We start from the raw sequence: 72,089 nt of genomic DNA on the forward strand, positions 1-72,089 counted from the left end.
GCTGTTTTTTGAATACTATTTATATTGTTCTTTGCTTCATTTATCTTGTATAAACCTTGATTTGATATCCGTTTGCTGCTGTAATAGTGCACATTTCCACGCTGGGGGATTAATGAAGGATTATCTTATGTTACGAAGTGANAACACACACCAAAATGGAAAACCTTAAAGCAATTTCATTATCACAGTGTGCAATTTTATTATCATTTCCATGTGCAATTGGTGTAAATTGGTGTAAATATTTTGTTAAGCTGTTTTTTGAATACTATTTATATTGTTCTTTGCTTCATTTATCTTGTATAAACCTTGATTTGATATCCGTTTGCTGCTGTAATAATGCACATTTCCACGCTGGGGGATTAATGAAGGATTATCTTATTTTACACAGTGACAACTACAACTCTTGGGTGTATTACTGCAGTAGTACTGTCCTCACAGTGCTGCTTTTCATCCTGTGCATGCTGGGAGATCAGCCTGAATGAAACCGAGGCTGCAGTGTTGCACGACAGCAAAGGTAGCTTCTGGTTACAAACTTTTGACCAATCAGGACGCCGCTTTTGTTTCCTGCAGCAGGAGCAACAGAAGTTTAACCTGGACCGCTTCACGAAGAAACTATCTGCTCCAAACTCAAACTGACAATGCTTATTAGCCACTTCCGCTGACATATCTGATACAAAGCCAACTAATTGTCACTGAGGGAAACATTTCCGAGTAATGACAATGTTGGGTATGTATGTGCCAGACAGATTTTCCCTGAAATCGTCAAAGGTCCAGGATGGAATCGGTCTGTACACGGCGAGGCGAGTGAAAAAGGTTTGTTGTTTTCTGACTGAGCAACTTTGTAACCGAGTTTACACGCGCGAGGCGTTTTTATGTGACTTTATAACGAGTTAAAAGCGTTGTGGAGAGTTTTTTCTGTTCGCCGTATTCCTTCTAGTCTCTGTCAAAGTCTCAGTCTCAACCCAGGGCTGCTCTGACGTGAAGTGCCACGTAGCTACAGTGACTCCAGTAGTTTCTCTCGTTCACTACATAACAATGTATTCATGTCTGCACAGGAGGGTCGCGCGGGTGTCTCGTGCAACACACTCTACATAAATGTTACATTCAGCTCGAGTTTTTACGGCGTTTTGCAAAGACATTTCCCCCACTGCTGTTAGATGTGAAGAAAATGAAGTTGCTAAAATGTGTCAAAAATGAATGAGTTCATGTATCAGTAGTGATGCGTTCACGTGCAGCTGGCTTTTGTTGTTAAAATCTGTGGCACTGATTTAAAGCAGGTTGAGGATGAAGCATGCATGTAAAACAAGAGCACATTGTTGACCACGCCCCCTTGGTTTTTGGCTCCTCTGTGAGGTCAAAAGGGAAAAAAAGTCCAGTGCTGAAGGATGTATTATGTCACATTAATCAGCAGGCGTGCCCACTAAGCTATTCAGCATTTACCCACAGTGCAGAAATCATGGTTTGGACAGTTCGCTGGAGTGTTTGAGTGTTTAATGTAATTCACTGTGGACGCCAGTTTCTTGCATCATGTTTGACCGATGATCCCTGTGTTTGTTTTAAAGGGAGAAAAGTTTGGCCCCTTTGCAGGTGAGAAAAAGCTGCCCAGTGAGCTGGATGAAAGCTCGGACACCAGGCTCATGTGGGAGGTGAATGCACAAACATATTTTTTACACCGCTGCACACGGTCAAAGGTCACAGAATTTAGACGTGTAAGGGACTGTTCAGTATTTATGGAAGGGGAGGGGTGGTGCGAAAAGGGGGAGGCATGTCAAATATTTTTTTAAGCACTCGGGAGGGGCATACAACTTTAAATGGCTGTGTTTTGAGTTTATTTTAAGGACAATTCTTTTAAAAAAAACACCCTAATTACACCTTTGAGATAGCTGAAAACAGAAAAATAGAAATTGTCATTGGTTTTTCAAATTTCAAATGATCCTTGAACACACGTGTGAAGAATGCTTTCTCCAAAAAAAAAAAAAAAAAAACAGACCAAATCTGAACTAAAAGAAATTCAACTAAATCATTTTATTTTGAATCTCAAACTTTGGTCAAATCTGCCAATTTTTTTTTTGTTTAAATGCTTAAAATACACATTTAATATAGCTGAAAACAGTAAAAATAGAAATTTTAATTGTTTTTTTCAAATTTCCAGTGATCCTTGCAACAAAGGCTTGCTCAAAAAGAAAAAAACAACAACAAAAAAAACCCCAAAACAAATCTGAATTTAAAATATTTCAGTAAAATCACTTTATTTTGTGTCTTATTTCAACGCTCATATCTGTAATGCCACCTGCCTACTGTTTACAGGGAATTTCTTCTTTGTCGCTCTGAAACAGTAGTTGCCAATAGCTGCGCAGTACATCTTGCTGTGTTGGTGATTTGGAAAAACTTGAACTCTTGTTGTCAGTCTTCCTTGAGATGAATAATAGAATAAACTCGATGAGCCACAGTTGATCTTGAATATGTGTTTAATAAAGCACCAATCTGACATCAGAGAAGACCTTTGTACCACATGTATGCATTTACGCAGCAAGACCAAAAACTTGAAGTAACAAAACAATGATTTAGCCTCATCAAGGGTGTCTCACACGTCATACAGACGCATGTGTAACCCTCAGACCAACCTGTTTAACACTGGAGTCTGAACATCTGCAAGGTCTTCATTTACAGTGTTTTAACCTTCAGACTCTGGAGCCTCCTCACATAATTTCATGCTGACATTGAGGGACTCTGAGGCCTCCGAAAATACCAAACGACGACTGTGGATGAATCATGCAGTTACTATTATTTTTCATGATGACATTCACAATCATACTCACAAAAATGCTTTCAAGTTTTAAAGTAATTAATGTGATTTGTGAGTAGACTCATGTTCTTCTCGATACCTGATGCAGCTTTTTAGGCTCCAATACTGATTTTATTGTCAGAGTGACTCCGCTTGTAGTTGACTTTTTGTTGTTTTCAGCAAAATATCACCAGCATGACACCTGTAAAAGCTGTATTAACCCTTTGAAACCTGAACAAACTGGCTTGATATCTTTCAAAGTCATGGAAAGAAAGCAATGAGCAACTTAACAAGAAATTACTGAAAAATTTGCAAGAAAAAAAAAAGGAACAAAAAGGAAGTAACCTGAAAAAAATGTTAAAATAAAACAGTAAATAAATAATGATACAATATGAATATACATTTCCATAACCAAATTCTAAATGTATAATTAAAATAACCCTAAATATAATGTTCATGGTTTTTTTTTCTGGTTATTTGATAGTTAATAATAATGATTCTCTCTTTTTTTGAAAGGTCATTTTCAGGTCATTTTCTTGTCACCCTTTACTCACTTTTTGCAATTTGCGCCAAGTTGATTTGATTTCTTTCAAAAACAGAAAGAAGACAATGAGCAACTCAACAAGAAATGACCTACAAATAAGCAAGAAATTAGTCAAAAGTTACAAGAAAATTACCTAAAAAAACACCTTAGGAAAAAGGGTAAACAGAATAAAGAGAGGGTAACTACCTGGAAAAGGGTGAAAAACATAACGTAAAATGTTCTTTCTGTAACATAATTTTAAATGTAATAGTTATAAATACAGTTTTCTGCACATTTTCCCCAAGTTTTTTTCTGTTAATTATTTCTCCCACTTTCTCTTTTTACCTTTTACAAATTTCTTAAATTCTGCAGGAAATTTCTCGCCAAAATTGCTTTTAAAAGAAATTTCTTCTCACGTTTCAGAGGATCAAATGCTTGTGAAAGGCGTCTAAACGCAGCGCAAGAAACCTGATGGCGACTGAGGTTTTAAAGGGTTAAATGTGTAATGTGGTAATAAACATAATGCGGTAAATAATCTTGCGGCTCTTGTCTCAATTCAGCAAAAAACACATCCTTTATCGCAGCACAGCTGTGACAGGAAGACACAGCTGCTTGCAAATTCGCTCCCAGTTTTTCAGTGATAAAGACAACATTTAAATGCAGATCAATTAAACATAACGGCAGATTTAACTCTCATTTTATGTTGTTGGGGAAGCCATTGATGGTAACCACGGAAATAAACGCTGTGATGTAGTTATCTGTTGCTGCCACATTGTGAGCCTGCGCACATCAGTAGGTGTTCATATGTAAGGCTGGCACACTTTGATGCACAGAAAACAAACCATAAAACCAAGAGAAGAAGAATCTGTTTTTCACTTCTGACTCATGCAGTTATTGTTTTTTTTCCCAGGTTCGTGGCAGTAAAGGAGATGTGCTGTATATTCTGGATGCTAGTAACCCACGCCATGCCAACTGGCTGCGGTTTGTCCATCAGGCGCCTTCACAAGAGCAGAAGAACTTGGCAGCCATACAGGTACATTTCCTCTCAGTGGACCACGAAGCCCTCAGACCTGCCTGAAGACACAGACTAAAAGACAATGATACTTTTTACAGGCAGTACACATCTGTAACGACCAGCTAATGATTTTTTTTAATATGTCAGAGAATTTTTTTTACACACAGGGGTATAAAATATTGGAAATTTGTTATTTTTTTAAAATATTTAAAGTCTTAGGAGAGGACAGCCTGAAAAACCTTCAAAACAACATCTGAAAAACCACTTTTTTTAGTAGCACAGGTCAAAAATGGAAGCACTTTGTTGTGTTTGTTCTGCAATTAATCCCAGATGACCACCTGAGTTTAAATTTTGCAGAAAACGTAAATATTAGATAGGCTTTGTAGGTCAGTGGTGAGAGAGTGAACTGAAAAGTGAACCCCTGCGTGCTAGATCTGGAAATTTCGCCTCTTGCCCTCCTGTGCAAAAGATAAAACAGATTGTTCTCTCATGGTGGAAGAAAAATATAGGGCAGATGAAAAGGAGATGAACATTTCGGGGTCTTGGGGCCAAGTAGTTCTTGCCATTATTGCACGAATGCCCAAAGTGAGTGGTCGTTTAAAGGTCATCACGTGTGTTAAAGCTCTGCGTTCCATCAACAGTGACATTTATTGTGTGGCTTTCCTCCTCTTAATCATTATTTATGTATATTTAGAATCCCATAGTTAAAACAAAATGACTGTTTGATTTTATTAGCATGACCTTTAAGGACACGGAAGTTAATGACAAACATTTTAAAGGGTTTGAGCTGTTTGACCTGCAGTCTCAATCAGCCCGAACAGACTGTCATCTGCGTGTAATGAATTCAACCTCCAGCCAGCCTAAAAAGTTTCTGTGTGTATGACCATAAATGCTAATTTTAGAAAGAATACTTTTTTCATTAGTAGTGTTTTTTGGTTAGTTAGTTAGATCTTCATTTGAAACTTTTTTATTGTTTTTTCCTTATTAGTTGTTTTTAGTTACTTAGATCTTTATTTCAAGCATTTTTTGTTTTTTTCCTAATTTGTTTTTTAGTTACTTTTAGTTCTTTTTATTGTTTTTTTCCTAATTAGTAGGTTTTATTAGTTAGTTACATAGATCTTTATTTCAAACATTTTTTATTGTTTTTTTCTTATTGATTGTTTTTAGTTACTTAGATCTTTATTTCAAACGTTTTTTGTTTTTTTCCTAATTCATTTTTTAGTTACTTTAGTTCTTTTTATTGTTTTTTTCCTAATTAGTTTTTTTTAGTTACTTAGATCTTTATTTCAAGCATTCTTTTTATTGTTTTTTTTCCTATCAGTTTTTTTAGTTACTTAGATCTTTGTTTCGAATATTTTTTATTGTTTTTTTTCTCATTAGTAGTTTTTTGGTTAGTTAGATCTTTATTTCAAACATGCCAAATAAAATAGGAGAACAAAATAAAATATAAGCAAGAAAACACTAGAATGCCCATTGCACATATTCAGTAAACAAAATGTCCAAAAAGGAGTAACATTAAAATGGGTAATTGTACCACTTTTTCTTTCAATATTATATTTTAGGCGTAGTTCTGCCAGTGCTCCATGGCATTGTTTTTATTGTGTGATTACTGTATTATAACCATTATGGCTGGGTATTGTAATCCAATACATTAAAAGTATCAACAGAAATAACCCAGCACCAAATAGTATCAGAATTTCTGTATTCAAACCATACCAAAACAATAGAAAAAAAGGCTTTTGTATGTTTTTTCCACTCACAGCCAGTCACTGCAAGCATTTTTTTAATATAATGTGACATGCATTTGGCCCACCACCGCAGCAGCTACATCCCAAACAATCTTTGGTGTGGTTAAGTTTAGCGTGGTATATTTGATGGAGTTGGCATTTCAGCGTGCCGAGATGCCACTAAAATGTTTGGAAGTATGGCTGCATGCCTTCAGCATCTGGTGGCATTTATTGCAACTGAAGGCTTCCAAAAACATAAACAGTGTCAAATGAAGTAGAAAAAATGATACTTCGAATGAAGTACTCTCTTGGTATCTGTATCACTTTAAGGGTGATGGTACTGGTATCGTAATTAATTAAACAAAACCAAGCCCTAATAATCATGTTGTTGTCTTTTAGGATGGAGAGAACATCTTCTACCTGGCTGTGGATGACATCGAGACAGACACGGAGCTCCTGATAGGCTACCTGGACAGTGACATGGAGGAAGAGGAGGAGGAAGAAGAGGAGGAGGTCGTCAGAGATGACGACGAAAACAGTAAAGATGCCAAGCATCTTGTTGAAATGGGTACAGTGGAATTATGTTGCCTTTTTTTAATCCAGACTGATATTAAAGGAGCTTTTTATGATATTCAGAGCATTAATATAGCAGCAAACAATGATTCGCTTCAGAGAAATATTATTCAATTACTCTTCTCTGTTCTTCGTTGTGGTCGACAAGAAAGAACGCCCCTGCCCACGATAACAGCGTCAGCACCGTTACCGTTGTTAGCACTGTTTGTTAGCTGCCAGCCGCCGCCTCAGCCACTTCCATGTTAAGAATAATGCTTTGATCGGGCCCGAAAAAAACAAGCTCAAACTGACTAACATGAAACTGAAATTTTCTGTCCAGTAGGGAAGGAAGGGCAGTAGCTTTGGTCTGCCTGATTAAAAACCTGAATTTCTACACTCTATCTCTCACATGCGATTATATTTATACATTTACTACAAGCTGAGGGCTGGTGTTTTTCCTCGCAACACTTCCCCTTCTTCTCTTCTGTTATTTTAATATCTGCATGTTGGCTTTGCGTTTTGTGCAGAGCGACTCTCTCAGTGCACACGGCAGTCTATACCGATGCGGCACACAGATGATGATCGCCGCTCTCCATCACAATTCTCTCCTACTGCTGAGGAGACACAAACAGACACCGCAAATCAAGTCACCTTGCAGCTTTGGGTGCCCATGAGCTCAGTTGGTATTTGGCGCCGCTGCAGCAGCTGTGGGTTTGATTGAGGCCTCGGCCCAAAAAATCTTTAAAAAAGTCACTCTGCAGCCCCTCTCTCTCTTGTTTTCCGTCCCTCTCTATGTCACTCTCCCGGTTCTCCACTATAATGCGCCGTTTTGCCATCATGCTGCCTCTCTCTCTCTACTTCATTTGATTTAGTCCCCTGCATTCCTGCCATTTAAGCACAAGAACTGGCAGTTGAAAGAAAAAACAACAACAACAGTGGTAGACTGGCGAGAACCAGACCCGATCCAAGCCCAGGAGAATGTTGACAAACCACATGCCGGCCCGTCTTGACCCCGATGGTTCGGGCTGGTCCCAATCAGGCTCAGACAGAGAGTCAATGCTCTAGCTGAGAGCTGTGTGCAGACAACTTCTGAATCACAGATCGGCTCTAAATATCATATAGAGCTCCTTTATTAATCATAAACATTTCAAAGAAAACCTAACAGAAATGGTCGTATTTTTGCCTCTCAGATCTCTGCTCACTGCGTGTGTGTGTGTGTGTGTGTGTGTGTGTGTGTGTGTGTGCCACGTCTCCTCAGAACTAGTAATAAAGAAGGAGGACCACCCCTGCTTGCTGTGTGAGAGTAGCTTTCCCAGCGAGGAGATCCTGGCCGCCCACCTCCAGAGTCTGCACCAGAGGCCGAGCACAGAGGAGAAGGAGTTCAAATGCAAAAACTGTGGAAAGAAGTTCCCCATCAAACAGGCTCTGCAGCGCCAGTGAGTTCCCTGCTCCACCACTAAACTGGCTGTAGTAAAGTTTTATTTAACGTTTAATTGTTCTAACAGCAGGTCATCATGAAGTCTGGAAATGTATTTAATCAATTTGGCAGCAATTTAGGATTTATATAATATGAATCTCAGTCTTAAAGCATATTAATTTCCCTGCTTCTTATAGAAAAAATGCATCAATTAATGCAGAAGGAAGATGTTGCTGGTTACAAAAAAATTATAAAAAAAAAAAAAAAGGCAGAGTTAGGGTTAAATGATAAGATTTAGATCATGTCTGTTTGTTCAATTTGAGCCTAGCCTGACTATGTCCAAAAGTTACAAAATCCACCCGCCAGCACCTCTAAAGCTTACCATTTAACATGTTATATCTTGTTTGTTTAATCCTCCCTGGACACTTATCGTTACCATGACACCAAAAGACAGTCCAGCTCATAAACCCCCATAAAACCCGAAGTTGTAGTTTTTCCAGTCTTTAGGCTAAGCTACACGAACCATCTCATGGCTGTGGCTTTATATTTAAAAGTACAGAACTATCTATCTATGTTTATTTTCCCAATCTCAAACTGTTCCTTTATTAACATTTAATTAGTTAATTTTATTGAAGATTTTGAAGATTTCTGTAACAGGTTTAAGACCTAAGATAGATCCTGATTAATTTGTATCCTCCTTGAATCTTTACTCTTATTCAGCTGTCACCCTGAAGAGTTTCATTTCCAATTTGGTGCCTAATTTGTTTATATTTTGAATCTTTCCCCAGTGTTTTGCATTGCTCTGAGTCAGTGGACCCATCAGGTGACTCTAAAGCACGCCAGTGCTCCCTCTGCCACAACACATTCAGCTCAATATCCAGGTAACATACAGTACACTGCTTAACCCTTTAAAACCTGAAGTGACATCACTTATCTTGTGCTGCCTTTGTTGACATTTAAACCTCTGAACCCTGAGCAAACTCCTGTAATTTCTCTCAAAAACATGGAAAAGACGCAATGAGCATCTTGATGAGAAATGTTACACAAATTCAAGAAATTTAGATAATTATTATGTCTAGGGAAAAAATAAAAAAGCAAAACTAAAGTTATAATTATCATGGTTATTTAAAGTAATGCTACAGAATTATTGTTAAGTCTTTTAGTATTCATTTTAAACTAATTTTCAAGTAATTTTCTTGATTTTTTTTTTACTTATTTCTTGAATATTTTGGGGTTATTTCTTCTATCATTCCTCAATTTGCTCAGGTCTCAAAGGGTTAAAGGACATTTATTACCTGCAAACAGTGCAAGTGACACATACCAATCACCTCCCAAAACACACACAGTTAAAAAAGTTCTTTCTTCTTCTTCTGTGTCCTGTGTGTGCAGTTTTGAGCAGCATAAGGAGGCCTGTAAAGGAGACGCCAGGTTCATCTGCAAAGCAGAGAGCTGCGGAAAAAGATTCAAGAGCAAAGACGCTCTGAAGAAGCACAAAGGAAATGTTCACACAGGTTGGCATCTCTCTCTCTCCCAGTAGCTGTGTTTCTGTAAACATATTTTCATAAGCATTTTTAAGAACAGTATCAGAAGAACTAAATGCAAAAGGCAAGATTTGATTAAACTTCCTCAGTTGTGCAAAAAAAAGTTTTTAAGCTCGGTTGAGGTGGTTCTTTTGCCTTTGTTGAAAAAGATTTTAAAGGATAAATGAGATATGGAAACTTTGGCAAAATAAAATTTGATGTAGCGAACGTTTTACTCACATTAGAGCTGCAATCGGTTCCAAAAAAATCAGGCCCAACTCCACACGAACCCCCACAGTTTCTCTCCAAACCCAACCCGAGCCTGACCCACGGTAGCAGTTTTGAGCCCAAGTCCGATGAAAAACACAAATTTGCCCAAGTTAATAGCTAGAAACAACATCCTGGTCCAGCTTGAACCCAGCAGGTCGGGTTGGACCGAATCAGGTTCGGACAGAGAATCAAAGCTCGAACTCACATGACTCATCAGCTGCTTTGACTGTCTGAGACTTTTTGGCGAATAGAATCGTTGCATAAAGTTGTCTTTGTCTTCCCGAAATATTTAATTGAATTACCACCAAGGTGACGTTCCAAGCTTCACGCTTTACCTCACCTCAGTGGTAATTAAATAAAAAATTTATGGGAGCATAGTCTAGTGTGCGTCTGTTTTTCCATCTCTTGCACGATCACTCGTCTTTATCGTCTGGATCACAAATTAAACTAATTCTAAGGACGTCAGTTTTCCTCCCGTCGATGGCCAAGACATCTTGTTTTGTTTCCAGGTTGCAATCTCTACTTCTTCTCCTCTGTTCACTGGCGGATCACTGCCACGTGTGAAGTGTCGCCTATAGTGCCAGTTTAGGACCAAACTACAATTTACAGAATCCAGTTTATTTGCTTCAAATCAGTTGATGTAAATGTATGTAATTCAACATTTCTTTTTTGCAACATTTTGCTTAAAATTTGCTTGACAATTTAAAACCCGGCTATGATTCTCTCTTTCTCTCTCTCTCACATACTCAGATCCACAGCACTTTTCTTTTTTTTAGTCAGAACCTCATGTAATGAAGTTAATTGTCCATTAGCAGCCTCAGCACTCATGGAGCAGCAGTAACAGTACTTGACCTCGATCAGTTAAAATCTCTGCAATGTTGAGACACATCTCTAATTACTTGCGCTCCATAATTGCTGACCTGTGTGTTCTGGGGCGACTCACTCCTTCAGATAATTGGACTTGCGCAGCTATTTATGATGGGATGTAGGGCAGCGGGGATCTGCGCAGCCTTACACGTGAATCAAGTATCAACCCGAGATTAAGACATCCGTCTCAGAGGCTGATGGAGTCGAGATCCGGCCCTTTATGTTTTACCAATGTGGTCAGGATGAGGGGTGTGTGTGTGGGCGAGGGGGGAAGTGGATCAGACTCGTCAGATGTGGGTCATGCGATTCAGATGGGGATAAGGGGAGGGTCCCAAAATGGTGGGATGGTGGGATTTTGGGCCCACAATGAGAAGAAATCTTTCTTTTTTTTCTGTTGCTGTGATGATTGTCTTTAAATTATTGTCATAGTTGCCCACTTTTGTAACCCCCCCCCATGTAGGTTATGTTTGATGATTTAACACCCCGTTTTTCTTTCCTCTAAAGGGAGTGCACGTCGGAAACTCACATGCACCATTTGCAACAGAAAATGCTCCTCCTCTCTGAATCTACAAGAACACAGAAAGGTGAGATTCTGCAAAATCTACTGCACAGCTCAAATTATCCCCAAGCGGATACTTTGCATCCGATCTGAGAGGATTTACTCGGCTTACGCAGTTTTGCATGATCCATTTGAACAGTGATGTCTCTTTTATGCCGTTTCTTGCTGTACAGTGGAATCCATCACACTCCACTTTTTTTCTGTAACCCAGTCTAACCTCTTAATCTCGCCTCGTCTCTGCTCCCTGAGCTTCTGACTTCACTTTGTTCGGTTATTCCCTCTCCACGTGAGGCTGTCTTTATGATCAGGTTGTTACAAATATATCCTCAGTGACAAAGAGCAGAGGGGTGGTTTCTTTTTCACGAGCTCATCCCACAGGTCTTGTGAAATTCAAGAGGCTCCGCTGGCAGACAATAAGGTTTAAAACTTGGCGTCAGGATTTTCCCTCTTATTGATGGATTACAGATTTGAACGAAGGATGTTTAAAAACTATTCATACAAGTAAAGATTTGTGTTGTAACTGTGTATTGCCAAAATCAGGATATGTTCAGTTCACAAAAGCTTTGACGCGTGCTGTTTAGACATCTATGTGTGGATGGTTCTTTGCAGGTTTAATTAGCTCAGTGTTACGTAGATTAGGTGTAGGCAAGTAAAGTTACTTCTTGTTAGGAAAGTCCTGTTTTTTTGTTGTTTTTTGTTTGTTTTAGTGAGTGCAAAAGGGTACAGAAAAGATACAAAAGCAGGGTATTGATTTCAAGCGCATACATGGGGGTGGATTGGGACAGAAATTTTGAGAAGACAGGACAAAACAGGACAAACAATCAAACAAAAAACAACAAATATCCCAAGAAATGATCACGCATGATGGTATTCTTACTGTTATTGATATGCAAACCAGTTATTTGACAAAGCTATTGGGCTTATTAATATTGTCAAGATATGAATTGGAGAAATATGAAATATCATAAAATGCCAAAATACACAGGAGGGTTTTTTAAAAGATGTAATTAGTATTTAATAATTAGCTAAAAAATATGAGATTGGTGTGGAAAAGTCACAGATGGCCATTTTTCCTGCACAGATAAATCATTTGTTATCTAGTTCAGGTCAAGGCAGGGCTTTCTGTGATGCCGACCATTTGTTTATTATGCAAATTGTCTCAGACAAATCATATTATTGGTCGTTACAAACATTCCTCATTAATTGTTCCTTACTGTTAATTTTCATTCTCTCTCGTCATCCTCGACCATCCGGATTCACCAACAGGGATTAATCCACCCTATCTATAAATGATTAAGAAACCCTCAAACTGTTGAACATTTAAAGTCACCTGTAAGTTGTGACATAGTTCTGCAGTGCATCATTTAACCTACTTCATGTGTGTATGAGTCAGTATCTCCAGTTTCAGACCTCTGGGGTATTTTAAAATAGGCGTATGTAATATTCCTGTGTGGCCTCCTTATGTGTCTATGTGCCAGTTCTGCTGTTATGTGGCTCATGATAGCCGAAATTATTTCCAATCATGCACTATTGTCCGAACCATTGTCCGTTACAAAATCTGAGATCTGAAAAGGCTGAGTGTGTTACTATAAATTTAGGTCGGAGTTACATTAGATTCTGATAAATGATGTTTTTCCAGTAACACTTGTTTAGAATAATTGAGCTCTACTCAAACACAAAGTGTTATAATAAATATGTCACATATTGTATTCTTACAGCGCCCATCAAAGACGTCGGGGCATTAAGTATTATTCTTGCGGAGGAGCAATCAAACTTTCCATAATGACACGTTAGCTGCAAAGCAGCTTAAAACTGCCATTATCATCATTTAGCTGAACAAGCTTTTGCAGTAGCAGCTGTGACAAGAGGAGCTGCTTCACATTAGCATATGCTATTGTAGCTGTACGCCGGGGAACTATTCAGTGTGCAATTATTGGAGCTATGCTCTGAAGCAGAAAAAGGATTGGAACTTTTCATCACTTTAATTGCTTTTCTGTCAGCAGACATCAGTCCAATGAAAGCAGGCAAGATTTAGTTTCTGTTGACCATCGCAGGCCGTGATCCTTCAACTTCAACATGCTCTCTGCCCCAAGTTTTTAAAAACTTATCAGGAGGACCAAAACTTAAATGCTCTCCTCTTTTATTTTTTTTGTAGGTACATGAAATACTTGAATGCCACGCCTGTGACAAGAAGTTCATCTCTACAAATCAGCTGAAACGTCACATGATCACTCACTCGGGTAAGAAAATGGTGCTTTAAAGGTCCAATGTGTCGGATTTAGGGGAATATATTGGCAGAAATATAATATAATATAATCAGTATGATTTATTTAGTGTATAATCACCTTAAAAAAACTTTGTTAGTGTTTTTCTTTTTGTTTCATTCAGTGTTTTTATGCCTTGGTGCCGGCTACAGGAGGAAGGCATTATGTTTTCAGTTTGTTTGTACGTACATCTTTCCTGTGTTGTGAACGCGATATCTCAAGAATGCCTTCAATTTAATTTCATTTAATTCATTTCATTAAATTTGGCACAAACGTGCACATGGACTCAAAGATGAAGTAGTTCGATTTTTGTGGTCATAGGTTGAAGTTCAAGGTCACTGTGACCTTGTCTTTCTCATTCTTGTGAATGTGATATTTCAAAATCACCTAAAGGGGATTTCTTGACTTGGACTCAAGAATTATTAAAATTTGGGAGTTCGAAGGTCAAAAGTGACTGTGACCTCGCAAAACACGATTTTGCCAGATCAAAACAAAGAATTCATGCACTAATTATGAAAAAAATTGACACAGATGTCTTATAGGACAAAATGATAAAGTGAGGGCATTTTATATCCAAGATATCAAAGATCAACTTCACTGTGTGATCAGCAGAGCAGTAATTTTAGTTACCACTTTAAATAACTTGATCTGTTTGTTTTGGAGAGGAGACTTAGTGAATAATTCAACTTCAGGTAAAAACCTTCTGAACATCTGGATCTTAAGCTCTTTTAGGAAAAGGTTAGCACATACCAGTAGGTGCTGGGCTAGCGGCCCGTCTCTGACATGCCAAACAGTGTAGGAGAAACAATGATTTATTCAGTGTTTTTACCGTTTTATATCATGTGATCTGTTTGTTTTGGAGAGAAAGAGATCATAAAAACCTCCTGAACAAAAACCACTGAAGGAATTCTAATCAGGAGAAGTTTCAGCTGGTTGCAACCTGCCATCCTCACCGCTAAATGCCACTAAACCCCCCGACATCTTACAGTTTCTTTAAAAATGTTGCACCATAACTTTATGTGTCATCTCTGTTTAATGCATCTGTCTTAATCTTCCAATGATCAGAGAAGCGACCGTACACCTGTGAGATCTGCAGTCGCTCGTTCAAGCGTCTGGACCAGGTGACGGCTCACAAGATCATCCACAGCGAGGACAAACCGTACAAATGCAAGCTGTGTGGGAAGGAGTTTGCCCACCGCAACGTCTACAAGAATCACAAGAAGGTGAGCAGATGTGCTATCACATAATAATCCACATGTGAGTTAATTGTTCCTGTAATTAGGCTCTCACAACAGCGGTAATTGCGTTATTTATACAGTTATATGAAGCTGATTGCTGTTTGCTGAGAAGAGTTATTAATTGAAAGGCACTTCAAAGCTTGGATTATTAGTCAGGCTGTAATCAATCAGGATCTCGTTGGTGGCTGTTATCTGTGGGGTCTCTGGCCTGCTCTCCCCCTGAGGTCCCCCGTGTTTACTTTTGGGATTGAGGTGTCACTCAGATAGATAGGTCGGGCACGGAGAGGAGGGGGCCAGAAAAACAGAAGCACTTTGAACTTAAAGCCCCCCGAGCTGCCTGTCCTCATCAAGTCAACAAACTAAATCTGCCACAGAGACTTTTCCATGATCCTCTCGCATCAATTTAAGAAGCTTCATCAACATCCACGCTGAGGCGGCTCGTCTTTCACATTATAAACATGCTGATGCTGCTCTGCTCTCTCCGCAGACCCACTCTGAGGAAAGACCCTTCCAGTGTGAGGAGTGCAAAGCTCTTTTCCGCACCCCCTTCTCTCTGCAGCGTCACTTACTCATCCACAACAGTAAGTATGAGTGTGAGAGACTCACCCTTCCCACGATAAATACATACAGTATTACCGAGGTATACCGTGAAATCTGACAAATTGATCTTACTTAAAATAATCTTTGAAACCGACTGCCTTGAAAAAAGAATATAACTATAAATCTGAATTTATGTTTATTTTATATCTAAGTGTTAATGTCACTTGAAATGTAGTTATATGTGCTATATGTTAAAAAAAATAATTTAATAATAATAATAAACTATAAGTCTATAGTACTTTTCATACAAAAAATGCAGCCCTACATGCTTTACAACAAAGATAAGATCAGAATAGAATACATAGAATACATAGAATACATCTTCACATGGATAAAAACACTTAATGATAATACTAGTAAAAGTAAGATAAAAAATAAGGATAAAAATAGAATGCACACAATGCATAACATATGATGGAAAATAAAACCCATTCAGATAATATTAATAAAAAATAAAGCTAATAATAGAGTGTATAAAATGCATGAAATTGAGGAAAAGACATTTTAAAGAGGTGCAGAAGTGCGAAAGTGCAAAGCAAAATGCAAAGCAGTTACGTTAGAGTGACAAGTAAAATTTTTTTTTTTTTCAAAGTGTCAGCAACTTTAGTAAAACAACATAATTTTGCCAATGATGAAGTTTGGAGATATGTAAATTTTTGATAACGTGTTTGAGAAAATGCAAATATGACTGTCTAGTATGCAACTTGAAGAATACCGATATATAGCACAGTACACTTGGTTTACTGAAGTTGCTACAATTAGAAAGATTGATTTGATTGAAATTGTCATTTTTGAGTTACAAAAGCTTCTCACAATATCAAGTAAATATATCTGAATTTTAAGTAAACTTAACATTTAAATATTAAGTAAACATACATTTTCCAAGATAATGTTAATTAAGTTCAACTTGTCAGATTTTAACAGTGTATAAGTAGAGCTTAGTGTTGCATGGTGTACCAATACTAGAAAGGTATTGCAATACCCTGCCATTAATAACATCTTATTAGTACCAGTACTTCAAGATTTACAGTGTTTTAATGGGAGCTATATTTCTTACTTGTTCCTATGAGTTGCGTCAATGTGCGACAGCAGCAGTGTGTGTGTGTGTGTGTGTGTGTGTGTGCAGCGCTCTGCAGGGCTCGCTCCATGCCTGGGGCAAGTAAACTCTGTCTGCACGCAAGTGAAAAATAAACGTGGTGTCTAATTTAACATTATCTGAAAATAAACTGCGTACTGTGTTGCTCAAGCGAAGCTTTTACAGCTGAGCTGCAGACACGAGTTTGTTTCACCACCAAGCGTTAAACACGTCTAATGAGAAAAATCTGACACATTGGACACTATAGAAGCAGAAGACTCCGGGGTCGACAGTGTTGTTCGTATACGGTACAACGTTACCAACGATAAAGTATCTCTGGAATACTGAATGTGAGATATTTACTTCTTTTTGCCCAGAAGCTTTTGTTAACAGGTCCAGCGGGGGCTCGGGTACGATTGTGTCCCTTTCAGAAACGTTGTAATCCAGCCCTGAACTGTGGCTTCTTTTTGGAGACTTGTTAAGATAAATCTATAATGGTAAATCTGACGCTGGACGTCTTCAATGATTATTTATCAGATTTTCCATGTTGAAAACAGTTACCGTTGTTAGCTGATGTCTCGGGGTTGAGTCTATGGACCAATCAGAGGCTGCGTTTATGACTGTGTGGGCAATGTTTGCCAAACATCTTAGCATGAGATGATTTTTTTGTGATATTTAGTTGTTAAAAAGGCAAAGAATTTCAAGTTCTATTGCTTTTCCTGATGTTTTAGACTTTTGGTGTCATTTCGGTATTGATATAGAGATATTTATAAAGTTATATTTTCATTAGAAATGTTTGGTATCGTAGCAGCACCAGTAGAGCTTCAACAATGTGCCAATGTCTTGCAGATCCAGCACTACCCATAGGTTTAAAATTGAATATCTAAAAGTTAAGAAAGTTTATTTTTTTCTTTTATGTTAAAATTACTTCAAATTTCAAGATAAAAAATACCAAATCAAATCAAATTGTTATGATTTTTTATACAGAGTGCAGTAACTTAATGAGACTTGTGAAATATGAAGTGGTTTTTGAGGAGAAATGACCTCAGAATAGATAATTTTTATCCCTCCTTTACTCTGATCCATCCATCTTGGATTGCAACCCTTTTCTTATTTGAAAAAAAGTCATAAATTTTAAACCGGCCAATTCTTCCTCACCCCTGTGGACATTTCCATTAATAACAGACATCATAACTCTATCAAACGTCTCACCGAGGAGACATTAGAGAGCGTTCGGGTTGTCTGGTCGTCCCTGGCCGCTGTGGCTCTGCAGAAACTTTCCTCCCAGACCGCTGAGCTGCAGCTGAGTCTTGGCAGGATGCAGCTCTGGTCCTCGAATTGAGCCAGATAACAAAGAGATTGTAAAGCTCAAGGCATTTCCTGCCGCTGTCTCAGGAGGCAGGCCATATAATACCAGGACTCGTATTAAGTATCGAGTTGTAGACAGTATGTGGGGCGGGAGGATCGAGTGTGTGATTCCACAGGAGGTGAGAGAAGAGACATGCCACTGAGTAAATGTGTCTGTCTTTGGGGAGTTGCTGTCAGGGCATCATGGTTGTGATTTTATCACAAAAAAGCAGCATTTTCACGTGAAATCACTTTTTTTAAATTTATTGAGCCTCATTGAAAAACATTGAGATTTGTATTATAAATGCCTCCGTTTCTTTCGGAGAAGTTTGGCTGTACGAGTGTAACAAGTACAATCCACCAAACTTTCTTTTCCTAGACGAACTTCCCGTAAATTGCTTGTTAAAAATTGATGAAAGACACCTTTTCATGAGGATGATTATTAGTATAATCCGTGCCCAAAAATTTCTGTTACGCTCCGTTTGTCAAGTTTCATTCATAAAAATATCACCAGGGATAAAACAAAGACTTTCATACTGCTGAGTTTTAAATCCTGCTGTCGGAAATCAGTGAATGACAACACAACGCAATGTAGCAGTGAGGAGCTGAAACAGATTATGTGTATAAATTTGCCGTCAAACAGTAGCTGATGTCACAGCGTCAGGTGTTAAAGACAATGATCCTCGAAAGCAACTTAGACTTAAAATATCCTCAGGCAGCTGTCGGAGTGAGAGAACTTTCCCAACAGCTACTGAACTTGAAATATAAAAACCAAAAAAACAAAAATTAATTTTGGATTTGTGTTTTTAAGGCTTTTATTTTAATTTGACTCAATTTCTGTAACATAATTAAACTCAAAATATATTCAGATTAAGGCAATATGATTTTTTTTCCCTAATGAAGTTTTATTATTTTTTATAATATCATCATAAATCCTGTGAACATACGATTGTCTCATCCAGGTAATTGACGATGCTTTGCAACTGAGTAGACAATGACTGCTGAGACCCTGTCTATGTGAAGTCTAAAAACTGCATTTTATTAGTGAATACACAGTCTGCTGTGGAGAAATAGAACATTAATAGCAGTTTGATTTTTAGGTCAAATAATAGTTTTTTCCCCTGTTGAGAAACAGACCACCAGCACAGGACTCGTACGGCAGGTCTGGAGTACTTGAGACTGTTTTTCATGAAAACTGGTGAAAAGTTTTCTTAAAGGAACACTTTCCCCACAAAATTATCATTTTTATATCAGTCACTCACACCATGTTGTGTTGAGTTTGTGAAGAAAACTTTGTTTTTCTCTCACGCCTCTAAAGATTCCGGAAATTTAGAAATTTTTGATGAACTGAAGTCACAGGGGTTCAGATTTAAAAACCTTCACCTAGAAACTCTCACACAGTTTATGCTGAATAATCCAACTCTCATTCATCCAGTTGTTTGCTCAGTACTTCCCAGACAAATGCGTTTTCACACACATAAAAAAATCTGTATAAATGTCTTAACGCTGCATGCACGCAACCAGTTCACATGATCTTGAGTCTCTCTCACCCCGCCAGCCGCTTATGGCTGCAGCGTGATTGGCTCTCTCAGTATCTTTAAATTGTTCAAATTTTCACACCCTCTCATTTTGCCGCCTGCATGGTCCGCATGGCAGGTATCCCAGCATGCTTTGTGCAGCATAATCTAAGACACGTTTATCCAGTCCAGTGCTCAGTATTTCCTTAACCCATGCATTTAATAGAACCTTACAATTAAAACACTTCTGTATACAATGAGCACTTGGGCAAGCATGTGCATGTTAGTCTGAGCCTCATGGTTCATGTCCACTTTACACGCCCAGTAACTCTCTCCCATTCATTGTGTATTGGAAACAACAAATGTGCTGCACATGCTGAGGTACCTGTGATGCAGACCAGGTTGGCGGCACGATAAGAGAATTTGACAATTTAATTTTTTTTCAAATATTCACATTAAGACAGCCAATCAAGCAGTAGCCACATGTGATCAGCGGGGCAGAGCAGATGGGAGTTTGTGTGAATTGGTCGTGTATGTGCACCATTAAAAATTTATGCTAAATGCTGTTTTTGTAGATTTTGCAAAAATGCATGTGTTTGGGAAGCACTGGACATACAGCTGGATAAATTAGATTTGGATTATATTGCAGGAGTTGTGTGAGAATTTGTAAATAGTGTTTTGATATAGATTTGCCATAAAAGACAGCTCCCTTTTACTCAAATTCATCAAGAATTTTCTCTGTTTTTGGATTTTTTGTTCACCCATGGCATGTGAGAGAAACAATGTTTTCTTTACAAATTCAATTTAAAACTGTGTAAGTAACTGAAATATAAATGAACATTTTGTGGATGAGGTATAAAATTACTCTTACATGCCACTTAAGAACAAATCTGTAAATGTGTTTGGTTCTTGCCCAATGAAACATCCACTGCACAATTATGTAGATTTACGCGTCTGTTGTGTATTTCTAGTCTTTAAAGACCTTGAGTACAGTCCAGTGTGTATGTGAAAGTATAAATCACTGTCTGTGCATGTCTGGTTTAATACCAGACTGAATCTGTGTTCCAAGTTATAATGAAATCTTTATGTGAGGGTGTCGTTGACATTAATTATCGTCAAGCGAATGTGTTCGATTTGATTAAAAACACAATGGACCTCGGCTTTCACTGGCGTTCCAGTTTATTGAGCTGACCATCATCGGCCTTGGTAACAGGAGAACGAGCACAAGCTTGTAACCACTTGCTCCCGCCAAACACACACACACGCACGCACACACTCTCTCAGCAAACTACTCTGTGGAAATTGAATGATCTCCATATAATGGAAACAACTACTCTTCAACAATAGAGGCTGTTGTATGGAGACAGAGAGCAGAGGCGTGAAGGAAAACATCAGGCTGTGCTGCGTGAACAGCTGAGATTGTGTCTGAGTACTGTCTGTCTGCAGTTTTAGTGCTTGTCAGTGGAATGATTAATACAATAAGGCATGTTTTTTGCGCTGTAAATAATGAGACAGAACAGTTTGACGCTCAGATGAAACATATGGCAGAGCAGTTTGTTTTACAGTTTCCCCTGGGATGTGTTCAGCTACAGATGCACAATAAAGGACGACTTCTGCTAAAAAAAAACACCAGAAATTTCTAAAGACTATTGTTCAGGGTTGTCTGGTGCAATGAAACACCCCTCTTTGTATTTTTCTGCTCACACAATCGCCCCGGTGAAATTGGGTCCCCTCTTGCTGTGCGTGATGGCTGTGCGTTTAGAGGCACAACAATAGATGAACTGGAAATGGCTCTTACAAATGTTCCTCCGTCCTCCCGTCGCAGGTGAGAGGACATTCAAGTGTGACCAGTGCGACGCCACCTTCAAGAGGAAGGACACGCTCAACGTCCACATCCAGGTGGTGCACGACGGCCATAAGAAGTATAAATGCGACCTGTGTGAGAAGGCCTTTGTCACTCCTTCAGTCCTCAAGAGCCACAAGAAGGTGAGTGAAAAGAGCCGGAGCCAGACGACTGCAATCATACGCAGTGATTGACTGTCTGCCGGCGCTGTCACTTTGTCCCCAAATTGAGTTCAAGCTACATTTTTTGTTGCATTTAGTTGAAATGGACAGAAAATACGTTATGAAACCTTGCAAGATTAGGTTGATTGATGCCGTTATCTTGCACGTATCTACAAAGAGTTGCAAAGAATATTCTTCTGCATTTTTATGCGTCTTACGCAGGCGAAAATCAAAGCTGGAGACAGAGTTTCAGGTTGTCCATCACATCATTATGAATGAGAAAATCTAAAGAACACCTTCAAATTTAGAACAAACGTCCACTCGGACTCAACAATGAACTGATCATTTTTTAGTGGTCATAGGTCAAACGTCAAGGTCACTGTGACCCTGTCTTTCTCATTCTTGTGAACATCTCAGGAACACTTTGAGGGTGTGTTTTTTTAATATGGCACTGACTTTCACTTGGACTCAAGAATGAACTGATTAAATTTTGGTGGTCATTAGTCAAAGGCCATGGTCACTTTGACCCTTTTTGTCTCACTTTTGTGAAAGCAGTATCACAAGAACAACATGACAGTTTTGTTGTTTGTTTGTTTTTTTCAAATTTGGCACCAACCTTCAACCTTCATTGATGAACTGACTGGATTTTGGTGGTTTTAGGTCAAAGGTGTGAACTTGCATCCGTCTTATTCTTGTAAACACGATATCTCACAAACGCCTTGAGGGAATTTCTTCAAATTTGCCAAAAACTTTCATTTGAACTCAACAATGAATTGATTTGATTTTGATGGTCTAACTCATGAATTCTTATGCTACATATGACAAAACTTTACACAAATGGTTAAAAGGATAAACTGATGAAATGGTGATATTTTATAATCAAACGGGTGAACTTTACTGTGATATCATAATGTTCTGCATAAAAAAACTTTTCTGGTCATTTGTCAACGTTATAACTCAAGAACAGAACGGGAGACATTTGGTCAAAAACTGAACTGGAGACACTGATTTTGGGTGTCCACCTTGAAAGTGTGCTGATTGTTTAGATCTTCTGTGCTGGCAGGAGAAGATGTTTGTGAAGCGTCCATGTTTTCACAGACATGGATGTAAACTGTTAGAGAAGCTTGACTAGAGCGCGCAGGGCTGCAGTTCCAGTTCCATCATCAATCTTCTGCCATCAAACTAAATATAAAAGGGAAGAAATGAAAGCCGGCCATCTACTTTACAAAATGTTTCCATTCTTTCACATCCAGTCTCCGTCCACGACTCATGAAAGTGATGCAGCTAAGCATTCTGTAATATCTTGGACTGTCAAACCCGGCAGGGACATCCATCTTGACCGTTGCTGCCCATGAAGGCTCGGGAATCGATTCCTATGTTGATTAGAAATGGCAGTTAGTCCATTAGCTCCGCAGGGTTTCAAAGCCCAAAACAGATCTCGCTGCAGATTATGAGCCCTAAATCTGACAACGTCCGGTGTGGTTATGGATCGAGATTGAAACCAAACAGCTTCTTGGCACAAGGCAAAAGAAAATGTCTCGGAGGTTGTCTCAGAACAGTAGGGCTGAGGACAGGCATGTTGAACTGTCTCGCTGCTTACGGGGTCTGGAGGCTGCTAAGAGAGATCTGGCCTTGATCAAAGCCAGGTTGCCGAGGAGACGACAACTTGCTGGCCGTGTTTACATGCAGCAGAGTTAACCCTGCTTTTTGGCCATGCTGTTGTTGAGGCCTGATTTGATGTACACCTTGATACTCAGCAACTGTTTGTCTGACGGACTTTGGCCCCCAAATAATCACAAATAGATCTGACAGCCATCTTTTGTTAGCCTCAAATCTAACTTTGTGCACCATGTCTGATTTTGCACATATGATGAAAATCAAAAGTTCAAGATAAGTTACTTTTGTTAACATCATGAAAGCCAAAACATCAGATCCAGGTTTCTTCCGATCACAGTATGAGCTTAGAGTTATGATCATAGAAATAGAATGAGAGTAGAACAGACATTCCCATTTAAAGCTGTGTAGCTGGATGGTCAGAGCTGTGGCCATTTTTATGTGTACGGTTGCCATAGCAATTGTAGCTTCAATATAAACCTCCTTATGAACAAACCGACTTGTGGCAAGTTGCAGCCTCACTGTGGGGAGGTTTTCCAGGAATATCTACATGAGCGGTAGAGTAGTGCATTTATAAATGAACAAATCCTTACTTTTAAAATATCACTGTAACTGCTACTGTCTTGTTTTTTGTTGTTGTTTATTGCCATTAATTGCACGATTGTTGAAACATGATATACTGCCTCACAAATGCAAGTTAAGAAACACTCAGTGGAGCGTGACTGCAGGGATTAAATAAAATGCAAATCAGCATGCTTGAATTAAAAATGTATTCAAACCAAACCATAGTTGGCAATTATTGGAACAGTGAATTAACAAAGTAGATGACTAACATGATTAACCAAGACAGTTTTGGTGCGATAATTTAGTTTCTGTCAGGTTTGAAGTGTGTTTAAAAACACATAACAAGGCAGTTAATCTAACGTTTGTTTCAGTTTGGTGACAGATTGCAAATTGTAAGCACTTTCTTTATCAGTTATTGGTCAAATTAGCGATTGATTAATTGTTATTTCGAGAGAAAAAAAAACAAATGTGGTTTTCCCCAATCAAAGCTCACAGCAAGACTTTGTATATACTCTGACAGCACTGCATACCTTGTCAATGAATCGATTCATATATTCTATTAAATTCTTAACAACCGATTAATCGACCGTCGATTTATTATTATCCCAGGTAAACGATTGTATTTTTCTGTCTAATAATACAAATATGTGTAAAAATCGGCCAAAACTGAGTGTCACACCTACTCAAACTAGTAGGTGTGACACTTTTCAGCCCCACAGATGTGTGTTGTCACCAAAACTGCTAACAGCTGTTGGAAGTTTCTGTCATACCAGTCAAATGACCAAGGCAAACCTTTCTATTCAGTCTGTTTCTATGGTCATGATGCTTTTGAGTAGCACTGTAACTAACTAATTCTTGTAATTTCTATACTTTTTTTGATTACTAAATTAATCGTATAGTCTTTGAAATAGCAAAATGATTTTAAAAATAGTAACACATGGCCAAGGTGACAGTTCAGTTCAGTACAGTTCAAAACACAGATATGAAAGTAGCAAATTGTCAGAGTTAAAAATCTTTAACCAGCGATTTTTATAAAATGACAAACAACATAGGTTGCTGTACTCAAGACTGAACAGGATGGATGTATAACTTTGTGCCTTTCCTTGCTTTAACTTTAGTCACATGTGCAGCAGCAGCAGCTCGTGTAAATGAACAGTAGTGCAGTCCATTTCTGGCAGAACAGGCCGGAGTTATTCGTGGAGCGCTCTTGTGTTACACTCGATGCTTTCTCCTCAGTGAGCCTGGATTTGTGTTATATGAGAGGGCGTGTGTGTCAGCATGTATGTGCATGTATTGTATGTTTTGTACAAGATTGTCTCACCTCTCGTCGCTGCTACTCTGGAAGAATTCAGCCATGAATGAAAATTACAGGGTTGGGTTTTTTGAGTAGTTACAGACACACTGATCAATTATATTTAAATACTTTGAATAATTACCTACAACTCCCAATAAATTCCACACTTGTGATTCGGAACGTGACGTTCCTGCGTGAAATTGCCGGTGTAGCCCCTGGCTGTCTGCCCGCGAAGGTAGAATAGTAGAGATGTTTTCTCTGTTGTACAAACAACTAACTAAATAATGCAACGCAGCTCCATCTGGGACGCATGTGTTGTATGTATGTGGATTTGTTTGTGCGTCTCTGTGTGTGTGTGTGTGTGTGTGTGTGTGTGTGTGTGTGTGTGTGTGTGTGAATGCATGTGTTTGCTAGTGTGTATGTGTGTCTGTGTGTGTGGATGGAGCCTTTGTAACGAAACACCCGAGGTGTCAGAGGGACACAGTGGGGTGATGGAGGAAAGGATGGGGGCCCAGAGAGGCGGTGTTCCTGTATTGTTGTACTGCTGTTGAAACTGTCGCTCTGAATTTGAGCCTTTCATACTCAAGATTATTCTCGGGAATTTATAACAGAGCCAGCAGGAGGAATTCAGAGCGCACTTTTCAACAAGGAGAAGAGTGAGGGGTGGAAGGGGGTGGAGGCGAAGGTAGAGGAGGTAGTACACGCTTTCCACATGCTCCTCTTCCCTGTTTGCATGTGCAGCCCGTATGAGCCCACAGAGCACAACACTGCTGGGAGGTGAAGAGAGAGGAAGAAGAGGGAGGAGGAGGATGAGGAGATGAATGCATACGTGCACCCTGGCCTTTAGTCCCCCGGGCTTTGGACCCCGGCAAATCTGCATCGTCTGTGTTCTTTGATCCTGCCTTCAGGGCAGCTCAGTGGATCCACTGTCATGTGAACATGTGCATCTCCATTCACTGAGTCCACCGCTGGTTAGTGGTGCATTATAGCAGAAAACTACATTTTGTTAATTCTGTACCCAATCAGACAATGCAGTTTAACCCTTTGAAACCTGGATCTACAACAGTTTTCTTGTGCTGCATTCAGATGCCTTTCACGCGCATTTAAACGTCTGAAACATGAGCAAATTAGTTAAATGTCCTTTAAAAATGATTCTTTTAAAAGCAATTTAGGCTATTTTTCCTGCAAAATGTAAGAAATTTGCAAAGGGTAAAAAGAGAAAGAGAGAGTAATCATTACCAGGAAAAACCTAGGGGAAACTAGCGGAAAATGTACAGAAAATTATAGTTAAAACTTTTGGGAATTTACATTTAAAATTATGTTACAGAAAGATAATATATTTTATTTTATGCACTTTTTTTCCAGGTCATTTCCCTCTCTTCTTTCCTTTTTCCCTTTTTCCTATTTATGGTGTTTTTTAGGTAATTTTCTTGTAACTTTTGATTAATTTCTTGCTTATTTTTGGGTTATGAAAGAAATCAAGCCATTTTTCTCAGGTTTCAAAGGGTTAAATAACTGTTCTAAAGAACATTTAAAGTGGAATCTAGATTCTGGAGTAACTTTTACTGAACAAAAGATATAAAAATCAGATTATGTTTCTATGAATGGTTTCAAGATGCAGTATGATAAAGTTTAATTTTCTACTTTTGATAATGTTCTCATGAGTATCTGATACGTAAAATGTTCTGACATTGAAATCCTGCTATCACAGCAGATCACATTTTACTTTGTAATGTAGGAAGGATGTGAGGATGAATGTTACAAATGTTTTTCTTAACATCAACCACATGTGTGTTTTATTTTTCTGCCAGACACACACAGGGGAGAAGGAGAAGATCTGCCCGTACTGCGGACAAAAGTTTGCCAGCAACGGCACACTGAGGGTCCACATCCGCAGCCATACAGGTCAGTGGCCCCCCTTTGTTGAAGGAGTACACCTTGTCTTGAATGTCATTTGCATTTTTGTACGATGCCCTGCTGTTACCACCTTTACATTATGCTCACTGCACAGTCACGGCCATCCTTACAACATAACAAGACACGTTTCAATATTTGAAATTCCAACCTGATGCGGCGCTGTTTGTTCCAGTCTTTGCACTGCCACAAAAATAGAGCCCTGGATGTTCATTAAACTGCCTTAAACTGGAAAGCTACACATTCCTGTGCGTCTCCTTACCAACAGACTGGTGCAGAGACCTGGCACGGCCACACACACACTTCTTGGCCTCTAAACTCCGTCACTCACTCTTTCTTTCTCTCTGTCTCACTGCCCGCTCGCTGCCTGGCTGTCTCCTTCTTTTCCTCACTCCTGCTGAACTTCATCTCTTTTTCTCTCTAATGTTGTCTGTTCATTGTCCCGTTGTTGTTTCTTCGAGATTGAATACATCACTTTACTCAGCTTGCTTTTTAGCTTCAGACTTGCCCGCTGAAAGGCACTTAAGCTCTATAGATTTCTCAGAAATAGGCAGTTTCCAGTGAAAGCAACTATGACTGTTGCATCCTGATACGAATTATATTGACGATGCAATATTTGTTGATATCACAAAGTGTGCCACAATACTATTTGTATTTGATTCAATTCGGAGGCCTGTGATAGATATCGGACGATATCAAATGCACATGTAACGCAGTCTTTCACAGAGGACTTTTGCTTTGCTTTTTACCACCTACCTGCAAGAGTTTTCCCCAAAACAAACTGCAGAAGTGCAAGATAGATTGTAGTTGCATACTGATGCAAGACAACGAAAATCACATACATTACCAAAGAGTTCTATGTTTGGAGAATTTTTCAGTTATCAGAAGTTGGTGGAAATGTCATCCCAGGCCCAGTTTTTCTCCTGGTTGTCCTTGAAAGCTGCTAACACACTAACTTCGGGTATTCAGACATCAACATTATCAGCTCCTCCATTTTTTCTTCTTGAGCTGCCTGAGGACACAAAATAAATTTAAGTGTAAACTGACAATAAAGGTGTATCGTATCGTATCGTATCGTATCGTATCGTATCGTATCGTATCGTATCTCTGCCACCTTCCCCTCATTGAAAGGACTGTAGATGGTGAGTTACCACAAGGTGGTGAGAAAGCAGCTTAACATTGTTAAAACAGAGCAGCTAATGTTGCCATAGCAAAATCAACAAGTTAGCAGAGTGAGATGCCCAGCAAAGTTTGCCATTGAGTATTTTATCTCATAACAGCATTGTTTGCATACAGCATGCAATTTTTCTGTTGACCTGTCTTTTCTCTGCATTCCGAAATATTATTTTATATTTTTACATCATCATTATTATTGAGACAGTGATAGACAAAGGTATGAAAGGGGTGAGAGAAGGGGAGGAAACCTGTAACAAAGGGCCCTGGCATGCTGCGAAAGGACTCAGATGAATGGTATGTGGTCTAACTGGTGAACTATCAGGGCGCTTTTGCCTACTGCTATTTGATGGAGACACAGATGATACATCCATCCGGATCAAGGTAGAGCCATGTCAGTGTTAAAGTCATATTCAGCTTTGTTTACTCCTTTTGTTGATTCCATAATACACATCGAGTTTTCAACTTAAATGATATGTGTAGCCTCTTCAACCTTCCTGTCACTAGTTGACGAGATTAGTGTGTCAAAAAGTGTGTGTATATTTCAGTGGTGGCAGGACGGAGGTCCGACCACACTTTGTCAACAGCTCCCTTTGTCTCCGTGTGTGCCCGTGCTGCTCATGTGTGTGTTTACGTACATGTGTATGTGTGAAGGACAAACCAGCAGAAAGAGAGAACGTATTCCAGTGTGTGCCGCGGCCCAGTCTGATTGTATTTATATAGAATAAACAAAAGGGAGGAATGCTGGGGGAGGGGTGGGAGCCGAGGGGACACCTCAAAGAAAGAAAGGAGTAAAGAGAGAAAAGACCACTCCAAGAAAGCATCCAGCCGGATGACCCTTGACCCTGACTGGCTGTAAATCTGTCCCCTCGTTCTATAGACTGGGATTTTTTTTTGTTTGTTGCCTTTTTGTGTGAGAGGAAAAAATAAGCTCTGGTGAAAAGTGTGAGTTGTTCCCCGAGCGACAATCAGACAAGATGAGTCTTGTTCTCAAACAGTGGAGAGTTATTTCGTGGGCACGCAGCTCTCTAATGTAGAGTGATAAACGTGTAAATCATAAAACAGCCCTGTTACTGTGAGTAAAACTTTAAAGGCGGCTAGTTTCTCCGTCTCTTAAAGAAGGCCGCCAGCTGAGGTAAAAACCTTTAAATCGGCGGCTTCTCTGGATGGCAGACAGGAAAGCTCCATCTTGTTTGTCTTCCTGCTTCACAGGAACAAGTCAGCATTGATTATTTACCTGCTAAACACAGAGGACTTTGTACGGATTCCTCGGAGATTTCCTCCCCCTATCGCTTTACCATCAAACACTAGAGAGCATTATGGGAGAAATGTGCAAAGTGAGACACAGATTAAAGAGAAATTCTAAAACATCAACTTGAGAGTGTTAAGTAGTTGGCGAGGCATGTACTGTATATTTGGCTTGGATTTTGTTTCAATTTAATTTGGTTAGAACATCATGTCGAGCTCAAGCAAATTAGCTTTAGTGCCACAGAGGCAGGCGTCTCCTCGGAGAGCAGCCTTTATGAGATCACCGACAACCCATAAAATGTGAGCTGTCAAAATCTTGGACCAGGATGCTGAAGACGTTGTGGAACTCAGTAGTCATGATGGATGTTTCTATCATTCTCCAAATTATTCTTTTTGGCCCCGTTGTGTGTCCTTCTCCACATCACAGCTCAGTGAGAGTAGATTTTCCCACCATGTGCGCCATGATGTGGTAAATAACCGTAGTGGGGTCATGAAAATTATTTGTGCCAAGGGAAAAACGTTGACAAAACCCAGAGCCTCAGTGTCATACTGACATCATGGGACGTGTCATGTGTGGGCACAACGATCAGCGTAAACCCATGAGCTGTGTTAGGACAAATTGGCGTGGCATTTTAACCCTTAAAAATGCTGATTTTGTGTTTATGTTGTGTTATGAATCAACTCTTTCCACATGTTCAGACAGACCGAGGTCTCCAGCGTGGCTGCACATGTTCAGTAGTCAAACTGGAACACTTGGATAGTTATAACTTCGTCATCATCATCATAACCAATAAATAAAGTACTTTTTTCTACTTTATATTTAACAAGCAAAAAACATGAGTTCGAACAAAACAAAAAGCTACCACGGCTACAGTTTGTCAACTCTTTGCAGCTGTCTCAGACGAGCTTTATTAAAGTCACCATGTGTCAGTACACCCAGGGGACACTGGCATGAATGGATTGAATTCAACACAAAGACGGCACCAATTTTCACTGTGATTTTTCTAAACTCTCCACAAATAACATCATATGCCATTATAATCATTTAAAGATGTAACAATTACAAAAAATATGCACATAGTGTCATTAAAGGGCCACTTGAGCATTTCAGTTTTGCCTTTTCTTCCTGACATCAACTTCATTATTTTTTCAGACTTTCGAACGCTCTCTTCAGAGCTGCAGCAGAAATGATACAACTTCTAAAGTAAAAATCATCACCCCTGAAATGTATTGATCAGAGAAAGAGCAACAAGTCAACATTATCTCTAATCAACATGTCCTCATACTAAAGCTTCTATAGCTTAAGAAGATGCACATACAGTAGTTTGTATGATATCTCATGAATCAGCGCCTCACAAATGATGTTACATACTTAACATAAAGGTGCAGTTTATGTTAAGGCAAGTGCAGTGAATTTGGTTGAATGAGTGTCTTAAGGTTCAGGCAAGTGAAACTATGTATGTTAAGAAAAGGAACATGGTGACAACTGAGGAGCTGTTTACATAGCAATGGTTCTTGAAACATTAAACTTCTGTTGCAGTTTGGCCTTTCGTTCACTCGACAACAGTGTTTTGGGGGCCTGAAAATGCACACTTTTGAAACCAGGTTCCAGTTTCAAAAGTTTTGAAAACAAAAGCCCCTCTCTCTCTCTGTCTCTCCATTTAAACCTAGCAATGCACAGATTCAATACGATGCGACACGATACGATACGATACGATACGATACGATACGATACGATACGATACGATACGATACGATACGATACAATACGATACACTACGATACACTTAATTAGTCTTGGACTCTTCGATTATGTGAGAACAGTGACGTCCCAGCCACACTTTGCACATGTGTAATAAGTTTCAGACAAATAGCCATGTGCAAGTAAGAGGACAACAATAACAACAATGGTGGACTACCGAGCTGTGTTTCTGACGCTTACTCTACTGAGTTTAACACTGCAGGTTTTCATGCATGCGTTCGCCATCGTCTTCTTGTTTGTTTGTGTGCTCGCCGCTCTGTATAAGAACGCTTTTATGCACAGGCGTGTGGTGTTTTTCTATGGTGTGTCATTACAAAGTTACACCGCCAGCCATTGGCCTGGCATGCATACTGCCATGTTTTTGGTTGTTTTTGCAGATCAGTGTACACACAATGTGCTTACAATGTAATCATATGAATGCAGTTTTTTTTTTCATGATGTCAGATGTTTTCAGCTTTGTAACAAAGCATTTTCCAGCTGATTTGAGATCCAGTTTTTAGAGTTTAGGCAGCTTGAGAAGCTAAAAGGAAGAATTTCCTAATACATAAAAGAACATCTTCAGCTTATCACAAACATTCACCACATTTGGAGATAATGTAGTTTTCACTGCGCTGGAAGCTGTCCAAAACTGTGATATGAAAAGTAAATAAATCTGTCAGTAAAAAGTACAATATTTACCTCTGAGATGATTTTGTTTGCATAAAGTAGCATAAAATGGAAATACTTGAGAAAATGTAATTAGTAAGACTCCACCACTAGTTAATCATTATAGTCAAGCTCTATATTCTGTTATTATGGGGTTATATACAGTAGATAATATACATACAGGTCAGAGCATGGTGTCTGGTTTTCCTCAGAGTAAGAAGCGGTTGGTCTAACTGTTGGACTACAGATGAAAAGTAAAGTAGATCTGCCTCTTCAGCTAAATGTTTGTGTTAGTCATGTTTAAACCTGAAGCATTTATATATCAGTAAAACTCTTCATCTCATTTTAACACAAGTGTATAATTATAAATGCCATAAAACTTGAGAGATATCAAGTTTCATTTCATTTCATTGTGTTTTACAGTGAATTTCTGTAATACAGATTGCTCTGAGGCACAAAGTAAGAAAAAGAAAACTGTTCTGTGTGTAAATATGGATTTCTCAGTGAGACCACAAATGATATTAAAGACAATATACAATCAAATTTTTTCCTTTTCAGTAATGGAAAAGAGAAAGAGGGAAATAACACACATGAAGCAACTTATTCTCGGAAAATACGTCTCAATTTTATAAACACGCACTGGCATCGGACAGAGGATCCTAATTGTCTCGATCGTGGTGTCATTTGTTATGGTAATTATACACAGCCATATTTTTTGATGTTTTAAAAAGCTACACATTGCAGCTCTAAGTGGTCTCACGACAGAACAACGGCCCTCAAGTGGACATCTGGTAAAACTCTGGAATCACTGAACCTATTTAGATGATTTTGTTTGTCTTGACTGTGGTCATGGTTACAATCGTGTAAAGTAAAATCACCGCGTACTGAATTATTGCCCGTCCTCGTGATGAATGGTGCCTCTTCGCTATCGCAGCTTGAAGTCTTTTTTTTGGTGGGGTGCCGTGCAGATGCTTAATTTGGAGACGCGTGTCAGGAGTTTGGATCTGCTTCATGTGCGGCGAGGCGAGTCTCTCTGATGCCTTCACATGGGCGAGTTTAAGGGGATTGTTTGAGGAAGTGGAGAAATCTACCGAGACTTTGGCTATAATGGAAAGGTCAAGTGTAAAAGTTGTTGGGCGTTCCTACGGCTCATCAAAGGCGATTTCTTATCATCTCAAACACACTGATATCACATTACCTCCGTGGCCCCTGTCGGCATGTGACACAGGGCAGCGAGAAGGACAGTGGAGGGCCACTGAACTGGAGGAAGCCGGGAATTAATTTCTGACGGACAGCACTAATGTCTTTCAGACCGGAGCCCCGAAGCTACAAAGCGCTCTCCATAACACGAACGCCGTGCGGCAGGCAAAACGACAAAGCCTACCATCTGCTAACCAGACACGCGGCCGTACGCGCACATATACAACACACAAGGGGTGCCAAACGGATCGATTAGCAGACAAGGAGTGTGAGGGCCACAGCGGGGGCCGGGGGAGACACCCAGGGTCAAAGAGATGGTGTAGTGTTTCAGCACATGCTAAATCAGTTACCATCTCCACACACATAAAGCCCTGGCTCAGTGCTGCAGCCACCCCTCATAATCCCCAAACAATCTGGCTCAATCTGGAGAATAAGTGGAGGGTTTCTGGTTACAGTAACACTCGGCAGAACAGACACTAAGCCTCTCGCACGGATAACAGAGAGCAATGTTGCAAGAATGTTACTACTTAGGTTTCTGAGTAGCATTTGTTTATTTCCTGTTTCGCTAAAGGATTGGGTTGCTCTTGTTTTCATTAGGAGCAGGTTGAAGCAGTGGAAAAGACTTTTGGACAAAAGTAGTTTGGATGTGATCTATTAGTGACTGTATTTATGAATGACCTCTTTTAGGATCATTTTCTCTGTTTGCATTTTCCACGAGAGGTTCCCATGTCCAGAAGCGGAGAGTGTAGAGTGGTGGTGCACAACAAATCTGGCCCCCGATAGGGTGCCGGGTGGCCCCCCCAACCATTTTCTAATTCACAGTAAAAATAAAGTGATTCACAGCGGAAATTGCTTTTGTACTTTTAGTGTACACCAAGTATCAGGATGCATGAAACAGCATCAAAATAGAGCTTCTTTATCAAAAAAGTGCCAGTGGAGGATCCCCTGCCACCTTGACAAAGGTCCTAGCTAAGCCCCTAATGTCCTTAAGTCCTAGAAATGTCCTAAAATGCTAGAAATGTCCTGAAATACTAGAAAAATCTTAAAATCCTCAAAATGGCCTAAAATCTTGGTAACATCCTAAAATCCCAGAATCCCCATAATCCTGGAAAAGTTTTAAAATCCTAGAAATGTCCCAAAATCCTAAAAACACCCTAAAATCCTTATAACATCCTAAAATCCTAAAAATGTCATGAAATCCTAGAAAAGTCCTGAAATCCTAAAAATGTTCTGAAATCCTAGAAATGTCCCATAATCCAAGAAATGTTCTAAAATTCTCAGACTGTTCTAAAATCTTCGAAACATCCTAAAATCCCAGAAATGTCCTTAAATCCTAAAGACATGTAAAGAGCAGCTGCAAGCGGCCTCCTGTCATTTTACAAAATTGGCCCTAAAGCAAAGCACGTTGAGCGTCCCTGGTGTGCAGGTTAAGTAGGTGAATCGGTGTGCACTTATAGCGAGCCTCTGCGTTCGCAGGTGTGGTTGCGCCGCGTATTAACTGACAATAGCCAGCTCCTGAGAGGGATGTGATCCAAGCCGCAGAAGTACACTGGCACACTGTGCTCTGGCACACTGTGCTCCGCTGCTATTAGCACACTAATGCCTTCACCAGGACTCCCCAAGGCTAACGCTGGGCTTTAACCCGATACCACACATGCTACATAAGACATAGGATTTGCTCTCCTCTTTCTCAAAACACATCTGGGATTCAGATTTTCCTGTTTGTCAACAAAAGGCCTCCTAGAGGCTGAAACTGCACAGACGGGGATTTTGGGACAGACTGCTTTCGAGCTGCCCCTCCGCACATGTTTCGGTACATGTATTCAGCCCACATATGTCACGTTAACCCTTTCCACGCCAACGTGAGGTTACACGTTTTATTACTTTGTGGCACAGTGCTGCTCTGAAGCCCTCTTGTGGGGGGTTTATGGTGGGTTTAGCCCCCCGACTTGTATGTCTGCTATGTGACAGCTGTCGTAGCTCCTCTGTTTAGAGACACAGGGCGTGTGAGATGTGAATAATTTAAATAACAATCCAATGTTGGAGTAATAAACATTTGTGAAGTCAAAGTCGTAGTCAGTCAGACCCCACGAATGGACACGAGGCAATCTGTCGCATTTATTCATGAAACAACAGCAGCAATATTAAAATGAAACTCATTTGAATGTAAAATATCCGCTTTTAAGTCTCCCTCTTATTAAAAATGTGTTTTTCTTCTGTTTACATTCCCTAACCTTCCTCTAACCGTGACTATATTTAGTTGTTTGTTTGTTGTTCTCACATTTTACCGAAAGAGTGATGTCCTTAGATGTATACCGAGCAGATAAGGTACATCACTAATATAAAAGGCAATCACTGTCTAAAGCTCTGTTCACACTAGTATCACTTGAGGACCACATGTGATTTAGAAATTACCTGTTTTTCCATTTTTCATGCAATGCATTTGCAAAGTCTGTCTTTTACACAATTTTACTGACATTACACCCCAGATATGATGTTCACTCTACATAACACGACACAGAAGAACTAGCAGTGATGTACAATGTTAACCCCCTTTTTTCTTTGAAATGTGCATTAAACAACCTATTCTGCCACGCTTTAGGTGTGGTTTCTGACCGTATGAATGCAGCATAAAACTCAGCAGAAGTAGAAGAAGAATGATTATGTCAAAACTGTTGTAGAGTGATAATGTCAACTCCAGAGTCCAGTACGTCCTACTGAGGACCCACACTGCAATGGAGACACAAAGGCTAAGAGGACGGACTATGCTCTTGTAAATGTTACCGTAATCAACGTTTTACCTCGAGTTCCCGCAAAGAAAACGCAACTCTAGTCAAAGCAGTGCTGGAGAGAGCAGAACTTACTGAACTGAACTGAACTGAACTGAAGCAAATTTTCTCATTGAGGAAGAAAGAGTAGATCTGCTTTCAGCTCCTTTCTAGATTATATTAATACATTAATATTAGTATTAGTATAAGCATTTTAACATACTTTCAAACATGTCTGAAAGAGGGACTTTAAATATTTACTGTGTTACTCAATCAAACCTCCCTTACTTAGGAACGGAGGAGAAACATTCCTTCAGTGCAGTTGTGTTTATAGCAGCAAGAGATAATATTACTCTTCTCATACACTCCCCAGATGGATTTTCTGATTTAATAAGCATCTTTGCATTTTGAATCCCAAGGAAACACAGCTAATTAACCTTATTCCTTAAAGGGGCAAAACATCTCCCCCATCAATAAAATGACTTGCTTCCCTGTTCAACAATTAGTCACTAAAGAGAGATTACGATACTGTGAAGCAGATGAGAAATTAGATTGTTGCACTGAATGTGTAGCTGTAGGTATCTATTTTTAGCAGCATTTCATTAAAATTGCATTGCACACTTGCAGGCATATATATATATATATATATATATAATTCAGAAAAGAGTCATTTCTTATATCATAAGGAAGGGGGTTTAAAAAAAAGTTTGATTCCTGGCTCTTTTTTCTGAACACAGGAGATGTATTTAGTTTGCACGAGCTCCCTGATCTGTGATATAAATTATGCAATTATTGAACCCAGAATTTTGACTGTATTTTCCTGTCTGAGACTTTAATTTCAGTGCGGCTCTATAGGTTACCTCATATCCCTTCTATAGATTAGTAATCAGCTCTGGTGCTCCTATCTGCCCTGTGGATCAGCTCGTGGTAAACAGATCCATGTGTCAGCGCACTATTTGACTGACAGCCTGTCACTTTCTCTTTGTCATCATCGCTGTGTACTCAGATAGGATCTGTAGGAGTTTGGCCGGACTGCTTTTGATCCAACTGGGATAAGCCACGTTGCCTCTGATGTGCTCCTAAACTGTTGGCCAGTTGCAGCTCCGATAGCGAGCCATGAAGTGTAGCCAATATAAGCTTTTGCGCTGCAGTGGAAAGTCAGTGTGCGTCAGAGGTAAAAAGCTCGGAGTGAGAGATATCTCGTCGACCAGCAGCAGGGTCGAATCTGAGCAGGACAGGAAGGGACGGGACAGACACACTGAAAGCATCTGTGAGACAGGACATCACACCTGGCTAAGATTCATAAATTAGATACTTTTTTTGTTTTAAACCTGCATGATAGAGTATCAGTTTCATGTGTGAATGATGTTGTCTCATGTACACTAATGGTTTTTGTTCCCAGGTGAGCGTCCATACCAGTGCCCCTACTGTGACAAAGCATTCAGCAAGAACGATGGCCTGAAGATGCACATCCGCACACACACTCGAGTAAGTTTTTTCTGCGCTCCTGTACTAAAGGACTTACATACTGTATTTATTTATTGTCCTTGTATAAATTATTTTATATTTTCCATTGCTTTAAACTTATTTCTGATTGCAATTTTATGACACTTGGGCATATTTCACATGTGCACAGCTATGTTTTCAAAAAAAAACGTTTTGTCCTGGTTTGGGCCTTTGGTCCACACACAAACTGCATTTTAGGTCATTGAAAACAGACCTTTTGTAAAACTCCTGGCAGGTGAAGATTTTCAGAAACTCCAATTTCAATGCTGATGTTGTTACGCTTATGCTGCGTTCATACTACGAGTGTCGTAGAAACAGGTTACAAGTCATTTTCCATGCGAGCCAGTGACATGAAGCGACAAACTGACGCCCAACACTTGTAGCTGCTGACGTGTGTGACACACTACAAATCTATGGTGCAGTGAAACATAAAGACGCTGACACTATGCTAGCCTTCTCTGTATTGCGGTGCACTCGAGCAATGCAATGGGGCGACAGGGTGTGATGTTAAAATGGGGCTCAGACATTTATCAAAAGCACTGATATCTTTCAGGGCCCCAAAACGCCGTTGTCATGTAAACGAAAGGCCAAAACACAACATAAAGTTTAACGTTTTCATGCAAGAACGGTTGGTGTGTAAAGGGCCTCTAACGCCATATTACAAATTACACGTGAGCAAAAAATTGACATGAAATAATAAAAAAGTTTTTCATGTATCACTTTAACTCGGTAACTTGTGAAGCAAAAATTTTGTTTTGACTTTGACTTTTCTAGCTCTTGTTTCGTCTTTAGGGGGCATTTACAGAAACTTTTTCATTTCATTTTCCCAATTACTCCGACACCACATGAACGCGGGGTCGGTAACAACTGTGCCTTTCCTAATACTGGCAAGTCAAAAAGTGTGCTAAGAAAAAGGCCCATTAACACCTAATTATACTGTTTTAGAGTTGTGCCATATTCAACAATGCAAAATAAGAGCAGTTAAAAGGTGTAGGGACAGAAAAAAGGGACGCTAACACAATGTCAGGTGTCTCTCTGACTTTATCATTCAATCTGGAGCGCTTTTCTGCTCAGCTTTTGTCTGAATTGCAGCGTGTGCATAAAGAAATTCTCACACACCTCGCCTAGTGAGAAACGTCCTGTCTCCTCTCTGTCTAACATATGTGACACTCCCTGCCCACTTCATCATGAGGTAATTCCCACATTTGCAGGTTCTTTCATGAATCATGCACAAAAGGCAAGAAAATTACATACACTTAGACTGCATTTGTTTTACTGCTTTAGAAACTGGCACCAGCCAACTGTAAAGACAACTGTTAGCAATGCAGAACATTGAGGTGCGGACATGGGAAACAGTGTTTCGATGGCGTGAACATGTAAATGTAAAGTGAGCCAGGGCTCGGGTGGAGAAAGGAAAAGGTAGCTTTCTCAGTGGACGTCGTGAGGTCATTCTTTGGGTTGGGTTGACGCTCATTTCCCCACGTCACTTCTCGACCTATTGATGTTCTCCACCAAAACGACTACATCTGGACATGTGTTGGTGCCACTTTTGATAAATGCAACTTAATGTGTGTTTCATCATATATTTCCATCATCATTCATACAGCCATGACTGTGACAGTCAGCGCCTGTCAGCGCTGTTGATTTGAAAGATTTGTCCTCTCTTAATGCTGTCCAGAGCTCAGCGCTCTGCCGCTCTTACGGCGTGTCGATAATGGACGTGTCCTGCCCAGGTTGATGTGCCTCAGTAGAAACAGGCAGGTATAATTTTCTAGCGAGCTGCTGATTAAACTGACTGATGTTTTGTTCCTAATGTTCCCGGCTCTGCCTTTGCTCACAGCGCTCTGAAATATGGGCTGAACAGTTACAAACAGCAGAGCCAGATGAAGTCACTGTCGAGCAAAACAAATGTCATTTGGCTGAAAGAGCTGCAGCTCACTGTTAATGTACAGACCGTTTGAGATGGATGCGTTTGGAGTTTGCGTGTTTATACCACAAACCACATCATCTGCGAGCTGAATTGGAACACATTTGATGGCGATATGAACTGCTGACATTTTGGATATTAAGAGAGTTTTTTTTAAATGTTTTGATCTCTGATGATGGCTGTATGTTGTAACATTTAAATGCACATTTTATGTTATGGTTCCGTCTTTTGTTCTTGCGCATGAAGGCTGTTTAAGTTATTGACTCTGACACTTTTAAACTCAAAGAGGCCTTTTTAACTTGTTCTTGTATTGATCAGATTGTTTGAAGAATAGTTCAGTCAAAATACTTCAACCTTACAACAGCGGACACACAATCATATTAAACTGGTCTAATACACGATAGTAGGGCCGGTTGATAAAACGATAACGATATCAATTGCGATATAAATTCACCTTGATTAAAATATGAGAGGTAGTCGGTAGAACGTTGGTAGAACGTCGATAGAACGTCGATAGAACGCATCCAGCCATGTTTTGACAGACACCAACAGCCAATGATAATAAGAATAGCGCCGCGGTGAACCAAATGCAGTGAACGTCACAATGGAGGCAGGTGCTTTTGTGGTACATGTCGTGCCTCTTTTGATTCTCTGATGCTGCAATGACGTCTATCATCACACACGCCGCTCTTGTTGATTGTGTGTAAACATGCAAACGCAGCCTTAAGAAATGACTTCGTATGGTATGATAGTGGATCGGTGTATGGACTTGCATACTTGTAGAAACACGATGCAATATTTTAGGCAGTTAGGGAGGAATTTTCAGAACTTGTATTTGTATTTGTTTTGTCTTTCTACGACACTTTTTTCGTTTGCAGCACGCTTCCTTTGTATTGGTTGTGTATTTTTGTGCTTGTGCATTTTAAAATTTGTTTCTGAATCTGTGTCACATTTCATCTAATGAAAAGTTTTTGGACAGTTGCAGTACATTTGCCGATATTAGCCACTATAGATTTTTCAAAGTAAAATGCACTTTTATTGTGAAAGGAAGTGGCTTGGTATCACTAACGATTTTACGTAACACAGAAACTGTATTCAGAGCAGATTCTTTATTGATTTCTGACTGCCCCTGAGGCCTAATAGAGCACAGTGACTTCCTGCTGGCGTGCTGCTTTACAAATACCCGAATATATGACATGACACATGAGCAAATAAACAAAACTCCATCTTTGCGTCTTTAGACGTGCTCTGTGTTGAAAGTGGTCAGAATCAGAGGAAAGGTCAGGTCAAAGGTCAAAATGTGAACAGCTGCTGAAGACTGAAGGTCACCAGGTACAGATGTTCGATGTTACCGGGGTCATAGTGATGCATTCTGGGTACACCACATCACCTAAGTCCATCCATGTGTTTCTTGACCTCTGAGCTTTGACCCCTTTCTTTGTCATACAAGAACCATTCAGGCCTTATGGAAAAAGTAGTGATCCTCGTTAAAGATGGAGATTTAGGTGGAAATTTGGGTTACACAGATCGTCACAGAGTCTGTGTCCTCGAGGCGGGTTTCTCACACACACACACTGCTCTATTTCCACTGCTCCCCTTTATTCACTCACACACACAAACAGTTGCATACTTACAGCCGCTCATGCACATGCAGACGCTCACGCACATACAGCGAACCTGATCTTTACCTCCTTTTGTATCTTGTGTCACTGGGCACTCCTTGCCCCGCCCACATGATAGCGCCTTTCCCAGGACCCTTACTTCCTGCATTCACCCTGTTCCCATGACAACTAAGCTTTAAATGGGTAGAGCCTTCGCTATCAGCCAGGCTTGTCAAAAACAGCTTCCCAAAGAGTGACACTGGGAACCGGCTCCCGCTATCTCCACGCTTCTCACTTCTCCTCAAGTCCTTTTTAGGTGTCACCGCTGTTTCCCCTCGGACCGGGGGACACACCTACTCTTCAAGGCCGTCCTGAACACACACTCACACACACATAGTTGGAGGTTTATTTTTTTATAAAAACACACCCACAGTGAGATAGCTGCTTTGAGTGACACTGAGACAGGCCTCTGAAAGGCGCAGAGGAAATGTTCTTTGGTAAACTGATGAGGTGTGGAGACAGAGGAGTGATATTCTACAGCCCCAGAGTGCCGGTGCTCTGATACATGTTCAAAGGGATTTTCTGTGCCGTGTTTTCTTACTCTTTTGAGGAATCCATGTGTTTTTGATGGCCCCTACGCCGGCCATTTCCTCCCTACTGCAGGGGCTGTACAACCTTTCATATCATATCTTCATAAGCTGACAGGGAGAGCACCGGGGTGTGAAGTAAGAGCGTATCAGTGTGTGTTTCTGGGATATTTCCACATCTTCTTTCCACTGTGTGTGTACATGTGTGTGTCATTACCCTGCTGTACGCCATCATGGACACAAATCTTCCTCCAGGTTTTGTCCATATGTGACCAAACTATGGAAATGTAGTTTTATGTATATAAGTGCCCTCTTTAAATTCAGTATCTGTGTGTCGCTGCAGGAGAAGCCATATAAATGCAGCGAGTGCAACAAAGCCTTCAGCCAGAAAAGAGGACTGGACGAGCACATGAGGACTCACACTGGAGAGAAACCTTTCCAATGTGATGTGAGTATCAAACCACCTCTGCTTTTCCTCCAAACCAGCCGCCGTCTTCCTGCGACTCTTGCATGTGTTTGTCTGTGTGTGTGTTTGTCTGTGTGTGTGTGTGTGTGTGTGTGTGTGTGTGTGTGTGTATGTGATGGCACAAGGCCAGATTTTGGGGAAGATTTGGGGGGGCTCAGTAAGAGGCAGATAGTGATCTTGCTTCTCTGGAGGGGCCGAGTGGGCTGATCTTGCATAAACACATTGAGAGGATCAGAGGGAGAAATTACCCTCTGCTTATAATACTGCAGGAGTAATAATTATTCTCAGAGACTGGGGAGGAAACATGTGACAGAAGATGTTGTCCATGTTAGAAACAAACTTTTTCAATGCTTTATTGCTGTTTCTGAAATTTGGAAACACTGGAAACAGGGCTTTTGCATAGAAAGCCACAGCAACTTTATCTTTTAAAGTCAAAATCCTAGTTATCTGAGTGACTTCTCAAACCTTTTTAATGGGATGGATAAAAATAAACCTCATGGATTCTGAGACCATGACACCTTTCAAACAGTACAAAGATCTTTTTTATATTTTATTTTTGAGACCAGAGGTTTTTAAACTGAAGCTGTGTGAGGTGAAAGGGGCAGGTGCAAGCCCTGCGCACTAAAAACAACAGGAAGTCAAAGTAGTTTGGCTCACCAACATGGTCGATTAAAGTACTCAGGCTACTTCTTCTTAGAGTAAAGAAATTCAGTCAAATACGATCACACACACGATAAACATACTTCGAGGTTCAGTGTGACATACTTTTAGAGGATTATTAGAGGATTATGGACTGTTTTGAGTACAGGGTTCCTAAAGTTTGAGGCAAGTGTGATATACTTTTAAATTCGCCTCTGAATGAAATTTAAGACCAATTTCGCAATAACTAAAACTGAAGGGAAAAAGTGACATTAATTATAAATGTTAGGGATGATTTTTCACAAATGTCTATAGTAACATGAATTTTTGTCTCAAGGCAAAGACAAGGGCAGAACAGAAGTGTTGAGTTTTCTGGTGATTTTGTTTTTCTCACATTGCATATTGAATTTCGCTTGAAAAATAATACAGCCTCATAATAAAGCCTCATGCATTGCCTTATACTTGTTTCAGCTATGGTGCAAAAATGTGGTTAACAGCCAGTTTTTGGTGAATTGGTGCATCCTCATGTTGTCCCAGCAGGCAGTGGATCCTCTGCTCATAGTGTCCGTGCTGGAAACAAAATACATGTTGTTTCCTTTTGTCTTGATCTCTGTGACGTTAATGCAAGAGGCATTTCATGAATTATTTTGAAAATTTGACTAATTATTTCCTAGATGTACAGTGCAGCGTTGGGAAAATGCAAATAATAAAATCCCATGTCGTAGCAAATGATCAATTTAAGAGATTTTATTAACAATCAAGACCTTATTTTTAGATGAATGGATTCAGAACCTTTTGAGACTATATAAAGATCAGCAGCCACAGCGTCAGAAGGCAGTTTGTTCATTTTGAACAGAGAGAATGGACTTTGGGTCTGGAGAGAGATGGCAGGTTAACACAGGGGATGTATTTTAAATGATTTTGCAAACAAGGAGGGTTGGCATCCCTCCTTAAATCCCATGCTGACCTTATTCCATCGCCAATTAATGTCCAGAAATCTCCCTAGAAAGAAAAGCAAAACTTATAACTAAGAACTTGTCTGACACTCATCACATTTTAAAGTTTTCTGCAGTATGAAAGTAATGCAGTGATAGTTGTGTGTGCATCCACGGGCCCATCACAAACTGGAACTAATACAGGTCACTTGGCATACTTTTAATGGTGCTTTCTGCCAAAATATAAACAAATACTAAAGTAAATAAGGCTCAAGTTGTAGACCACAGAATCCAAATCCAAAGCACATGCTGCACGATTATCCTCCAGAGAAGAAAGACAAATAATGATAATGATAATACACATGCATGGATCTATGGAAGTTTTTAGTGCTGCGCTTTCACTACTTTTGTTGACATTACTTTGGCTCAGATTTCCAAGACAAAAAAACTCAAAAAAATTTGAAAAAAGACACAGTCGTCTCGGTTTTTGTCTGAGGGGGGTCCACAGTGTCAAACTTTGAAAACCTCCCTCATGGACAGTAATCCTAGATCGTAACTCTGGAATCCAAATATCTCTTAATTCTTTGAAGAACATCAAAAAACAATCGTATCTAATCCATCACCCAGCTCTGGATTCTCAGATTCTCGTTTGAGCTTTAACACCCTAATAAGCCTGAATCCGTGGCATCGCCTCAAGTTCCAAACCAGAAAATGGGCACAGAGTTGTTGTTTAAGACCGCAGAATCAGTATCCTATTCATCGCCAGTGAAGCATCAGCAGAAAGTGTCTCTAACATTCATCTGGCTTCTTGTTTCCAGCTGCAGAAGAGACATTCTCATGTAAATAATTCTACGCTAAACTATTAAAGATAATAGAAATAACATGTGGATTTTATTTTGGGGTGGATTTTGAGTCAGACAAAAAGGATCGCAACAGTTCCAGGAATATTTTCCAGACAAGCTAGAGGGGCTCCATAAGCAGTGTCTGTCATAACAGCATTAAAAATGTTGTACAAGCATCCAGTAACATCTGGGTTACGATGAGACGGGGAGGCCCCTCTCTCATCAGCTCCTGCCGCTGGTTCACTTTATAAAATTCCTAATATTTCTCTGACACTTGATCAGATTTGTAGATTGTTGGAAATATATGTGGGTAGTAAAGCTAGGACATGATAGCATGTCATGGTCTAAATTACCTGAAAAACAAATGATGCGTGCACATTTATTAATATGGAACCACTCTGGAGCGTACCATGGTTGGAAAACATAAATATGTGGACAGTAGTAATATAACAGCACTCTTTTTTTTTTACCCTGATTGTGTTCAAACTCGGGCTGATTGATATAGTCTATAAAATCATATTTCTGATGATGCAATATATCATGATACACAATATATATCTCAATATTTTTTTTAAATGTCCTCTAAACAACAACATGGACTACTAAATATACTTCTGTTACCATGAAGTTCAATAAATTACTGTTATAATAAAGTAAAATGAAGTACTGTGATAATAATATTAAATAACAAAGTATTGTTGTAGTACAGATATATGAAGCTTGTTATAATAAAGTTAAATAAAGTATTGTCATAATTAAGTAAAAGAAAGTACTTTTAAACTAAAGTTAAGTACTGTACTCTTCTAATTGAATAAATTAAATACTGTTAATGTAAGGTAAATAGGTACGTACGGTTGTGATAAATTTTAAGTGCTGTTATGATAAAATCAAAGAAAGTTCTGTCATTATAATGTTTGATTACTGTTAAAATTAAGTTAAAGTACTGTTCTAAACAAGTTAAAGTACTGTTATGGTAAAGTTGAATAAAGTACTTTTATAATAAAGTTAAATTAGTACTGTTTTGACAGAGTTAGAGTGCAGTTGTAATACAATTTAAATGAAAATTAATGAAAATTTAAATGATGTACTGTTATTATCATGTTTAAATACTATTATAATAAATTTAAAGTGCTGTTTTAGAAAAAGTTAAATAAAGTACTGCTTTAATTAACTTTAACAAAGTGAAATAAAGTAGGCTCCATGGTCACAAAGCGCTGGTTTGGAGCCCTGCAGATACAAAAACACACACTTCGTCTGTTCACACACTGTCGCCCAGAGGAGAGTGGTCTGGATGGGCAGAGATGTGTGTGATGTTTCATTTTTGTGACGGTGGCTTTAAAACAAAAACACATACAAATTTACACTCAGTGTTTGCGATTGTCATTTTATAGGTCCCACGTGGACGAGGTCACAAATCGATTATTGCTGTCAGGCGCACAATGAATTTCCAAAAGGACAGATAAAATCTCCGTCTATCAATAATAGATAAATCACCAACCCATAGTTCAAACCAGAAATGACTCCATTCATATCTCACAGGCCACAGATGTAAACTGTCTGTGAGATTTTCTGAATGTAATTCATCGCCCCCTGAAGTTCTCCACAGACGGAGTGAGGACACATGCTGTGTCTCCTGAAGCAGCACGTTAAACTGCAGCTGAACAGCAGCCAGCGGCGGATTATAATGATTGATAGAGGACGATGGAGTCATTTGTACAGTGTAAAATGGCTCATTTGTGATGGATGTTAAGTTGCATGCATTCCCCATCGCTACTGCTGGAAAAAAAAAAAAGATATCTGTCGCCAAGGTCCGTCGCGTCTGATTTACAAATCATTCCGTGCGTCTCCAGCTGCGATAAGCCTGAACTCCACAAGCGAGCGGAGGAATTTTGGTAAACAAGTCAAAGTGAGTTTATTTGCTCAGATGAAATCCTGTGTGTTTTCTAGGTGTGTGACCTGTCGTTCAGTTTGAAGAAGATGCTCAGCAGGCACAAGCTCACGCACAACCCCAACCGGCCCATGGCAGAGTGCCAGCTGTGCCACAAGAAGTTCACCAGGAACGACTACCTCAAAGTACATATGGAGAATGTCCACGGGGAGACGGAGAGCTAGAGCCAATCATGCACCCGCTGGCTGAGAATGATATCTGATTCCTCAGATAAAGTTCAGGCTCGTGCTTCATGCAACCAGTATGGCGTACACATACAGAGATGTACAGATAGCCGAAACGTCGCTATTAAAGATACATGCATGTAGAATATGGAAAACATTTCAGAATTGAAACGTAGGCTGCACATTTGTAATTTTTTTGTCATGTTGTTCAGATGTTGTTTTGGATATTCCCAGATATGTTTGAGCTGCCTCCAGAGCCGCTGTGTGCGCTCACAGATATTTCACTTCTAACCAGTGTTACTGTTCATACGTTACAGCCTGACCTCTTCCACCGTAGCATTTACCGACCAGCTGTCCGAACACATTACTGTACATCTGTGGCCAGTTGCCTTGTATCAAACAACACCTGTGACCAAAGACCTTTACGCGCACTTTTTTTTAACTCTTACCTGTACGCTTTCCATGTTTACACCTGCTCTTTGGCGCCTAAACATATTTAATATTTAGACTCTACTGCACCCCAGAGCACGCTTCAAAACCATGTTGCTCCATTTATTATTTCAAAATAAAAGTTTTAAAACAGGACAAGAGATGAAGAGAAGTGGAAAGCGGTAATCCCAACCAGCTACAAAATCTAAAACAGCTCACAAAAAAGAGTTTTTATTTACAGAGAGTAGCCTGAGAGTATAAACATACTGTCATCAGTCTTTTATGCTTTCTTTTTTTTAAGCGCTACTCAGGACCTCCTTTTTAAAGAAGTTATGTATGGCCCCGAGAGAAGTTGCAGAGAGAAGTTTTTGTTGCTCGTTGGGATGCTTGATTCTGTTTTTAGGTACTGTATTATCTGGTAGACAACTTAAAAACGGTTCGACTTGAGGGGATTTTTTGAAGTGGGGTTGCACGAGGTACTTATCCATAGTCAGTATGTTACAAAAATGATGTTAGTGCAGATTGTACAAGCTGCCTGTTTAAAGTGCACCACACAGGTGTTCAGCGCTTCCTTAGCTCCTGAGCTATGATGCCAAAGTGCTTCAGCAACGTCCAAAACGGTGGTCATTGTAGGATTTGGTCATTCAGAATTTATTAGATTAAACAAAGTGACACTAGTGTCTGTTTTAAACATTCAAATGCCTTCTTCGTAGATTTACTTTAGTGTGCATTCATGTCGAAGATATACTGTTTGGTTTTAAAATTGTGCTCCAGTTTTTCTCTGATCACCTTAAAATCCAAATATGTTTGATTTACATGAGTTCTTGTCCAAAACAGTTCACATTTGGGTAATTATCACAACCATTTTCTCTGAATTAAACATTTATAATGTGATGCTGCCAGTTTAGGCTTTACACATGGCAGTGTAAAGGGTTAAATAACTTAAGCTGATGTTGTTTTATTGTTTTTTTAGGTGGCTAAAATACATTATGTTGCTGCCTCAGAACTCTTTGGGAAGTTAAGAAGCAGAAAGTCCAACACATTGCTCAGCTTTCATGCCGGCGCTCCTAACTGGGGACGTGCCGATATACATCTACTGTAGGTAATACAGTGACCATATAAGTACCTCATAAAACCTCACTATCAAAAAAATCTGAACCATCCCTTTAACTCAAGATGACTGATTTCACCTTTTCCACCCGTTCTCACCGCATTTTGGTGCTCAAAGTTTGTTACTGTTCACTCGTCCCAAATCATATTAGGGACAAAAAAAAGAAATCAAAGTACTGTGTGTGTTGACTTTAGTGATTTATTGTTGAGTATGTTTTCGTATGAATGGCCCAGGGTCATTGTGCCTTACAATATGTCCATTTTTCAATGCAGTATTTCATGTATTTCAGCAGTGGTGCTGTTCTGTCCTGTTTCACGTCCAGACTCATTTGCTTCCTCATTCACTGCCCCGTGTGATTAATGCACACTTTCCAGCTGTTTATTCTGCATCTGTAGACTGTGAATTGTCACTTCACACGTTTGTATTTTGAAATGTATAAAACCTCATCACCTACCAAACATCCATTTCCTCCGCCTGTTCTAATTATGTGTTTGCGAACTGTTGACGTTAAGGGGGGGGGGGGGTGCAAGGAAACGCTTTGAGAGTTGATTAAAAGTGTTCGCGTTGTTAATCTAACCCCTATTCTTGGGTTGGCAGTCTGCTGGGAGCGAGGGCTAATTAAAGCCTTTTTCTTTCGGAGGCCACAGTCACCACTTGCCTGATCTGTAAAGCCACACTCTGAGGAGCGCCTCTGATGGTTTCTCTCTGTGGATGCGGGGACTTCTTTCTCACGTCCGTCCCCTGCAGAGGCTCTCTGGTATCTCAGGATTTGACTGTGAGAATCTCATGAGCGGTGGAGTGAAGTGGGAGAGCCGCGAGTCGTCGCTCTGTGAAGTTTGTGTAACGGGGCTGCTGCTCAGGCTCAATAAATCTCGCCATGTGTGGTTTTGGCTTCCCTAAAAACACATAACTCCTACAGTGTGTCTATCGTCACCTCTTTGAGTGTGTGCTGTTTGTTTAACAATTAACTAATTACTAGTGTTAGATTACATTGCAGTTGCATTTCTCATTGCAGAGAAATAAAAAACTTAATGATGTCTTTGAGCTCCTCTGTCAGGCTTCCAGAGGAGCGTGGTTAGCAGCGTCTCTCAGATCACATGTGGCGGGGTTAACCTGCTCTCCCTCTTGGTTCACCGCGTGGCCGTGCAGGGCGTGGCTCGAGTTGCCCGGTTTCACTGAGGCCTCCACTGCCCGCTGAGCTTGTGCTGCCCGCTGCCTGCTTGTTAGTGGTGAGCCCTCCAGGCCATACTGACGCACTCTCAGATACAGTAGCATTTATACTGCATCCTGTAAACCAGTGATACTCAACCGACAGGCCATAGGCCAAATATGCCCCCCCCCCCAGACAATATCTCATTCACAATAAAAAAGAGTAATTCATACATGGAACAGTTTTTGTACTTTTAGTATAGTATACATAGTATAGTATTGGTATACATAAGGTGCCAGAATGCATTAAAAAAACATCAAAATAGAGCTTGTTTATCAAAAAAAGTGTCAGTGGAGGATCCCCACACCCCTGACAGAGGTAGCTAGCTAAGCTCCTAATGTCCTAAAACTTCTAAATGTCCTAAAATCTTCTAAATGTCCTAAAATCCTTGAAACATCCCAAAATCTTAGAACTGTCCTAAAACCCTTGAAATGTCCAAAAACCCTTGAAATGTCCAAAAACCCTTGAAATGTCCCAAAATCTGAGAAATGTTCTAAAATCCTTGCAATGTCCTAAAATCCTACAATTGTCCTAACATTCTAGAAATGTCTAAAAATCTTAGAAACGTCTTAAAATCCATGAAATGCACTAAAGTCCTAGAAATGTACGGAAACCCTTGAAACATCCTAAAATCCAAGAAATGTCCTGAAATCCTAGATATGTCCCCATATCCTGGAACTGTCCTAAAATCCTAAATCTATCCTAAAAGCCTAGAAACATCCTAAAATCCAAGGAAATAAATCCTTGTAACGTCCTAAAGTCTTAGCAGTGAGGCCCCCAAAGCAAAGCAAGTTAAATATCCCTGCTGTAAACTGTATTCGTAGTAGGAATTTGCAGTATTGGAATATTGTCCACTGCATGTCTTGTCGGTTCTGGACGGACTGACAGGTCAGACTGGGTGTTGAGATATCTCTGCTTTTGATTATCGCTCTGCTCTCTGTGACGATGTGTCCTGCCTGTCACCGTCCATGTCTCTGTTGTTTTATTTTTGTCTCACAACCTTTGATTTTCTCATGGGACTTTCCCAGTGACCCAGTGATCTTGTCCTCCACTTCAGTCTTTTTTTTTCTTCCCCCTCGGCGTGCATCCCTGCATGCATGTGTCTCTCCCTTCCTGCTGGGTGTATCATGCCAGAGCTCCCAGTCAATGTGTTTCTAATTACATGTTTTTACTGGAAGCCCCAGTTTCCTGTGTTGCCTCCCCGTTTGTGAGTGTGGCCAGACTGGGCCCCGACCAGCGTCCACAGAGCCGAACGCCAGCCCCGCCCCACTGCGCAGGAGTATCATTACCACGCCGGGCCCCGGTTTATGGCAAACCGCTGTCACGTTAGGAATGACACGGACACGCTTGTCTGACCTCTGTGTTTGGCCGGTGTTGCCGTAGCAACAGGTAGCTTTTCCCCCTCACTGGAGTAATGTGGAATGTGTGTGCCCGGCGAAGAGTGCCATGCCGAAGAATTTTAATACGAGTGGGCAGGGTGTGTTTGGGTATTCTGGGTCACCCTTTTCAGCAGTGATGGATGTTCCTTTAAAGCCACATTTCCATGGAAACAGACTGTGGCACTTGGGTACCTAAAAAGCCTTGACACTGAAAACCAGCAAAAGGTCAAATGCTTGACACGAGGCCATAGGGCTCGAGCCGAGAGACTTGCCGTCAAAAAAAATGCACACACACACACACACATGCTATTCTCATGATATCTCTGTCCCGCTTGCTGATTTACAAGATGGTTCTAATTTAATCTGCAGACTGCACTCCAGGCGATATCAGGTCAGGTAGACAGGGATTATTTCATTAGGAGGAAATTGGGAGAGGACCCATCATTAAACTACACAGCTACTCCCCACCCCCAACCTGCACACAGCCCAAAACTTCAGCTACACACAATCATTTAAGACAGATAACAGAAAATGCAAGCACTGAGTAAGCAGTTTTCAGCATAAAAGCTTCAAAAACACACCGTACATTCTCGCCAAGCAGATACACACAGTAAGTGATTAACTGTTGAATGATTAAAACTGACAAAAAAATGTACACCTGGTTGGGTTTTCTGCCAATTTAAGTAAAAAATATTGGAGACGCCATATGGTATTGAAAACAATTTAAAAATATATAATTGGGATAATACTAAATATACACTTAATGTTTCCCTAGCTCTTTAAAAATTTACTTTCTAAATCTTCTGATTTCTTGCAATTTGCTGGACGTTTGCAGAAAATGACTTATTCATTGCCTTTTAAAATGTTTTTTAAAGAAATCAAACCAATTAGCTAAGCGTTTGGAGGTTTAAATACTCGTGAAAGGCGTGTGAAAATGATGTCGATCCAGGTTTCAAAGGGTTAATATGTCAATATAGTGTTATTTCAACTGAAGTGGCTAAAAGTTCAGTTAATGCTGGTTTGAATAACTCAAACTAAACACATTTTCACCTCTTGTAAAAAGAAAATGGAACAAGACTTGTCATTTTACATCAAATTTTTGTCTGCCCTCTGAAAAGACCCCGAAAAATCAAAATAGACGTCCATTGATGGGGAAACGGCGTGCCCTGATTGTTTATGTTTAAAGTGCCTGCAGGAAATAGAACCACATTTGAAGAGCTGGAGCACAATGGTGCCTTGGACGCAGGCTCGTGAGAAAGACGAGAACTTGACAATATACAGAGGCTAAAGAGTCGGCCAGGAAACGCTCCAGGAGAATGATGGAGAATTGTCTCCTTTTTTTCCCAGTTTTGTCCTCTTTGGGAGGTTAAATCCTGTGAGAATGGCTCCGCACATGCCAGGTGGAGCTGCTAATTCCAATAAACAACAATGTTGACTTTGTCTAACAGTGAAGACATACGACAGATGAAAGGCGGTGCAGTGAGTTACAGGACAGAGACGCTCATTCTTAGAGACATCAGTCAGTGTGTCGGTCCACCTCTGGAGCTGTGGTGTTGGTCGGTCCTGTCAGCACGTTGTTGCTGGGTGCCATCACTCCTCAGACTCATTAGGAGTTACGGTGCTGTCCGCACTTCCTGCGCGCTGGGCCGATGTTTCGTGCCTCTTTCGTGGTCATGCATTGTAGCAACAGAACAGATTCAAAAGTCAGACAAGTTTACAATGTGTGATCTTACAAAATGCACCCCAGGCGCCACTGTCTCTGTCTCTCTGCGTAACATTTACGCACATCTTGGACTGTTATCCCTGCACATATTCTCTGTGCCGTGAACTTTTGCACGTCCCCTGATCCGTATTTATGCACACCCTGCACAAAACCTTTCCACTCTCCCATACAAAAGCACTTATATTGTACATATTTATTATAGTCAGTGCATAATGATGGGCCCCTGGGCCCACCTCGTTGCAGTTTTGTGTCTCTTCATGGTCATTTTGTGTCTTCTTTTGGTTGTTTTGTGTCATTTTGTAGTCATTTGTGTCTCTCTGAGTTAGTTTTGTGTCTTAGAAAGGTAATTTTGTGTCTATTTGAATTAATTTTTGTCTCTTTTTTTGTTCTCTTTAGTTGTTTTTACTTTGTAGCTTTGTGGTTATTTTGTATCTCTTTGGCTGTTTTGTGTCTCCTTGTAATTGTTTTGTGTCATTTTGTGGTCATTAGTGTTTCTTTGAGGTCATTTTATTTCATAGAAGTAATTTTGTGTCTTTTTTGGTTGTTTTTTTCTTTGCAGCTTTGTGGTCATTTTGTATCTCATGGTTATTCTGTATCTCCTTGCAGTCATTTTTGTGTCTCTTTGTGGTCATTTTGTGTCTCCTTGTAGTTGTTTTTTTGTTTTATGTCTTTTTTGGTTGTTTTGTGTTGCTTTGTGGTCTTTTTTTTAAAATCTCTTTATGGTCATTTCGTAGTTGTTTGTATCTTCCTGTGTTTATTTTGTTTCTCTGTAGTTTTTTGTGTCATTTTGTTCTCATTTGGATCTCTCAGATAATTTCGTGCCTTAGTGGGGTGATTTTATGTCTTTTTTGGTGTTTTTTGTCGCCTTGTAGTCATTTTGTATATTCTTGTGGTTATTTTCTGTCTCTTTGTAATCATTTTGTGTCTCTTAGGGGTTTTGTGTTTCTTCAATGTAATCTTTTTCTTTTGTGAAACTTTAAGTCTCTTGCAGGCTGGCACTTGTTAATTTGAGTTACACTTAGCAAGTTAAGGCCACGGGGCCCCTGACAATTTGGGCCCCTGAAGCTGTGCCCAGCCTGTCCAGTAAACCATCCACGGTTTCAGTATCTTTTTCATATTTTATTGTAATTTCTCATCTCTATTTATATTTTTGACTTTTGCAGAACTTTGCCTTTTTATTTTGTCTTAATATGTTTATTGGATGCGCAATATAACAGAGCAACTTCCTGTTTGGCATCAAACTTTATTCAGATTCTGACAACAGCAGCCTGCAGAGACAAAAGAAACAACGCTGATGTTGTGCTCAAGTTCAGCTGTCAAAGCAGAGATTCAACTTGGCAGAAAACATACAACAAAACGGCAAATCCAATAAGATTTCGACCTTTGCCAAGGTTCAGTGTGAGCCACAAAGAGGAAAATGTTTATGATGAGCTGCCAGGAACCAAACTCAACCCATTCTTTTTATTAGTCTGTGAATATTTGAAAACGCTGTGCCTTTCCTGCAACCAGACTTTCTGCTTCTTAACTTCCCAAAGAGTGCTGCTCAGGGATTTATTGTTAGGTGATTAGTGATGACAGAGAAGACTCAACTGGTCTAGCCAAAACATTTGTGCAAATGTGATGATAGACGCGCCATAATTCCCCTCTTTTCTCTTTGGTCACACTGCTGCTCATCCTCCCCCTCCTCCCCACGCTGTTATTGTGTCAGCCCACATAATCTTTTGCGAGACCTGTGTTACTCACACACACACACACACACACACACACACACACACAGAGCGCAACACAAATAACACTAAACTCCTGCTGAGCTGGAGATGTGGGGGTAATGACTGCATGTTGAACACACACAGAGACAACAGTGAGCGGAGGATTCACTATGAAATTAAATGATTAAACTCTGCTTAAAAGCTTTTGAAGTAAATATGAAACATGTGTGCGCTGGGTTGAAAGAAAAAGCGAATTTTAATAGATGCAAAATATCTTTTTTTTTGTCATTCATGCAAAATTGATATATTTGGAACAGCAGTGAGCAATCTGTGGAATTAAATTTAACTAGTGACATAACATTGGCCTCATTGTCCCCACTCATGCCACATTTCTGTTTTGAATTTTGCACCATGTTTGAAATGGAGTCCTGAGTGAGTTTGGAGAAACCAAATACCACGCAGAAGGTCTGTTTCCTGTCAGAGACGCAGGAGAAGCAACACTGAGATGCACACCTTTCATGTGCTGATTTAGGTTTCGGTCCAATGAGCAGATCGAACACACACACACGCGGGGACACACACGTGCACACAGCTGAACATGCATAAGGGCGCTAACTTCATGGAGAAAGGCCTCCAGTGTCTGTGGCCCTCCTGAAAAGTGTGAGGTGGGATGTGTCTGGGCCCTCTGAATTAGCCACGCTGAACCCCTTAACCCAGACCACACACACACACACACACACACACACACACACACACACACACATATGTCCGTGCACTGAATGATAATTCCCCTGCCGTACAGGGACATCATGCGAGGGGAGTGACTGTTGTCAGAGCGAGCAGCTGCTGTGCCAAAACACATCCATCTTCCACAGGAAGTTATTGGTCAAACAAATGTAATGAATCTGTTGTTCTTGTCTTGTTGACCGTGACCATATCTGTCTCCCCCTCACACACACACACACACGCACAAAAACCACACACACACACACACACACACACACACACACACACACGATATGCATATATTGAAAAACAAGCGAATGTGTTTGTGTGTTCACTTTCTCTTCCTCACTGCTGCTCACAGAAACAGGAGAGTGGAAACAGAATCAAGGTCATGGACCTCTCGCGTAAAAGGAGGCTGGTTCACTCCCACGCCCATCAGGTTTCAGCGGTTAGATGAAATAAAATAACCAAGAAGCCGCAGTAGTACTGGGCAAATATGACTTTTTTAAATGTTTGAAAGTAACAGTAGCATTTTTACATTAACAAGGTGTGAAAAAATAACAAAGGAGATCCAACTTAAAGCAGATGTTTAGCATAAAATCAGCTGATTTGATATTCAGATTAGATTTAATGATGACTTTGTGTTGTTGATGAGTTTCTGTTAATAATTTAAATTTATTTAAAAGATGATTCTATTTTAAAGTTTATGTTTTCAGTTTGATTCCAGAGGAGATGCATAAGAATCTGTTTTACGTGGTTTTATAGAGCTAATAATGAACGCTACCTTAGACAACTGATGCTCAACTTGTGGCCCGTGGACCAAATTTGGCAAGTTAACTTTAAGTGTAATAGCGTCCAGAATCTAGCTCTTATCATACATCAGTGGTGGGGATCCTACCCAGCTAGCAATTTTTGGTTCTAAAAACGTTCTGTGACTGTTACAACCAAAGTTTCCCAGAATGTTCTTCTTAAAGTTAGGGAACATTCTCTATAAACACCATAAATATGTTAAAAATGATGGGGTTTTTTTTGGTGATATATCACATTACAGGAACATTTTATTACAAAAGAAAATCTGTAATCTCAGTCCTCAATAACATGTCGCTTTGAAAATGTTCTTTCTTTGTTCTCATGTAACATTGTGGGAACGTTTTATGAAGGAACATTCGATGATCTGTCACCAAAACATCCTCAGAAAGTTGCAGTTATTACGTTATGTCTTAGTTAGCATTTAACCTGATAGGGACATTATTTGAAATAATGATATCCTCAAAAGGTTCTTTGAACGTTAGTTTAAAATGTTTTCTATTAAACATTATTTTAACTTATAGGTATTGTTAGCCAATGTTGTAGAAACATTCCCTGCTAGCTGAGTATTGTCTTCTCATTGGCTTTAAATCCTCATTTGGACTCTTCTCTTAATGCAATATAAGCTGTTGGCAGATGAATAAGCTAAAACGGCAATTAATTGTATCACAACAAGCATTTGGTCCTCGCACTCTGCAGGTGTACTGCACCCACACAGATGCAGAGGAGAGCTCAGTCTGTCATGCTACATTTCTTCTGAGGAAAAAAAAAAAAGATGGCACACATGTACGACATCAGACGCCGCTCTGCCTTGCTGCCTCTGGGCTGTCATCAGAAGCGAGTGATTTATAGGGGCCCGTGTTCATGTTCACTTGTTGGAGAGCTGATAAAATAAGGAAGTGCAGATACCTGTTCCCTCGAGCTGTGCTCTGTTAGACATCAGCCTTGATCCCATAACTCCAGCAGCCCCAGCGCTGTCACGCTGAAGAATGAGTGAGTCTGACCCGGGTTATGGAATAGTCAGGGCCTTCAGATTCTCATAAATTACACTCTTGTTATAAATAAAATCCTGTCTGCAGAGCGAAACGGGGACAAGTGCTGGAACAGAAAAATAGTGCTTTTGTGTGCAGATACAGAACAGTTGTATTGATTTTTTGAGATGATACCTGCACACAAAAAGCTGCTTTTAAAAAATGAAAATAAGCAGATGCAGAAAGAGCTCATTTACATTCTCAGGTTTCAGCTTGCGTTGGGTCTGAGACAGTTTACCTCCATGTCCTTGAGTGAGTCTTGAATGAGTCTTTGATGCACCAGCCCTCAGCTTTTGTGCCTCAGTAGCAGACAATGATGTTTGTGTTGGACTTTCCGCTTGTTTCTCCCTGCAAATGTGGGCAACCCGTATATTTAACCTCTGCACCAAACCTTTACAGTCGTTGCTCTCACATCTTTTTTTATCCAGCAGTTTAAACCGATAACCATCTCAAGGTTACTGAAGCACACCAGAGCTGGAGAGCGCTCACACTACGGAGCGTGATCTGAGAGCCATTGTGCTGTAAGTCATTTCAGACCCTCTGTTCTTCACGGCAAATGAGCGAGGCCACTCTTAAGCTCCATTAAGCAGAGAGGCTGTTATTTACTGTATTTGTTTTTGTTTCCTCGGCTCAGGACAGCAGACGGCCACAGGTGCAAGCTGAGCTCAGAGACCACCAAACACAGCGGTCTCTGTGGGGGGAGTAATAACCCTCCTCCTGGTCTGACTGGGAGAATGGACCTCACGTCACCTCTGGGACGCTGATACGGACCATTTAAATAGGATTTGTGCTCTGAGTGCAGACGTGTGTGCTGAGCTGAGGTAGAAAGGATGGAGCAATTTTCAAAAATGGTTTTATAGACAGCTGCGTTTGACTGTTGGAAGGAGAATTTTAAGGTTGACTGTAACAGGTTTCACTCTTTCATGATGAGTATTCTGCTCATATATTTGTGATTTTACTGGTTTGTACATGATGACAAAGGTAAAGCCTGCACACTTCATGCCACACAAGTTTATATAAGATGTTTCGATCCTGCTTGGATCTTCCTCAGGTCAAAACTATAACCCTACGTGATGTGTGTAGAACAACCCTCTGTCAGAAGAAAAAAGTTCAACATTTTGGGAAAAATATTGCCTTCTTGCCGAGATTAAGGGCTATATCTTAACAATTACTATGTTGCACATTACGCCGTGATGCCACTTTTGGTCCTGCGATGCTGTCTAAAATCACACACTAAAGTGCCATGATGCCGCCGTTATTTGTTGCTTATTGTCTGCAATAGTCCAAAATCCACTGAAAAAATCCCATAGGCTTTTTAACAGGGGACCAGGACAACACTACTTCCACGCTGTCCAACAGAAATACACTATATGGACAAAAGTATTAGGCCACGTCTATATGACATCTACAGAAGCTTTTCTGACATCCCACTCTAAATCCACAGGCAGTTGGTCCCCATTTGCAGCTATAACAGCTTCCACTCCTCTGTGAAGGCTTTCTACATGATTTTTGGAGTGTGTCTGTGGGAATTTTTGCCCATTTATCCAGATTTTATACACCTGTGGCAATGGCACTAAATGAAAGACCTTAACAAAGTGATTAAGAGGTGTTGCCTAATACTTTTAGTGTACATCAACCCTTCCCTTTAATGTCCCTGTCACATATATACAGACCTGCATTTCTCTCCAGTCACAAAAGGACCCATTGTGACTACTGAAAATGCATTTTTTTTCATAAATATTTGTAAAGTTTCTGTCTTGCTTACAAAAATAAAAAAAAAACTCCAGCACCACCAAGAGGTTCTCTGTGCAGCAAACAGGGACTGTGGCCTGTTCGTATTGTCATTGATTGCAACCCCTTAGCGCCCCCTTAACGGAGCCCCTTCGGTCGGAAGTTTTAAAAACTGGCTATTTGTCTTTGCCTTGCTAATTTTTAGAACAGTAAAAGTGTAAAATAAAAAATACATTAAAAATTTTTTTTTTTAAAAAAAAAGGATGAGATCAGAGTGTTTCTGAAATCGGTTTAAAATTAACAGGAAGTGACGTCATCATTACCGGTGTCTTGTGCGTCACATGACAAAACGTGACCTCTGACCTGGAGATGCGCTTGTTTTGTAGCCTGTTAGCTAGCTGATCCTATTCTGTCTTTTGGCTAAAATGAGTAAAAAGAAGTAAAACTCGCGGTCAGATTTAAGAGTAACAAGAGCCAAGAAGAAGAAGAAGAGGAAGAGGAAGAAGAGGAAGAAGAAGAAGAGGAAGAGGAAGAGGAGGAAGAAGAGGAAGACGGTGCTGTAAGATCAGCTCAGAGCGGAAAACGACGTTTGTCGTGTTCAAACATGTTATGGATATTGGACATTTTGGACATTTTGGACATTTCTCTACGGCTACAATGGACTGAATGTCATTTTTGGACTTGATTCAAACAGACTGTTGCTCGATGAAAACGTCGTTGGTAAGTTGTTGTTTGTTTTCACGCGTTTGTCTGATAGTTTGTTGTCATGTTTGTTGAGTTTGTAGTCAAACTGTTTATTATTTGCCTTCTATCTTTGGGTGCTCTCCCTGCTAGTTACTGTCTATGCTATTTTTTGTCCTTTATTAATGAAATTTGAGCAAATTGTTGGTAAAATCCATGACGCCGATCATGGCTCTGACACAGTTTAGGGACCGTTCGTTATTTATGAGAGGGGAGGGATTGGTGCAGATTGGTTGAGTTGTGTTTTTTGATTTGGCTCAGGGAAAGAGATTTTTATCTTGCAATGTATGATTTTGTATTATACAGAATACCCTCAGAGCCCCAAAAAGTGATTTGTAAAGGCATGCTGAGGGAGGGCCGTGCATTTTTACCCATGTCACTCGGCCCATGGAAGAATATTGATAAATAAAATACAGTCCCTTATTAGCAGTTGTGCTGCTTAAACACCAACAGGGAACTGTGTGGTGCTGAAATCTCACACCATTATTAGAGATGCACAATATTGGATTTTTGCCAATATCCAACACGCCAATAACCAATACCAATATCGATAAACTTTTGTTCTCCACCTAATTTTAGGGCTCATCAAATCTTCTCTGTAGTGGCATTAACATCATAAACATGCAAACTCTTATTTTGATGGCCCACATGCAGTTGGAGGCATAAAATATGATGCTTTTCAGTGTACGTAATATTCATGCATTGTTCAAAAAAAGGAAAATATTTCGATTTACGGTCGATGTTTTTACGTGTTCACTGTCAATTTAAAAAAATCAGTTTGTGGTGCCATTTCCAATATTTCACTTAAAAGCAATAATATTTATTAGGTGTCCTTTGTGTTTCTACAACACCTAATTTTCAACCATTTTCAACCAAAAACCTTTAGAAACTGAAAAGTTGGTTCTCAGTTGGAGCCAAAAAATAACAGGTTTTCTTTTAACCTGTAGTGTGAACTTATAGTCTTGAATGTCTCATCATTAACAGTTGGCCCATGCTTGTTTTTTTTTTTTTTTTTTTTTTGATAAAAACAAATATCTGTAGTAACAGATCAATGCGACACCCTTAGTTGATGATACATCCTTGAGTCCAACATTTCTGATTGAAACTGGTGGAAAAGGGCTGGTTCACTGGATAGCACCACAGTTGCAAGAGTCCTGAATGGACCTGGTTCAAGAACCAGAGCAGATTTGGTGGAAAAAAGGCTTCTGTTCCACCCCTCCGTCTCTAGTTTTCCTCTTGAATCTGCATTGCATCTCCATACTGTCTACAGGCTTTATGAGGGCCCACCACAGGCCCTTGTCCCCTCTTCAATGAGCCATCAGCTCTGTGCCTCCAATCTATCTCCTGCAAGGATGCACAGCTAGCTTTGCCTGGGGCCCACTTTTGCAAAATGATAGGAGGCCAGGGACAAGTTAATAAAAATATATATACACAGTGTTTACCTGATAAAATTAATAAGTGAGGCAAATCCAGTCACAGCATCCCTACACAGGTCCTCCCCTGGCACTTTGTTTTAAGAAATATAAACAAGCTCTTTTTTATGTACTCTGGCACCTTTTATACATTTAAAGTACCATAAAATAATCCCTGGTTGGATAAACGTAATTAATTGTGAATCAGAAAATAGGTGGTGGGAAACCCTGCGACCTATCACGGGCCAGATTCTTCAGTTGAGTCACTGATTTACTGCAACACACACAAACACATGCACACAAACAATTTCTTATCAGAGAAACTGTTTATCTTTTATTCATGATGTGAACTTTTCGTGAGCGTGCTGCGTAAGACGACATATGTTAGAGATTGCCGTTCATTCATCTGATTTTTGAAATGTTTCTGGTCTTCAAAGCTTTCGTTTCAGTAGCCTCAGCTTTTGGCCTTTACTTTTCTGGAAATCATAAGCCACCTAAATTGTAGTTTATCTATCTGTCATATAGTCTTCAAAACAAATTGTAACTCTAGATAGCGGAGGTATAAAGTCTGGCTACGTCTGTCAGGCTGCTTTGTGGTGTTTCGGGGAACAGGATGCTTCGGAGGGGCCTTGTTTGGAGTTGGCCTTTTTGTGAGGAGCTGGTGTTTAGAGCTGTGAGCACGCTTTAGACCAGGTCACCTCTGCAACAGCTTTTGATTCTCCCTCTTTGTTCTCCAATCAGAAACGTGTTTCAGTTTGAGTTTCATTAAAAGCATGTCCTGAAATTGGATCCATCTCTTTGTACAGCCGCCGAACAGCAACAGTGTGCAACCTAACTGGAAGCAGATCATCCTACCCTTCATCAATGGACTGGGCTACACGTGTATGTGTGTGTGCGGATACACACCTATGTTGTTGTGAGCAGTGTACATTACAGTGTATAACATTTCTGGGATTGTGAAACACTATAGCACAAAGTGTCACTCTCTCTGCGAACGTCTCATATGGCCTAACAGCGGTATTTATTTACTGAGCATGACATCATTTACCCTTCAGACGTATTAATGATTATTTCATTCTCTCCTGCTGCCAAAGAAACACCCTCGCCTCTAACAGAGCAGCACACTTAGCATATACTTTCCACAGGAAACAGAGGCTCAAAGTTGTTCTGTTACCTGCAGAGCCAACAACTGTCAAGTGTTCAACAAACATATTTAAAATTGGGAATGCCAGTTTCAGTGAATTTAGCTTTTGGTAGGCCGACACCCATTAACCGGTAACTAACCGGTTCACTTTTAAGGGAAAAAAAATACGTAAAATATAAGAGGTTTCTCCTTTTAGACGAGCACTCTGTTGACTCAGTGATGGATTTCGAAGTGGTGTCCATTTAAAGGTGGTGAAATTTTAATGTTTTGTGATGAAAATGTCTTGATTTTTTTTTTTCTGTTGGCTTTGCGGACAGACAGCCGGCCAGCTGCGTTAACATGTGGAAACCTGCAAGAGTATGATGCAAGAACAGAGACATGTCTCAAGCAAAGTTAATTTTCTCCTGATTTGTTGGGAAAAAAGCCGTTTCAGTGTCAGGATGTTTGAGGCTTGTGATAAATGGGTCCAATATTTGCCTCAGTGACTATGGGCCTCAGGGAACGGTCATAAGCTCTTCTCTTGTTCACTTTTCCTATAGGGATGAATGGACTCAGGGCCTCCGCTAGTCTCCTAAAAGGCAGGGCATTAGCAAAACCCAGGTGACACACATGCAGGAAATGAATCTTAAGTGGGCCGCCTTGGTTTATATACTGTCTTTTGTGCTGCTTACTCACTGGGATGAGATGACCTCATGGTGGGCACTATTCTACGGAAACGCTGGACTGGGACGCCATTACTAGTGGTAATTGCCAAAAAAGCATTGCAGCTATCTGTCTAGCTTGTACTAGACCCAGATAGTGTGCTGTGTGGACTCAGGTCCGGATCCGGACCGGACGGCAAGTCAGTTTCATATTTATCAATGAATTAATAGTTTTGTAGAATAAAGTCTATTAGGAGATCGTTTCAGTGATCCTGGCCTGAGATTAAGCCTTAAACCAAACCATTTCCATGTCTGACATTGTCTCTAAATTCTGATGTTGTTGCGGTTCCTTGAAAGCAGCGCAGGCTGAACTCTTTTTCAGCAACAATTTGTGAAGTTTGAATCACGGGTGGATCGATGGGTGAGATAAAGACCTGCTGCAGAGGCAGTGAAAGCTAACTTTTAAACCCAGCGCAAATAACAATGAAGTTTCACTTTCACTTTGTTTCACCTTCTTCTGTTCCGTCTGTGCCCAGAGTACAGTCTGTGCTCTGAGAGTGTGGTGCAATGAATAACTGAACAGTATCTATATTCCAAAAGAGCTCCTAATGAACGGTTCAGCTCCAAAAATATAAAATCAGTACATGGCAGCAGATGTTTTGATCATAGTCAGCTGCCACAAATAAATTAATTTGTGGGAAACCCTGTGGCATGTTATCACACATGCCACAAAGCGTCTCATCCTTGTCAACTTTAAATAGGTTTCACTTTTCTGACCTTACACAAAGAGCCCCTCAGAACAAACGAGGTGTTAAAGACGCTGGGACTCGCAGCAAATTGCTACCATTTTGATCTCCCTTTATTCTTCCACCTATTGAGGAAACTGATCCCGTAACATCAGGGGGGAGGAATGTGTCCAGAATGCATTCATTAGCCCAGAGCTGTTGTGTGGAGATCTCAGTCTCCTTTTTCACATCATTACAGGAGCTTCACAGTCAGGCCTCCTGGGAAAAGAGAAAGTGAGCAGAGAAATGTCTATGCAGCACATGTAGAGGAAGAGCTTCCAGATGTGACATGTCAGCATCAACGACACTCAGTGACGAGGTGGGGATGTGTTGCAGGGGGGTTTGACTGACTGACAGGCTCTCAGTGTGAATATGAATATCACGAAAGCCGGGAAAGAGAAAAATAATCATCTCTTCAAGGCAACCTGTATTTGTATCTGTGGATACCTTTGGGGAAGGTTGTGTTTACATGGGAATGACTGCACTATGGTTTGTGTGCCTGTCTTTGTGTGAGAAGGAGAGACACACACACACGCACGCACACACACACGCACATATATGCATCCTTTATTGACAGAAGTGCTGTGCATTAATGAACTTGCCTGTGCATGTTGAGAGCCAACACAAACGCCAGAAAAGAACGCCAAGATTGTTTCTGCAAAACCTCGGATTGTATTCATTGCCAACATTTTTTATGTCCAGTGTGCATGTGAATGGTTTAGGTTAGTGACAGCATGGTGATGGCAAATAAAATATGGTCACGGTTTTAGGGTTAGCCAACAAAAACACTTTAAGGTTAGGGGAAAATCATGGTTACGGTTATAAAATGAGAACGTTAAAGTTAGAACCCATAAGATTTCCATGAAATCAAATCCCATTTCTGATACTATTTGTGGTCAACATTTTTTCTGCAGCCATTCAATGTGTAAACATTCAGTTATTTCGTTTATGCATAGTAGTTTTCATTGTTAGTGGCGGAGTCCGCCATTCAGGCTTTCAATTTAAATTGCCTTCACATGCTCGAGGAGTTTTGTGATAACAGCCGCACTTTATTCTCTCCAACAATATCAGAGCTGTATTAAGTTACTGGTAATGCTCACCAAACATTTCCTGCAGACACTGCTTCAAATTGAAAGCATTAAACTGATGAAACACAGGTTGGCTTTTATTGTGAGGTATTCATACAAAATGCTTCAACACAAGACATTTTTGGCATTTTTTGCCACTGGATCGTTTTCGATATTTAAAAGGTAGTAATGGAATTAGAAGAAGCAACTACAGTGAGCTGTTAACACACAAACTTTACTGATTCATGTGTGGAAAAATATGTAGCATGAAATCAATTGGTGTTGCAGTTATCACAAAAAAACTTAGTTTGTTTGGCTGCACTGTAACACCAATCTGGTTGTTATAATGCACCGCATTTTCCCATTAAAAATAATGTATCAGAACTTGTGCATATCCCACGTATTTATCAGCCAGTAATTTGTGTGAAACCCACGTATTTGGGAAGGCTGCGATCACGTGACCAACACACCGATAGGAGTAGAGAAGGAAGTTGTCCTGTAAGGAGGCAGGTCGTGTTGGTTGATGCTTCCAGTGTTTCCTCTAGAATTAGAGTGGTGTTGTGCGGTTGTAGCTGACTATGGGGGTGGGGTGTGTGCGTGTTTATTTTGTTAAAAAAAAATTTGTGTTCTATCCCTAAATTTTGGTGTTTTGGGTCTGTTATTATTATTTTTTTTTTTTTTACCTGAGCAGAAATTTGAGTCGCAGGGTGGATCATTGAACTGTTGATCCAGTCAGAGTTGATCAGATCAATGAGTGAGAGAAGTTGCTGCTGGACAGGGAGTGAAAGCAAACTTTGGGACCCATCACAATGAACGGTTAAGTTTTACTTTCGTCTGACGTTCTGCTGCTCTGTCTGTGCCCAGAGTACGCTCTGTGCTCTGAGAGTGTGGTGTAACAAATAACCAAGTGGAACAGCCTTTGTATTCCAGTAGCTCTGCTAAGAAACAGTCCAGCTCAAAAATAAAAATAAAAATATCAGTACATGTTATCAGTACAAGATGTTTTAATTGTGGCACCTGCCATAAATAAAGTAATATGTGGGAAACACTGAAGTCACAAAACACAGGATTTTCCTCAGGAAACCGGTTTTCTGAACCATGTGAATTTTGAGTGAACTTTGAGTCATTTTATGGGACATGGTCACCTTTTTTCTTTTCCTAAACCTAACCTATGTAACTTTACGTTAAATTAGTAACGTCATTCATGGGGCATTATTTGTAGGATATCATACGACTCGTATGATGATACTTTTCACCAGTAGCTCTTCTGTTGTATTTCTTATAAACAGGACTGAAGTCATAAGGCTTACAACATTACTTGCTGGCCTATGACGAGAGGAAAACTACAGTCTCCTGCAAAAAAGCTACATGTGCTACTGACTTATCTAACTCTTTTATCTCCACACCTTTAGCTTCCACCTTTCTACATAAAGGGATCCACTTCTTGGATTGGCACTTAATGCTGGCAATAGATGCAAATCGTGCGGTGCAGAATCATCCATAATGAAGGTAATTCCTAGGATTCTGGCCTGTGATAGTGTGTGTCTGGTAAACGCATGCATCTCTGTGTGTTCATTACTGTGCAGATACACCGAAGAGCAGTATGTGTGTTTGTGCATACCAGCCCTCGGTCTGCGGGCCATATGGAACGTACAGTACAACCAGAAATGGGAAGCCCAGCTGGAGAAGTCGAGGCTGCTGAATTCCTAAAGAGAAGAACATTTTCCAGCCAATTCTGGTGATGACACACCTTCAGCGGGGTTCAAACACATGTGGAGGAAAGGCTGAGTGCCTAGGTGCCTCGTCCAACTCAGTCACCAGGTCGGCTTCATTAGCTCAGAAGCGCGGTTTGGATTCAGGCTCATTCGGGCTAAATGGACGATAGAGAGTCGATCAGGCCCACGGGTTTCCTGCTGGGCACAAAGTCACTCTCTCAAGCGCCGAGCCATATGTCAGCCAGATGCTGCCGGCCTCGGTCCCCTTCAAAGAAACAATTAGGCACAATTATCGCAACATATAAATGAATTTCATCCATGATTAAAATGTTTGGGGTAGGGGGCGAGCAGGACGCACAGCCAGGTGGTTGTAATCTCGATGGCGGTCGCAGTGGGGCTTCCCTCAAAGAGGGCAAAAGAAAGAAAAACCTGCCGAGCTGTTTATTCAGGCACTTGTACGTCTGGTCAAGTGCTCCCACCCCTCACCCCCACCCCTCTCGCTGCACGTTCACCCCACCAGCGAAGGCATCTGTCCCTTAATACCACTTTAATGAAGGTCATTCATTTTAATGGTGCCTCATTTCAAACTCTAGTAATTAAAGCTTGCGGTGCACTTGACTGAGAGGTTGTTGAGACAGTGTGAGTGCCAGTTCTCCAAATAAACAGTCCCCCCCTGCAAGCCAACAGGCATCTGAACGCCATAATGCAGTCCACAGCGGGCCAGCTCACAGTCATGGAAAGCAGAGAATGAGTTTCAGCTCAGAGGAGAAATACAAACCATGTTAGAGAGATGAAAACCACATTTAGTTAAGTTGCAAAGAAGGATGACAGGTGGCTCGAGCATGTTCAGAGGATAACAGAACAATCACGCATAATCGGGTTTGAAAGGTTGAGAACACGAGGAGGAACCGAGGAGTGATGCAGCGAGATTCTGATGTCAAGTGTTTGTCAGACTGCAACAGAAAGCTGCTCTGCTCGGTGAAGGATCAAACTGCATCACACTCAGCGCAGCTGTCTGTGTGTGTGAGCTATCGTGTGTGTGTTTATGGCATTCGGGAGAGAGAGACATGAAAGTGCATAGAGAGATGCAGGATCTATTGAGCAAAAGAAAAATGGCGTGCCAAGCTGAGGTGAAAGATGAAGACCTTTACAGTAATTCTTCTGTGTCTCCTGTGCGCAGTTCGTCAAGGTCTCTTGAAAAATCACCATACAATCTGTCTTAAAGTGATGTGCCGATGGATGGATCATTTAATGGACCGCCCGGGCACAGGCCCAGAGGCCTAAAGTGTCAAAGGCCCCTCTGGCCTTTACTGTCAAAATATCATTCAAATTAACATGTTCTGACCAGGAAGAGCGTCAAAATGACCACAAAGAGATGCAAAGGAACTGCAAAGAGACACAAAATCAACTTAAAGAGGCACAAAATGGCACACACACACCGTTAAATCTAAAGAGACATAAAATGACCACATTTCTCACAAAATGATCTCAGACAGACAAAAATAACCCCAGAGAGACACAAAATTAGAGATAAAAGACCAACTATCATAAAAATACCCCCAATTACATTTAAAGAAACAAAGAATGACCAACATGGACACAAAATTACGCCTCAGATACCTCAAAGAAACCTAAAACAACCCAAGAGCGGGACAAAATCACATCAAAGAGACACAACTAGCATAGTTGTGTCTAGTTAAGTAACTAGTTAAGTAACTAGTAACTAGTTAAGTCACAAAATTAGTTAAGTCACAAAATTACCTCCAAAGAGACACAAAGTGACCTCAATGAAACACAATATGACCAAAAAAGACACAAAATTACTATAAACAGACTCAAGAGACACAAAGATCCTCAAAGAGGCACAAAATTACCCCAGTGTCACAAAACAACCAGTAATAGAAACAAAATTACCTTAAAGAAACATGAAATGACCAAAAAAGATCTAAAATTATTGTAAAAGACACAAAACATCCCAAGAGAAACACTGAATTATCTTAAAGACACACAAAACAACCAAAAGTGACACAAATAACTCCTAGAGAGAGACATAAAATTATCTGAAAAAGATACAGAATTACAAAAAAAAGACAAAATTACTTCACTGAGACGCAAAATTACATCAAAGAGACACAAAACGACCAAAAATCTGACCAAAATGACCACAAAGAGATGCAAACAATAACAAAACCTCCACAAAGTCTGTGTATTGCTGCTGTGTAGAAGTTTCTGGGGCCTCTTATGTATCTGTGCCCAGGTGCTTAATCTCTTCTAATCCGCCCGTGGATGTGTCCCTGCTGCAGCATGCAGCACTCAGGACAGACATGAGGACGACGTGTTTTGATTCCCAGATGCAGAGTGAGACATGGTGAGCTGCTATAGATGGTGCTTGTCATGCTCTGCGGTCCCAGCAGGATAGTGACATGTCACTGTCACATGTGCACACACTATCACGAATTCCTCCAAGGTGAAAAGACTCTCTGACACGTGTTGTTTTAAATTTTTCATCTGCATACAGTTGTCCCACTAAATAAAATCCAAATAAATATGTAAACAGGATAAATATCTCTGAGACGCGTCTCTGCTAAATTGAAACCAACTTCCCACGCACATGCTTAAATATATCCCTGGATAATTTATCTGTTTACTGCTCACATTAGAGAGATCCATCTTTCTAGGTGTGTCATCTACCCAGCATGCTTTGCTGCTTCCTGGCGTCGAATGGTATAATGTTGATGTATGATCTGTGAAGAGCAGCCTTGTTTTATCTCCTGCGTGGTGACATGGGACGGTTGTTTTATCTCCCGCGCGGAGGCACGGGATGCTCGTCCCTCTCCCTCGGCCTATCTGCCTGCCTGCTGAGGGCCTGATGAAAGCGCAGGGCCACCTTGTCCAGATGGCTAACATCCATCAGAGGAGCAACATGTCAAACGGCGAGGGCAGAGGAGAGTCATCCGCGGGGCGAAGGAAGGGTATCGGCTCGGTCAAACAGGGTTTAAGTCTGACAAACACCCCAGCAGAGGTTCTGGTGGTAGAGATGTTTGGATTGATTTTTACAAATCGGCAGGCGGATGCATAAGGCTGCAAATACGACACTGGCTATAGTTACACATATTTTCCCCTTTTATTCCGAATTTTACAATATTAAAAATTTGATTTGAGAAGTTGTAAATAGCATATTCTGTTTAAATATGCTGAATCAGGCATTTTTACGATTTTGGCATTTTCCGATTAAGACACGTTGGATATGCTGGTATTATTCAGGTTATTATTTCGGCATTATTTTGGCATGTATACAGTCAATTCAGAATATTTATCTCAACTGGGGTTTTCACCACAGATTACAACACATGGCCTCTTGCCTCTTTACAGTTAGTTATGTGCGTTGTCATGGATACACAAACCAACCGGCCAACAGTTTGCAAAGCTGAGGGGTTGAGATGCATGCAAAAGAAAATCCATTTCTGGTCGGTAGGAGAAACATACCTGCTTTTAAACTTTATGAAAGACTTGGATAATCAACAGGTTTTTGGATATGTGCAAATATCGCATTTCTCACAAAGGTGAAGGAAGGAAAGAGAGAGTCCAACAAGTCGAAACTGGGAAAAATATTTTGATGCGGAGAAGCAAAATGACAAGCGCCTCCAGCTGTTCTCCATTTTGACGTGATTAACAACATGTTGGGCACATTAAATCAGAGTATACACGGCTGCATGTAAACACGAGTGTAGGAATATTCATTTTCATTAGACATGTAAACAGCTTAGTAGGAATATTGACTTTTTCAGGATAAGGGCAACAACTGGATTATTTTATGCAGATAAACATACTCAGTGATTTAGGGTGTGAGCCAGAGCGTTCTGTTACGCCAGCTTTAAAGCTTTTAAACATAAAAATTCCCATTACTACAACCTTGCCGCACTGCCTTACTCACCGTTAAATCAAAGGCAGGATCAATGCTGTTATCAGGCTGCTCATTTTATGATTTTCTAAGCCGTATTACTTTAGAGTAATTAATACTGAATCCTTTTTTAAGTAGTCATTTTATTGCAGTGTCACTGGATGCTTGTTTTGCTTTATGGTGTTTATTAAGTTATTTTTATCTTTCCAGCAAAAAAAACAACTGTAATGCTGCACTTGACCCCCAAAAAGGAAACATCATATTAGGATTGCCACCTTCAGTGTGAAAAAATAATGGACACCTTGCCAGTGGCCCCACACCCAGGGGACACAAATCAAGCGGGGGCGTCATTCACCCCCGGCCCGACATATAAGTAGTGTCAGCACTGTATGTGTGCATCATGAAAGACTGAGCAGGAAACTGAGAGGAGCAGAAGTAAAGATACTTCTGCTCGTATTTGTAAGATAGTATTTTACTGTTTAGGTCAGTATTGTGTTTTTGGCAAATTTGCACCTTCCAGAATAATCCGTCACTGCCTTTACTAATGTTACTTTTGCTGCATCATCACTTGGAAGTGATGTTAGATTTGTGAATGAGTCATACTATTTGAACGACTCATAAGAAGGTATAAAAAAAGGAAATCCAAAATCCTGCTTCTGTATGATGCATGAGCAGTTGTGCACAAGAGCATATTTAACTTTTGACTCAGAGAGTCTCTCAAAGCAGCTGACTGTGTAGCACGAAGCCCAGACTCACAGCAGTGGGCAGTTTCTCTGACTGATAAAGGGTCCTGTATGCAGGAAACTACTGTTCCTCACAACGGTAAGGCATACGCCAACCCAAGGACGTCCCAAAGACCGAGTTCTTTTATAGTGTTGACTGGTTTGCAGTCAGTTGCCAGCCATTCAGCCGCGCTGTAGTTAAAGTCTTCGATTTTATGTTATCCACAGGTCTGTGGCGATTCACACTCTAGAATAGTGCTTTGTCTGCTTTGGCGATGCGGCTGCACTCTGACATCAGTTTGATTAGCTGCACCTGTACGCTTTGCTCGTAGGTGGTTGCTCATACACGAAGTACTTTGGTGATATTTTAATTCCATTTGACTCAAGGCGAATAATATTTTTGACTTGTCAACTGGGAGACTGACAACTGGGAGGGTTCAGAGTTTTTTTTCAAATTAAATGAGCCATCGAAAGGCGTTCGGGTGTAGTTATATTTCTATCACTGCGGCAGCAGGAAGCCTTGACTGGCACAAAATAGCAGAACACAATTAATGCGTTTTTTTCTTTTAAAAAGCCAGTTTTGTTTAGACTCTAATCACATAGGGTTAATGCTGACAGCCATAGTTTATATGATTGTGGCATTTTTTTGTTTATTCCTGTGTTTGTTACACTTAAATGATGATAATGTGCTTTATTGTCCCCTTTAATTCTGTTGTTATTTATATTTAACACAAACACACAAATGCATCAAGTGTGGAGAGATGCCAGAATGATGGGGTTGGCACGGCACAGTTTGGGGTTCCTGCCTTGCTCAAGGATCACCTCGGCAGTGAGCTGACACCTCTCCAGCTGCCAGTCCACACCGTGTTCTTGGTCTGTGCAGGGACCTGAACCGGCACATGAGAGTTTGGCTCCTCTATAGTTTAAATCTCTGACAGACCCTCTCTTTCTGTCTCCTGATTCTCCCCACAGCTAAAGACACACGACAGAACAATAACAACACGACTGCAAGAACAACAACAGTTTTCAAATGTATTATGCGTACAGCGTGGCCGGGTAATTCCAGACACATGTTAGTGAGATGAAACTTATAGGCCTGATAAACGAAAACAAACAGACACAAAGACATGAAAACCATCAGAGCTTTTTTCTCTCAGCGACTGACACACCAGCGCTCTTTGAAGTGGCTTTTTGAGGGCTAATGATCGGCATGTTACCCGGTTCCAAACCAAATGTGTCTATTTTTGCAAAGTGACCTCCTCTTTAGCAAATAAAAACAAAATGCGACAACCATTTGGAGGCAATTGCCCAAGCAGTCCGATCAGTACATGTTTCAATAGAGCCTTTATGCAGTTTATCCTCCAGGCTTAGTGACATTTGAATCTGTGAACATAATTTCTCTCTCTCTGTGTTTCCTGATTGCTTCCACACACTCGAAGCAAGTCCAGCTGGAGACTGTAAAAATAAACTTCATGTTTAAAAATGGGTAGATTAGCCCTTTTAAATTGGTTTCTTTTCATGTTTTTGCGTCCCTGTGTGTCCAACCTGGCAGGAGCCGGCAGGTTGAGAACAGAGACTGAGAGAGAGTGTGTGTGTGTGTGTGTGTGTGTGTGTGTGTGTGTGTGTGTGTGTGTGTGTGCGTGCATGGGAACATAGACGAGTGCAGAGGAACTCTAATTGGCAAGAAAGTGGAGAATAAGACCTGTCGCCTGCCAGATGTTTCTGTAAAAGCCGTTAGCGCGGTGCTGGTCCACAGCGAGGTGTCGGAGGCCTACAAATGCATCAGAGGGAGCCGGCGGGATCCTGGACCGCTCTCCTGCTGGACACCTGGCATCCTGCCTCCCGCACAGCTGTGCACCTCCACATGCCACATCATGTTCAGGCTGTTTGCTCTCCGTGTTGCATGTTGTCAGATTTTGTTTAGTGTTAACCCTTAGAAACCTGAACAAATTGGGTTGATTTTCTTAAAAAACACTGGGAGACGGCAATGATTAACGAAAGAAGAAATGACTTGAAAATTTGCAAAAA

At 40.3% G+C, this 72,089-nt stretch overlaps 1 protein-coding gene across 1 annotated transcript; it reads left to right on the forward strand.

Moving 5' to 3' along the window:
* Positions 1-710: 710 nt before the first annotated feature.
* prdm5 (PR domain containing 5) lies at positions 711-46,400 on the forward strand. The gene is made up of 16 exons (XM_042483814.1): positions 711-813; positions 1,563-1,646; positions 4,219-4,341; positions 6,450-6,618; positions 7,861-8,038; positions 8,808-8,900; positions 9,409-9,530; positions 11,181-11,260; positions 13,391-13,475; positions 14,565-14,722; positions 15,225-15,318; positions 21,102-21,262; positions 26,564-26,657; positions 36,865-36,950; positions 41,427-41,531; positions 45,913-46,400. Exons 1-16 carry the CDS (start codon positions 715-717, stop codon positions 46,075-46,077), a joined length of 1,896 nt encoding a protein of 631 aa, XP_042339748.1. The 5' UTR covers positions 711-714; the 3' UTR covers positions 46,078-46,400.
* The last annotated feature ends 25,689 nt before the right edge of the window (positions 46,401-72,089 follow it).

This window comes from Plectropomus leopardus, chromosome 3 (assembly GCF_008729295.1).
Source record: "Plectropomus leopardus isolate mb chromosome 3, YSFRI_Pleo_2.0, whole genome shotgun sequence".
Classification (NCBI taxonomy): domain Eukaryota; kingdom Metazoa; phylum Chordata; class Actinopteri; order Perciformes; family Serranidae; genus Plectropomus; species Plectropomus leopardus.

What these genes read in the sequence shown, in the direction of transcription:
- prdm5 (XM_042483814.1), top strand. Translation starts at nt 715, where the DNA reads ATGACAATGTTGGGTATGTATGTGCCAGACAGATTTTCCCTGAAATCG. An exon ending in CAAGCATCTTGTTGAAATGG is followed by an intron (nt 6,619 to 7,860) that starts GTACAGTGGAAT and finishes ACGTCTCCTCAG; the next exon opens with AACTAGTAATAAAGAAGGAG. An exon ending in TCTACAAGAATCACAAGAAG is followed by an intron (nt 14,723 to 15,224) that starts GTGAGCAGATGT and finishes CTCTCTCCGCAG; the next exon opens with ACCCACTCTGAGGAAAGACC.